We start from the raw sequence: 72,089 nt of genomic DNA, 5'->3' as shown, positions 1-72,089 counted from the left end.
TGAATAGTATAGTTAGCTAGTACCGCTTTGATGAGGGTGTCGTTATGTGGCACTTCGACTCCCTCTAGGTCCTTGGGCCCAAAATTGATTTCGGGCCCGCTGCCCGTTCTTGACTGCAGCCGACCGCATGGATCTGGAGCTGCCTGACACTTGCCTTCCTTGCTCTGTTGGAATCACCTCCGGTCGGTCAGCCTGCGATGATGCTGATTTCGCCTCGGGATGTGTTGCTTCTATTTTCTTCCTCCCGAGCGGACGGCCTAGGCCGCTCCTTAGACACCTGAGGATTGTCCTCGTGCCTCTGAGGATAATGCCGCTCGGGAGACTGTTGCTGTCGCCTGTCGGATATCTGCCGATCGGCTTCATGGTGTCGCTGTCTCCTGTCGGATGATGGTGATCGACGACGGCTACTCCGAGGAGCGGGGTGGGCGATCAGGGGAAGGCTTCGGCAATCTCGTGTGTTATGCGTGTCGGTCCGGTGGAACGAGCAAAACATGAGGGTCCATACCTTCTTTTTTTGTTTGGGCCGCTCAGCGGCTACCTCTTGGACGACGTGGGACCTCGCGTGGTGAGGGCGGACTGTTTCAGCCCTCGGTCCTCTGGGCGGCTCCTGGCGAGTGACAGCCTTCCGCTCGGCATGGGCTAGCCGTTCGGTTGAAACTTCTTTTCATCGGGCCGCCTGGGCTTCCTCCACATTAATGTACTCATTGGCCCGGTGTAACATATGATCGTAGTCTCGAGGCGGCTTCCGAATAAGCGAACGGAAGAAGTCACCGTCCACGAGGCCTTGCGTGAACGCATTCATCATCGTTTCTGAGGTGACCGTTGGAATATCCATGGCCACTCGGTTGAATCGTTGGATGTACGCTCTGAGCGGCTCCCTGGGCTCTTGCTTGATGGCGAATAGGCTGACACTGGTCTTCTGGTAGCGCCGACTGCTTGCAAAGTGATGGAGAAAAGCGACGCGAAACTCTTTAAAGCTGGTGATGGATCCGTCCGGCAGCCTCCGGAACCATCGTTGCGCCGATCCCGAGAGGGTGGTAAGAAACACCCGACATTTCACTCCATCCGTATATTGATGTAGGGTAGTTGTATTGTCGAACTTACCTAGATGATCGTCCGGGTCGGTGGTTCCGTTGTATTCACCGATTGCCGGGGGCACATAGTGCTTTGGCAGAGGGTCCCGCATGATGGCTTCTGAAAACTGCCGGTTGATCCGCTCGAGGGAGGTGTCCGTTCGGGGAGCCTTGCCTTTTCTGTTGTCTCGCATGGGCGCCTCGTCGGATGAAGATCCTCGATCACGGTTAACTGTTGCGACTTAAGGAGGCGTACGGAATAGGGCCCGATGAAATGGAACCGTGGCAGGCGGTGCTTCCGCTCGGCCTCCCGACGCGGACGTCGCTTGTTGCTCCATCCGCTCGGCTTGCACTTTTTGCTTCTATTGCTCCACGAGCTTAGCTGCTCTTGCCTCAATTAGAGCGTCGAGCTCCTCCTGGGAGAGCATCACGGTGTGCGGTCGTCCAGCTTCGTCCATCTCTTCCGCTCGGATGCAGGTGCGTTCCCACAGGCGACGCCAATTTGATCCCGTCCGAACGCTGAATCGATGGACGCTGGGCACGTGGCACTCTCCGAACTGATGACGTGGATCTCTGACCGGCCGTATGGAGCTCCGGCGACCCTGCAAAGAAGTCGGGTCGGGAAGGAGTTCCCGGCGACGACCCTCCGACGCTCAAGTCAGACAAGAGGAAACTATGAAGTGGCTTCCAATATCAGAGATCGCGTACCTCCGGCGAAATCTGGGGGCTCTTATATAGAGCTATGAAGAGACTCATGCACACATACCGAGGCGAGCACGTGTCCTCTTACCATACCTCAGTATGGGCTTGTCAGAAGAGCTTGCCTGACACCATACTGCTACAGTCCGAGCACCTCTCTGATGGGATAGCAGAACCTTCTGTCGCAAGGTTCTGCATATGACCTGGTCGTTGGACATGCTTGTTGTCAGAATATGTTCCCCGATGTCCCCTTGTCCTTGTCTTCTTTTACCCGCGCCGAGCGCCCACCTGCTCGGCAAGCACCTTATCGGTCCGAGCGGGTGGGATGCCCGGTCGCGTGCTCGGCTCGGCTGAGATTGTCCGTAGCATTGCTGTTTTATGCCGTGGCCAAGCGGGTAGCCCGCTCAGCCCTCACCCTGAGTGTCGGAGACCCGACTCCCCGCCGGGTTGTCCTTGATTCTGTACTGATCCGTTCGGCCGGTTGACCCGACCCTTATCCTGTCAGCTGAACCTCACACTGCCCTTGACTTTTGCCCTCCACGTGGCGTTGATTCCCTTCAAAGGGGATCTCCTGTCTGTACCGCCGGATCATAACTAAATGACACTCTATATTTAATATCCATAGGATTTAGTACACAAACATAAACATCAACAAATTGAATTATGAATATTAAACATCCTTTTCAATCAAATCCAAAACAATATCCTTTAATTTTCATTAGCTTGAGTATACAAACATTATCATTAACCATTTGAATTATGGATATTAAACAACCATTTCAGTCTACACAACACTGAGATAAATTATATTTAATATTCATGGATTTAGCACACAAACATAATTATAAAAAAAATTAAATTATGATGAAAAACTAATTCAATTCGATCCAAGATCAATCTTATTTAATGCCCATCAAATGTAGTACACAAACATGGCCATGGGCAAAGCAAATGCTCTACAACTTAAACTTCCTCATCTCTCATATTTAGGTGAATTTCAACTGATAAACCGGTGTCTTGTTCGGAAAAAAGAGACCAAAGAACTTCTCCAAATCCGCCGGACCTTTTTGATTCTCGTTGAACAATGCGAACAAGTAGGTCTCAATTGCAACCTCAGGCTTCTTTGGTGTCTCTTTCACGACATGGTTGATCAAATTCTGATTATAAATGTATGCATTGTCAACTGATGCTCCAAAGTCACCTGTGGACGGCCAACCACTCTCGGAGACCACCACATCCACACTTGCCCCTCCAACCTTCTCCAAAGCCGCATTGACCGCATCTAACATTGAATCAAATAGATTTTGGTATCCAAAAGGTCCATCTTGAACTATCATGCACCCTGATCGCATTGAACAAGGCATAGTCCAATGAAATATCATTGGAGTTATCCTTGTACGCGAAGTAAGGGTACATGTTCACAAGGAGTGGAGCCTCATTCACTGCGAGGAAATGCACAATGGAGTTGATGATCTCTTTTGTCGCGTCCGAGAAATCCCCAGCCGAAGGTGGATATGAAACCCCGAGCACGGTGGTGGCCACCGAAGTGGTAACTTTGATAGTGGTAATGTTGTTCGCGACGAGCGCACTCTGGACATTGGACATGGCAGGGAGGACGAATTGAGCCATATCACTCGGAATGATCTCATTGCCGACGTTGATGTAACGAAAGTTGGCATTGTTGATGTGGGGGACTATGTTGGTTCCGACCCAAGTTTGAGCCGCCGAAATATCAAGGGCCAATGGTTGCACGTCTTGATTGAGTGTCCCGACTATGAGACCTATGTTGGATCCAGCCAAGGCGGCAAGCACATCAGGATACGGTTCATAGATTCTCATGCGATCGATTTGATTGGACTCGAATAGAGCCACAACCTCTGGAGGTGGTGGCAAGTTATCGCCAAGCCTTCCATAACAAACTCCAATAGCAGTCACTCCTGCCCAAAATTCATATTAATAAATAATAATTAATTACATGAGCATTTTGAAAATATTTAAAAATATAGAGAAATATTAATAATAATAAAGATTTATAGAGTTTAACAAATAATTACTATCAAGGAGAAAGATTACTTGTTGGAACCATAAAAGCAGTCGAGACGATTAACACCACAATGACAATGGCAATGGAAGAATAATGAATGTTTGACGTAGCCATGGTTTCACTTTCGTAGTGGATAGAACGAAAAACTTGTCTTGTAGAAGTAATGTAAAACTTTAGTTATATAGAGATGGGACATAGTGGTAACTTTTAAGGTTATTTGGAAATGTGGGGGAAAAGAAATAAAATATTAATAATGATTCAATGTGTTTCCCTAGCAAGCAATATTGTTTTTTGTAATAAATAAGCTACTAATTAGTTTTATAATAAATATAAAATATTAAATTCGTGTAAATCCTATATATATATATATATATATATATATATATATATATATATATATATATATATATATATATATATATATACATGATTTTTGAGATACTGCGCGACACGTACAGTGCGAGACTGTGCGCGTCGCGTCGTATATCATGATTTTTTTGTTTTTTTTTTAAATTTTGATTAAAAAATATATTAATTTTGATTAAAAAATAATAAAATATATTTTTTAAGATTTTATTAGTAGGATTCAGGCATCCTAATTAGAATATAATTTTTCAGTTAATTTTTTTTTTTTAAGATTTTACCTCTGGGGTTTAGATTTTCCAATTGGATTATAATATTTAGTTAAAAAAATAAAAATGAATTAAATTTAAGTATTTATGAAGTATTGTAATATGTTAAGGGGATATCTTAAAGTATTAGCTGTTATATATAGAAATATTATTTTTTAATTCAAAATTTCTGTGTTGTGTTATTTTTTTTATAATTAATTTTTGAATTGAAAAAATAATTAAAATATTTTTTTAAAATTTTATTTATAGGGTTCAGATTTTGGGTTATAGTATGAAAGTTATTTTTTTTAATATTTTACCTCTAGGGTTGAGGCTTTGGGTTATAGTATCAAAGCTATTTAGGGTTCAAGTTTTGGGTTATAGTATTAAAGCTATTTTTTTTAGATTTTACCTCTAGGGTTCATGTTTTGGGTTATAGAAATTAAAGCTATTTAGGGTTCAGGCTTTGGGCTATAGTATCAAAGTTATTTTTTTTAAGATTTTACCTATAGGGTTCAGGCTTTGGGTTATAGTATCAAAGCTATTTTTTTTTTATATTTTACCTCTAGGGTTCAGGCTTCCCAATTAGGTTATAGTGTTTGCTTTTAAAAAAAATTAAAATAAAATTAATTTAAGTATTTATTGAGTATTGTAATATGTTGAGGGGATATATTAATGTATTAGAAATTTATATAAGAAAATGTTGAATTTTTTAAATTCAAAATATTAAAAAAATAATAACTAAAAAAAAGAAACTTGATATTGTGCGCGACGCGCACAGTCGCGTACGGTTTTGATATCCTACGCGCCCGCACAGTGCGCGACTGCACGCGCAGGATATCAATCGTTTTAGTTTTTTTTGTTTTTTTTAATTTTTTTAATTTTGAATTAAAAAAAATAATTAAAATAGTTTTTAAAAAATTTATTTCTAGATTCAAGCTTTGGGTTATAGTATCAAAGTTATTTTTTTTAGATTTTACCTCTAGGGTTTAAACTTTGGGTTATAGAAATTAAAGCTGGCTTTGGGTTATAGTATCAAAGTTAAATTTTTTTAGATTTTACCTCTAGGGTTCAGACTTTGGGTTATAGTATCAAAGTTATTTTTTTTTTTATATTTTACCTCTAGGGTTCAGGCTTCCCAATTAGGTTATATTATTTGATTTTAAAAAAAAAAATTTTAAAAAAATAATTTAAGTATTTATTGAATATTGTAGTATGTTGAGGGGATATATTAATGTATTAGAAATTTATATAAGAAAATGTTAAATTTTTTAAATTCAAAATATTAAAAAAATAATAATTAAAAAAAAAGAAACTTGATATTGTTCGACGTGCACAGTCACGTACTATATATATATATATATATATATATATATATATATATATATAAAAAAGAAAGCAAACCCCTAAATATATTACTTTTTTTTAAAGGTCTTAAAAACCTGCATTTATATTTATTTTTATCCTATGATATATTATTATCCATAATCTGGGTCGATGCTATTAAAAGAAAACAATGAAAGTTGAAATTATAGGTACTATTTTTTTGAGAATATTATTTATTTGTTTTATTAAATTATAATATTATTTTGAAAGTATTTAAATAAAAATTAAGATCATAGTTGAAGTTTTGATAGGTTAATGTAATTGTAAATTGACATGAATTGTGCTCATAAACATTTGTTTTTTTCAAAATGCCAAGCTCAATATGTCAAGCATTGCTTATTAATGTATTTTATATTTACTAAGAAACTTGAATAAATTCTGGTATTCGTGAACATTTTATTAGTGGCAACGATAAATATATCATTTTTAATATATATATATATATATATTTATTTATTTATTGAGTAATCATTAAGAAAGGATATTTTTAATAGTAAAATAATGAATAATCGTTAAGGACGAATGGATTGTAATGATATAATCAATCACACGAGGATTATATTTCTCATTGATAGATATTGATCTTGAGTGAACTATCAACGAATGAATCATCGATGATTTAACGTTGATATTGATCCTATCTAAAATCATAAAAGAAGACGTGCTAAGTAAGTGACTTTGAGGTTGATCCGAAGAAGACTTTGAACTGGCTAAAAAGGATTTTTGGTACCTCCTTCCTCTCTACGTACATCAAAGAGAGAACAAAGAAATTATTAGAGCGAGAATTAGAGAGGAGGTCTTTGACGCAGACATTCCGACGCTCAAGTCAGTACGGTGGTCGAGCGAAAAGTAGAGAAGATAAATAGTAGATGAGTGCGGTATGTAAAATATATTGCGTCACGTACCTGACCAAAGAAGATGACTTTTTTTTATACCATCTCTCATAACCTTCATAATAATGAGGTGGCGGAGAATGTTAAGTGTCAAAAGTTGTCGAGTAATGGAAAACGTACAACCTGAGAGATGTACAGTCATTCTCCGAGAAATCTTTCGTTACTTATATTTGAATTGCCTTTTATAACTTACGCCCTTAATGAGATGGTTAAGAGAATATGTTGTCATAATGTGTCGGATGATGGAAGGTGTATAGCCACTTCCGAGGAAAGTTCCATTGAATGCATATGTTTCAATAGAAGAATATTCTCTAACAAATAACTGTTACTCTCAAACGAGTTGTTGTGATTCTCTGACAATGTTGTCTCCTTGATCTTTAGCTGACCAACTATATATTATACTGGCATATCAATATATAATAAGTAGGGCACTAAGTCATATAAGGTCATCCGACTCTTGGGCCTCTTGGCTATGCCTTATATGACTTGGTGCTGGGAATATGATATTAAAGTAATCTCATAGGTCCGACTAGTTCTATGACTGAACGATCATATGCTAGGAGACTTGACTTTGAAGAATGGAGAGCCATATCCATGAAGATATGATTTGTACCTTGGACCAATTGTTTGTATGTCTTGAAGCTTGCCCTTGAAATGCTAACCAGGGATTTGAAAGTCTGGTCAGCTATATGTCCGAACGGGCTTGTAGTGAGAATTATCTTGTATAGTACCTTATATATGAGGTAGGGATGCCCCCTGTAAATCCGCCTAACATTATGACTGCCCATCAACTAAGAGACTCACTCTCAGAAGTCTGACCAATTCTTAGACTGGCCAATTGTATATTGAGAGCTGTAACAAAGAGCTGGATCCCATATACTTGACCGACTCTCGGGCCGTTCTGGTTTTACACTAAGATAGTTTTGTCAAATTAAATGTGCATTTAATGAATCATTTGTTTAGTGAAGCCAATCAAGTGCCATCATATCTTATCAAGTTATATTACCTTGCTGTTTCCTTTAGAGGGCAATGAATTTTGATAAACTAATATTTGAGATATTTTAAAGATTTGAGAGTTCTATGATTAGTTTGAACCATAATCTTATAAAAGGTAAGTTGTGATCTTGCAGTTGCAGACTAGCTATTGCGCATGTGAGTGAAAATGGTTAGTACACTAGACTGGAAATCCTTTTGAAGAGTATCTTCTGACAAAAGATGATATTTATTCAATAGATATTTTGTATGTCTTGGATTCCTTTGATTGGAGAAATTTCGTGTTTAATCAGGCAACTCCAGTGTTTGTTGTTTCTTAAGGGTTTGTGCTCAATTCCTTTGGCCTTTTCCTTCGCTCTTTATGGTTCAGTTTAAGTTTAATATTTGTGTGCAACAACAGTTATAACCGACTGCCAGTTAGCGGTTGATAATGTTCCCTGTATTGGCTTGTTCAGGTAATTTAAATCAAAACTAACAAAATAGATGGAAATTTTAAATTGAAATTGACAAGCTTTCAAATTAGATCAAACTGGTTTTATTTAAATTGATTGGCACTAAAAAGTTATAAAATAAGTGTTAGATTCTATATCTGTATGTATAATATATATACACATACAAATACACAATTAGCTTGTAACCAGAAAGATTGTCAATTAGCTTTTCATTTGATTGGCTTATAAGCGTCCTAAATTTAAAGCAAATCATAATTGATTTTTTTCTTCTAATTTTTAAATGAAAACACCTTTTTTATATATGTTTTTGTTTGGTTTTGTGTGGTTTTTATTATAATTATATTTTTGGGATTTTGGATGCTAGCTGGTAACGGAAAAAAAAAAATTGAAATTGTCACTTCGACGGTCCTTTAAGATGACTCTCTATTATCTTGAAGGTGATAAATTATGACGATGAGAAAAAATTGAAATAATATTATGTACGAGAATCGATAGAGATTTATTGACAGTAACATCTATGTTGGCTCTTATTTTAAATACTTACACCAAGTAGGTGTTTGCTATTTTCAAAGGTACTACTTGAATGAATAATTAATTAGATATTCGCTGCCCAGCCCTATTTAAATATCTATTTTGTATGATAAATCACTAGTCAAATTAATGGGCGCCATTAGTATTCAGTATATTATGCAAATTCAATTTTAATCTGAGTATTATTAATCATAATTGGATGTCTAAATTACACTTCAATAACATAGATATCTAGTTATTAGATTCGATTATCAATATTTTAGTACCATCAGCCTACATACTCAACTACTCTTACGAGCATCTAAAGATATAAATGCACTATTTAGTTATAGGACTATCCGTGGGCGACTGCATCTTTTGTTTAAGGTGCTATTTGAATTGACAAGTAATTAGATATTCATTATTTAAATCATTCATCTCAAGATTTTTTCAAGACGGGCTCGTGTAATTTCTCAATACAATTATCTTTTGCATGGAATTAGATGAACCATGATATATTTCACATATTAGAATTTGATCTTATGACTTATTACAATAATACCACATATAAATATCAATGGTACCAACTCTAGGGGACATCTACTTTGTATGATAGATGACTAGTCAAATTAATGGGAATTACGATTCGAAAATTAGCTTGTTTATTAAAGGCTAAAGGCAATTTGGAAAAAAAATCTAAGAAAAAAGGAAAACAAAAGGGCGATCCTATTAATTGCCCGTTAATCAATTCAAAATCCGATCTAGTTACCAACAATCCAACAAGTATTTGAGTGTCATTCGTCACTGAACTGATTCGATTCCCTTACCATTTCAACGATACAACTGTCACGCGTCAGTCTTTTCCTTCATTTCAGGTCACTGAACTGATTCGATTCCCTTCCCATTTCAAGGATACAACCAGAATTTGACTGTCACGCGTCAGTCTTTTCCTTTATTTCAGCAATCCTTCAAGTATTTAACTTCCACATTGGCCGTACGCCCTGCCCCACCACCTTCTGAAAGACGCCTTTACCTATATTTTTTCCAGGAAAGAGGTTACTTCCGTCATTCTATAATTATTTATTCTATAAATGCTTCACCTGACTAATCAACTATAATCACGACCGTTCAAACAATCCCGACCTTTCTCTTCTATGCTCCATCCGACCTTTTACATCAAAATTTTAATACAATACTAGTATGATCGTGCACACGCGTTACGTGTGTAATATAATAATTTATAAATTATTTGAGTCTTTGAAAATCCGAATTATTTAGATTTTCTAATGTCACCCTTATAAATCAAGAATTAATTATTTGTGTAGATTGGTCAGAGAATTCCAACAACAAACTAATGTAACGGACTTCCCTATGTAAAAAATTAATTTAATTTAATATTATACTTATCTTAGTAAAAAAACTAAGAAAAGTATATTTTTTAATATCGTTGGCCTAACATATTTATAGAAACTTCTTTGATCCAAGTGTTCTCAATTCTAAGATGTGGGACTAAAGAGAACTATATTTTTTTTATATAAAACAATTAGAGAAAATGATGAGAAAAATTCATAATAATACGTCGCAGCTGAGTCTCGAACTCTAGATCAATGATTGTTTCGCCTGTGGAATTACTAATAAACCTTGGAATTATTTTTAAAATGAATAGAAAAAAGGACAATAACGTAAATTCATTTTAGGCTTCACCAAAGTTAGTTAGTAAAGGGGGGAGATTTTTAATAAAATAGTAAGATGTAGATATATATATCTTAGTTAGTAGTCGATTTTTAAGAATTAATAATTTAAAATTTATCTCATCATATATCTATGAGATCGGTACTAGAAAATTATTAATATAACAGATCTATATTTTTTTAATACACTGTATATTCGTATCAAAATATATAAAATCATACCAATTTAATAATATCTAAAAAAAATTATATAATACCATATCAAAAATTTTAATATTAATATAAAATTTATATTAAAATTTTTTGATATCAAAATTTAATTATATATAATATGAAAATTTATATTATACCAAAAAATTCGATATAACGAATTTTCAATATACCTAAAACTCGGTATAGTATCTGATCCTGTATGAAAGTAGAAAAGTTGGTTGATTGGAAATGGTGGCTCTGATGTTGACCAAATGAATACTACTCGTTGTCCTAAGATGCCTCTGAAATGCTCCTGCGTCTCAAAAAGAGCGTTAGTTGCCAGGTCAGGGAAGGATTCTCGGCGTTGGTCCTCTGACGCTCAAATCAATGATCGAATAGAGTCGAGTAAAATGAATGAATAGTAAATAGTAGCTAGTGGTATCACATCTTGTGAGCGTACCTATGCCTTATAGATGGAGACCTCTTTTTATAGTATCATTGTTTATATACAAATCTCAAAGCGTTTCCTCAAAAGGGCAAACTATAAAATACTCTGACACCTTTCTCAAAATAGACTCGCAATTTATGTGCATGGCATGGAAAAAACTTCTAGTGCACAGCTTGCTTACAGAATATTCTATATCATTCGAGACATAAAATGCTTAAAAAAATAATATGAGACCGTTGGGTTGAAAGATTTACTATGTGTGAAGCTGATAATTTGACTGAGTCTCTCAAGTGCCCTGATCGACTGCCACTCAGAGGTAATGTCTAGTTGGGTTAGAGAACTATAGCCAGAGATCCGAAAAGACCCGGCCTTCGCTCAACCTCTTCATTGAGTCAGGAAGCTCGGAAAGACTGAGTATCTAACTAGTCTAACTGGATATATGGTCCGATTAGCTAGATCACTCTACCAAACTGATTAATTATGCTATTCTTAAACTAAGGATAAAACTCGTCTTAAATCCGACTGGACCCTTAATCCGATCAATTTGATCGGCTATCTTTCGTCCGAATGAACCAACTACACGGACTTCCAAGGTTAACCATTCTTTGACTGTGACTGCTATGTCAGCCGACCTCCTATACTTTGATCCTACTCGGGGATCCCACCCCAATCATCGTATTAGATATAAATTTTTATTATATCGATTTTTTATTCAATATTATATGATTTAAATTTAAATATACCATCCTATTTAAATTTAATTATACCATACTGAACCATTCCTAAACACACATTCTCCAATATTAATGCAATCATGTGAATAGAAATACACATGAACGACACACTACTCTGAGTTAACCTAGAGACGGATTGATGAAATGCTGAGAGCGAGTGAATCATCTTTTACCACATATTAACACTAATACACAAATCCCATCATAACTTAGATGGGATCAAAACTCGGAACAAAACTCAGAACTCCGAAGATTATTACTATTTTCTATCGTGATTCTTATTGTCTCGGAGAAAATTGAATCAAATATTCTATTTATATTATTATTTGATATTAATTTTTAGGTCCTAATATTCATAATATATACCCCGCCAAAACGTGGATTGAACTACATATATAATTTTCTCAAAGTTATTTGCCAGTCTATTATGAATCTGAGGACCTAAACATTTTCTCAAACTATGAATTGCTATTTTCATAATCTCAGGACCAAACCAAAGTTTTTCTCAAACTATCTTGCATCTTCAAATACCTAGAAGATTCCTTCCATAATCCAATCGACTTACAGATAAACAAACTAGCTGGAATTAAATTGGAATACGGTACGGATCATCCTCAACTACGTACTTCATTATTGCAGGAACCCTTTAATTAGTAAACTACTACATATGTTAATCGGCAAGATCTGCACCCCCATAGTTGATCGATCGAGCGTAGGTACGTACGTACGTACTATCCCACCAAGACATAGATGGCGTAAATGATTCCAGGTATGTAACCTAATATCGTCAACAACAGATCGATCCAAAACTCCACCTGCAATTTTAAGGAAGAAGAAATTAATTCGATGGAACAGAAAAGATTAATTAACATGTAAGAGCATTTTAATTGATGAATGAATATACTGACGCCGCAGCCGTAGCGTAGGAAGACTCCAACGGGCGGTAACAAGATGGCCAATACCACCTCCAGTAGCGTCTCAGAACCCATCGCGATATGGTGTGATATGATCTAGCGATCGACGATGCTGCTTGCTCTGTAACGCGCGGCTCGACTCAACAGCACGTACGCCGTCCTGTTTTAGGATAATGGAAGAGAGGATAGGACTTGTTCAAGGTTGATTACTGCTGGTGACAACGAGAAGGGGGTTTATCAGTTCTATTGCTCGTGAAGGGGGAGGAGAAGGCATGCGTGCCGCGTGCCGATCTGCAAGGCTACGTGCTCCCCCTCTGCAACTGCAAGGGAACAGCTGTTTCTAATATCCACGATCGAGGAGCTAAGAATAACTATTTTGTTCTTTTATGTTTTTTAGGTATTTTAAAATACTTGTATCTTTTATTGTTATTCACATCAAAAGCTTATAATATTTTAAGGTAAATCGAATTTGTCATATCCCAATTTTAAAATTATCAAATTCCATATCTCAGACGTATTTTAGTACTCCTTTTAAATCGATTGATTATTACTATATAATAATCAATTAAGAATAATTCTATAACTTTGTAACATTCTATTAATCAATTATTATATTATTACAATATATTACTATAGTATAATATTTATTATGGTTATAATATTTTATCCTTTTAAATTCATGATCTTTTTGTTGATTCCGGTAAATTCCGAAGTATGCAAACTGATCGTCGAGGCTAGTGTTCGACACTATCTCCGTAAACGATATTGCTTCGCTACGGTGCTTAACGGATTGTTGCAATTCGTTCCCAAGATACAACGACGACAATCGTCTCGGAATCGTAGCACTCCGACTTCCGAGACCAGCGAACCTTCTCGTAGGCTTCTTGGACTCTTGAATGCACAAGATGAGTGAGTGAATACTTGAGGAAGAGAAGATTAAGTTGAGTGATTTGATTCCAATCTGGAGGGTTCTATTTATACAGAAGGAAGAGGCTTTAGGGAGGGGTGTGACCTTTGGGTGGATTAATCTGGGCCGTCCGGACTGAAGAGTTATAACCCTTCACATAGCCCCTTTAATCTCATCCATCAGATCTAAGAGTTGTGACCCTCAGATCTATCAGCCATCGGATCTGGATCCATTGATCCGATGCTTCAGATCATGTCTCATCCCAAGCCGTCAGATCGTGACTCATTGTGATCCAACGCTCTAGATCGCATCACAAGCGATCCACCATACTTCTTTAATCAACGTTGATCAATGGCTGCCATCCGTTCGCCCAACCAACTGTCCAGTCATCTCCCTTTGCCCACGAGGATGCCACATAGGCACTGCCATGTCAGGTACTAGCCTGACATCCGTTCGCCCAACCAACTGTCCAGTCATCTCCCTTTGCCCACGAGGATGCCACATAGGCACTGCCATGTCAGGTACTAGCCTGACACGTCACCCGAGTGCCATGTAGGCACTGGAATGTCACCTGGAGCATAAATTTAAGCTCCTCGCGACGGTGCGAGGGTGCAAAGTGCGCCTACAAAGCGCCCAAAGCGCCCATTGCGCATGTGCGCACGTGGCGGGTGGCGGGCTCACAGGTGCGAGCACCTGCTCGCCCCTGAGCAGAGAGTACCTGGTACTTTTCTGAGTTAACTCCAATAACTCAACATCATTAATAAGTAAGGAATGCACATCGGAAATTTCCGATGTGGGACTATTCTCCCTTGCATTTCCTTAATGAATAACCAACGTTATTTTGGGCCGACTTTGAACATTAATTTCTCATTCACCCTTAATCGGTTTTGAGCAAATTAATAGTCTAAATCTATCTACGCGAAACGTAGATTTCAATTTTGAAGTCAATTACGACTTTCAACAATTGATGGCTTCCGATTTTTCCTCCTCAAAATCGTATTGGTCCATTTAGGCCCCAATATCCAACACTTTCCAATGTGAGATTTTGATTGAATACAAATCGCTGCAACGAATATTCATGATGAGTCAAAGAGTGTCTTGTTTGTTAAAAAAAAATAGTTTTATAAAGACAAAGGTATGGTGAAAGAAAGTATTCTATATCATTAAAAAGCATCTAAGAAGATGTTAAAATATTATAGATGTGACAAACTCGATCATATTAGAAGGAATTGTCGAGTTAAACTGAAGTGAGAAAATGGTGCAAATCTGACCTAGAAGTCAAAACAGCCAAGGGAAGATTATTGGAAGAATTTCTCTTACATGTTAAATGAAACGTGAAGTATTTTCAATCTGGTATACTCATGTGTCTGATTCTCAAAGGACTCAATTGGATGCTAAGGTAATTAAATGTATTTTCGTCATAACCGACGAATAAAGAAAGGGCTGGTAGTTCCTACGACTAATAAACATATTATATCTCGCGATGTTATCTTTGATGATATCTTTTCTCATAATTCTAAAGATGCCTATAAGGAAATAATACGGTAACTTTGCCATTGTCCCATTTCTCAAAAGATTTGTCGACAGAAAATCAAGGAGAAAGGGAGAGCTTGTGTTCTACCTAAAATGATGGTTCTTAGGAGGAGACAATCAGCTAACGCTTGAGACTAAATGTTGTGCGGTCGTCTCATTATCGAGATGATAATTTTGTCACAAAATTTTCTTGCTTCTTTGTGAATCTTATTGATGATGAAGAACCTTCTTCTTATGATGAAGCTAAAAGAGTGAAAGAATGTGAAACTACTATGAAGGAAGAAATGGATGCCCTATAGAAAAATCAGACGTGGGACTTGGTTCTGAAACCTTCTAAAGTGCAATCGATTTTGTATAAATGAGTCTTTCGAATAAAAAGGAAGGATGACTGGAGCATAGATCAATTCAAAGCAAGGCTAGTAGCTCAAGATTTCTCTCAAAACTAAGGGGAAGATTATGAAGAAACATTTATCCCTGGGGCAAATGTACCATTCTAGAATTTGTGGCTAGGCTTGGTTGGAAATTGTGGTAGTTGGACGTTAAAAATACTTTCTTATATGGAGAGTTTGATAGACATATTTATATGGAGTAATTGCTTGGATTTGTTTCCAAGTATCATCCAAATTTTGTGTGTAAATTAAACAAGGTCCACTACAAATTAAAGCAAACTCCACGTGCGTGGTACAGAAAAATTACAAAATATTTAAGATTATGCAATTACCTAGCTTCTGAAGCGAATTCGAGTCTCTTTATCAATAAACATCAAGGACTTATGGTGGTCATTCTGTTGTATGTGGACGATATAATTCTAACGGACAACAATTATGCAAAAGGCACTCTCCTTCATGAAGAACTTTTGGTGCATGTTGATATGAAAAAACTAGGGGAGCTCTGTAATTTTCTTGGGCTACAAATTAAAAATTTGGATAAGGAAATTTTTATGTTTCGATTCATCTATGCCAAACGGCTCATCAAGAAGTTTAGTTTGATTGATGCGTAGAAGCGGTCAACACCACTTGATGTGGGTGCAAGACTTGGTCATGATGAAGGATGTGTTTGTTCGACCCTCGTCCCTTTCATGCACTTATGGGAAGTCTTATTTATTTGACAATAACAAGGCCAGATATTGCTTTATTCATTGGTGTGGTCAGCCGATATATGCAAGAGTTAAGGAAGCCACACTTTGAAGAGGCAAAGAAGATCTAAAGTATGTTAATTCTACTCTTAACATAGGCATATTTTATGAAAGGGTGTAGAGTTTTCCTTGCAAGGATTTGCATATGTTGATTTTGGTGGAGACTTGGATGATCGGAGATCAACTTCTGATTTTATATTTCTACATAGAGTTACAAGTGTATTGTGGTGTAGCAAAAAGCAAGGGTCAATATCTCTATCCATGACTAAAGGGGAGCATAAAGCCTCTGCTCATGCCGCTCAAGAGTGTATGTGGCTTCGTAGACTCTTTGAGAATCTGTACATGCCCATTGATCAACCCATTCCTATCAGATAATCTAAGTGCAATCAAGCTTACATCTAATCCTGGCTTCCATGCGAGGAAGAAACATATCGAACTTGAGCATCATTTCATTCGTGAGAAAGTGCTAGACAGGATTATTGATATGGTCGTTGATTCTGTCCAAAATCAGTGAAGGTGATGAGCTATGGACGTGCCTTTGGTGTTGACTTGATGAAGACTCCGTGCTATCTTGCAACACAAAGAGCGTTAGTGCTACGCTAGGAAAGGTGTCTCCGGCGTTGACTCTCTGACACTTAAGTCAGTAATTTATTTGGGAGAAGAAAATAGTGGAAGTAGACTATAGCTAAGAGCGTGTGTAAATATGAAGTATCACCTGCCTCCACTTGTAGATGGAGACCCCTTTTATAGTGTCACTGTTATATTGTGCACACATTTCAAAGCATTAGCACATTTTTCAAAGCTTTCCTAAGAAAGGGCAGGCCATAAAGTGCTTTTGATACCTTTCATTAAACGATTGTGCAATTCTCTATGATTTGACAGGCTGAAAGCTTCTAAAGTACGATTTGCTCATGGGATATTATTTGTCCTTTACAACACAAACTTCCAAAAGAGTACGATATAATAGGTATGTGGGTCCCAATATAGGCCGACGGGCCACTACTCAACCAAGAGATCGCCAGCTCATCCTTACAAAATGCTGGAAACAACTTATTCTTCACTCGGCTCTTCATCTTGCCGAGGAGGCATAATATGTCTGATCGGATAGGGAGGTAGGTTGGGTAAATTAGTACTTAGTTTCAAACCTTATCTACAAGTTGTGAAGGACAATTGCTTGGATGGCCCAATCAGCCCTTCACATTCGACCGGCGTAGCGAGGCCCGCTCGGTCAATCTTGCCTGGTCAACAGTTCCAAGTCTATTTGACCACATGACTTTGACCTCTATCTCAGTTGAATTTTTCTACTTTGACCTACTTTTTGGAGGTCCCGTCTTTATCATCAGATTACAAGCCTCCCCCAAATCTAGCCAAAGGAGGCTACAAGTCCGACTGACTGGACACTTAGTATTTGATCCTGTTTGAAAATTGGAGGGTGGAAAGATGGGGATGAGGCTACTAAGTGACTGACTATAGAACGTGCTCCGCTTTGTAAAATAAGTAACGTCAGTGCCGAGTCAGGGAAGGGGTTCCCGGCATTAGCCCTCCCATGCTTAAGTTAGTCACCGGAAGTGTAGAAGGAAGCGGAGCAACAATAACGCAAGCGCAAATAGTAATGACGCGTACCTCCGCCGGTGATGGACCCCCTTTATATAGAGCCCTGGTGGGCGACATGCACATTCCTTGAGGCTTGAGCACGTTCTCCAATATGTCATATGAAGGGACCTGTCAGGAAAGTACCTTTAACAACATACCTTAACATGACATGCATATCCTTGACAAGAAAGTAGAAGCTTCCACTGTACGACCCGTCTGTCGACCATGTCTTGTGTTAGCAACACTATCTACGAGAAGGATATTGAGAGATATGAAAATGATCCTGCTGCTTGGTCCAGTGGGGTAACTGTTGGTGCAAGAAGCACCAGATGATCGAACCTGAGTTTTGATTATGTCAAAGGGTCTAAAGTTAAGTTGTCTTGTGATCTAAGAAAGTTGATTGAGTTTGCAGGAAAGTCTTAAGTAGTCTTAGACAAAAGTTCTATTGGATTCTAGGCATGTGAAAAACCCTAGGGGATGATGACCCTAGGTCCTAGGGGACGGTAACCCTAGGTGATGGAAAGTCTTAGCTACGGTTAGGCAGGTGGAAAATCCTAGGGGGTGGTAGCCCTAGGTTCTAGAAGGTGGTAACCATAGGCGCGCCATGCTTATTTAAAGGCATTCTAAATAATGCTATGTGATATGAGATCTGTGCATTGGGCACTGGTGGCAAGCTGGTCGGCAAAATGGATCCTTGCTGGAAAGCGCCCATCGGCTGGTGGTTCGGTTGATGCCCAATGGGACCCTCCACTTGGGCCCCATATTCAACTTGTTGGTCGGTCGTAAATATAGCCGAGTCTTTCAACATTCAGCACTCTGCTACTACTTGCTGTTCTTATTGCACCATCTTTGCAGCTCGAGCGTTTATCAATATCTCCAACTCTTCTGGGGTTAATGTTATTATGGTGAGCTATCCAGCGTCCTCCATCTCCACATCTCGGATAAAGGTGAGATTCTCACAAACAATGTCAATTAATATGATCATGTCCGAAATCGGTGAAGGTGGTGAGCTAAGGGATGTGACTCTACTGTTGACTATTTGAAGACTCCACGCTATCCTATAACACAAGAAATGTTAGTGCCGGGACAAGGAAGGGGTCCCCAGTATTGGTCATCCAACGCTCAAGTCAATGATCTATTTGGGAGAAGAAAATAGTGGAAGTAGACTGTAGCTAAGAGCTTGTTTAAATATGAAGCATCGCCTACCTTTGCCTGTAGATATAGACCCCTTTTATAGTGTCACTATTGCGTTGTGCACACATCTCAAAACATTAACAAGTTTTTTTGAAGCTTTCCTAAGAAAGGATAGATAAAGTACTTTTGACACCTTTCCTTAAACAAGCGCAAATCTCTGTGATTTGATAGGTTGAAAGTTTCTAAAGCGCGATTTATCGGTGGGATATTCTCTATCTTTACAGCACAAACTTTCAAAAGAGTACGATATGACAGATATGTGGGTCTCGCTATAGGTCGATCGATCGTCACTTGACCGGCAGATGTCCAGCTAGGTCTTACAGAATTAATGCTGCAATAACTCATTCTTCACTCGGCTCTTCATTTTGCCAAGGAGACGCAATATGTCCAATCAACCCCTAGGTTTGATCAGATAGGGTGGTGGGCCGGATAAATTAGTACTTAGCTTCAAACCTCATCTACAAGTTGCAAAGGACAGTCGCTCGGGTGGTCTGATCCCCCCTTCACATCTAACCGGTGCTACGAGGCCCGCTCGACCAACCTTACTTGGTTAGCAGTTCCAGGTCCGTCCGACCACATGACTTTAACTGTTTGACTTTTATCTTTACAAGTTAGCTGGTCTTTCTTAAGTTGACCAACTTTCTTGGGGTTCATTTTTATTAACGGATCAATCGCAGTTAAAAGTGAAAATAATATCGTTGATATTTTTATAAAATCACTCCCAAAGGGTATATTCGAAGATATGTGATCAAAGCTCAGATTAATTCTGTCAATGTCATGGGAGAGTGTTAAATTATAAAATGATATTTATAGAAGATTAAATTAATTTTAGTCTATTGCTTGTTTTCGAGAAATGTCCCTGAGTTCGTACGTTTTAGATGGTTTTAATGTATTATTGTTTTTCAAGACAATTTACTTCTAATTGATAGATATGAGTCTTGTACCTCTGTAATGGTTGTCAAAATTATCTGATTTTTTTACATTTTCTATAATTCCTTAAAATTTCTTATCAATAGAGTTTCCTTCACAGTTTGCCATTACGATTTTCTTGGAGTATCGGGAGTTTCCTCTATTCTGATTTTCTTTACCCCTGCTGGTGGAGTTGGCGGCCAACGGGAATGAGCCGTATTCTGATAGCCTACCTACGCTTGCTGGCTCGCTCGTTTACATGGTTTTCGCTCTGCTCATTAACTATTTTCTGATTCATGGTTAGAACTCGTGGCTTTGCTGTTTCCTACTGTTATACCTTTCCACTTGATGTCGTCTTTTGACTTTGGAATCTACACAGGTCATCTTGATCGTAAACAATTCTGTTTTAGCAAGGAATGTTATCATTGATTTATAGTTATATATCGTAAGTATTCCTTAATTCTGCGCTTGTAATTGGATTCATGATGAAATAGAGAAGGGAAATATCTTTAATTGTTTCGTTATTTTGAATGATTAGATTTGAACTTGTTTCAGTGTTTGCATCGCTAAAATTGTGATTGGAATTGGATTTCCATTTTTATTTTAAATTTTGCTTTTAAATCAATAGAACTAAAAATTTACCATGCCACTGTCACTTCTGTTACACGCTCATGGTTAGGAGTAAAATGGCAGTAGTTCAGGAGCATCTATGAGAAAGTAGTAAAAATCTTTTGCTTATCATTTTTCAAATATAAAACTGGTGCGTATTTTCAGAGGGTGCAGATTTTTTGTAGTTTGTTTTTTTACAAAAAATAAAAATCAGAATAAAGTGTATCCGTCTTCTTGACCATAGAGGATATGAGTCATAGAAGTATATAGGTTATTGCTTTTCATGCAAAAGTTACGTATATTCTACTCTTTTTGTTTTTTCTTTTCTTTTAGTGTTTTGCTTACGCTGTCCAAATTTAAAATCAAAATAGACAAAGTCACGTGAAAGTGTTCCTAAGACTAAAATTCAACTCTAGCGGCCCCATATCTCTGCTAAATCGTTTTCTCACACGATAGATACACACATTATTATCTCGAGTCCACAGAAATGATAATAATGGACTGTGATGAATGAGATGAGATTCCATCGACACCAGTCATTAAAAGCATTACTTGATTCTTTAGCTTATCTATTTTAATTGTTTCAAAGTCGAGTTCCATGGCGATCTTTAGCAGCAAGCTCGTCCTTTCATCCATTGTCCTGATCTGTTTTCTTTTTCCGGCGCCGGCAGTATCCACCGGCATCGACCACTGTGAAGGCACTCTGTACCCGGAGCTCTGCGTATCCACCCTCTCCGCCATCCCGGACATCCACGCCAAGTCCCTCCCCGACGTCATCTGCGCCACCATCAAAGCCTCCAAGACCGCCGTCAATGCCGCTAACAAGAACTGCTCCATCTACCTCCGCCACCACAGCTACACCCTCGATGGCCGCCAGCGCTACGCCATCACCGACTGCCTCGACCTCTTCTCGCAGACCCTCAACCAGCTGTCCGCCGCCTGGTCCCACCTCTCCCGTGGCAACGCCTCCTCCCGCGTCGAAGACGTCCGCACCGTGCTCTCCGCCGCCATCACCAACCAGTACACCTGCCTTGACGGCTTCGCCTACGTCGGCCACGATGGCGGCTACCGCCAAGTCATCGAGGGCCGGCTCTACCACGTGTCTCACATGATCAGCAACTCCCTGGCCATGGTGAGGAAGATACCGCGGAAGGTGCCTCGCCGTCGGGAGGCCCTGGATGGGTACGGCTCGGTGGACGCCGCCAGAGGGTTCCCGGAGTGGGTGTCGAAGAAGGATCGGAGGCTGCTGCAAGCGGCGACGAATGAGACGAGTGTGGACCTGGTCGTGGCGAAGGACGGGAGCGGGAACTTCACGACGGTAAGCGAGGCAGTGGCGGCGGCGCCAAACAACAGTAAGCAGAGGTTCGTGATCTACGTGAAGGCGGGGACGTATCTGGAGAACGTGGAGGTGCCGATGAGCAAGAAGAACTTGATGTTGATGGGCGATGAGATCAGAAAGACGGTGATCAAAGCAAGCAGGAACGTGGTGGATGGATGGACCACCTTCCGATCGGCCACTGTCGGTCAGTAAACTTTAAAATTGAATTCGATCTGTTCTCCTCCTCTGCATTTCCTTAGCTTGCGCCATAAATAGACAAATTCTTGCTCATGCTTAACCGCGTCCTCTGTAAAGCTTCCAACGTTACGAGAACGACTCCAAGCGCTGCAGTCCAATATTCTTTCGCCCGCAAGCAGCACTTCTGTGTCATCTCCTTTGGCGCCAAATTATAAATTTTGTCACAGATCGGACGAAAGGGACTGATCAATTATTGGAAAAAATAATATATATTATATATTATACTTGATGCGGTGACAAGGGTCACCAAGTGCGGGTCAAGATAGAAGTAATCATCGTGCGGGTCAAGGATAGAAGTAATATATGATGTGGAGGTTAAGATCAATATAGAGGTCTAAGTCAAGATGGTTAACAATAGAAAATTAATGGACTCATCAAAGATGGGCCGAGTGGAGATCTATTGCAATGGCCAATAGGGCATAAGGTGTTCGGTCGGCAAGGGGCATATTTGAGCAGAATGCCCGAACAACCAAGAACACTACGGTAAGAACATCAGATGTTCATATATCACAAAGCGAAGGAACATTAAGACGATCGGAGTGCTTGTCCAGTCGGATAAAAACAATCAACTGAGCCAAGGGATTATGAAGAAAATCGACAGGGTGGAGATCCCGACCACGTGGCTCCCTCACTCGGCTAAACAATGGGACCCCTCTCATATCTTCTAATATCATTTTGGGAGATAATGTCGTTGACAATGAGACATGATTAATAGGCGGATCGTATAATGGAAGCTTCTATTGTCTTGTCAGGATTTGCATGCCCTGTTAAGATATGATGCCAAAGCCACTTTTCTAACATGTCCTTTCATAGGACAATTTGGAAAACATGCACACGCCTTGAGGTGCGTGCACGTCGCCTGCTGGAGTGCTATATAAAGGGGGGTCCATGCACCAGTGGAGGTACGTATTATTCACTATTTACACCTGTGATTAATGTTACTCCACTTCCTTCCATTTTTCTGGTGACTACTTAAGCGCCAGAGGGCTAACGCCAGGGATCCCTTCCCTGGCTTGACATTGACGTTTCTTGTATTGCAGAGTGGAGCAAGGTCTACAAGTAGTCAATCCAGAAGTCACATCCCCAGCTAGCTTTCTTCATGATTTTCGGACAAGATCATATTGGCGTCGTTTGCTAGAATGTAGCCTGTATCGAAACGCGAAGATGGAGGGCATTGGACGACTCATGACAGTTACATTAACAAAGGAGGAATTAGATATATTGATATAAGCCCGAGCAACAAAAATGGTAGAGCAGCAACAATAGTAGGCGCTAGTTGAGCGCTAAGTACATGAGTCTGCGGCATCAGCAGCGGGGCAGTAAGACGGATATAAAGATCGAGCGGAACATGTATCCGTTCGGAGCTAGAAAAAGAAGCCGACCGACACATATGGGGGCACACCTAATGCGTCGATCCCCTTTCATCGCGCGTTGTTCTAGATTCCATCAGAGGAACAGTGCTAAGCTGACAAAGAACCGGGATCCTCTTCGGACGATGCACCCGTTAGGGATGCACTGAAAGGGAAAGCACCAAGAAATGATGATTCGCTTGAGTGGATCAACCGACAGTTCTCTCAGGGGATCCCTGGATGACCCCCTGCCTTGACATTACACCCTACTAACAATTGGGGAATACAATGGAATGACCGATCCGGGTGACCACCTGGCCAAGTTCGATAATGCGGCCACACTACATCAGTGTTGGAGTGTATACTGAAAGCCTAAGCTTTGTAAACATTCATTATGAATAAAGAATCACATTTGGTCTAATTATCTACATTTGTTTGTAGTTGTTCATTTAATTTATATTGTAGATAACATAGTATGTGGTGTCACATACAGAAGATGATGTTATCAGTACCTTATAAATTATAAACAGTAGCTCACGACCAGAATGGAAAGGAACAAACCATTAGAAGGTCGTAGTGTAATTAGGTATTAGTTTATCTTGACTATATAGTTACACTAGTATACTCAGAGTGTATTGAGTAGGACCATTTGAGGTCGTTCCTTTTATACTGACTTTATAAAGGAACAAAGACCTCAGTTATTATGGAAGTGTGTGCTCTTAATCCTAATATAATAACAAGCACATATGTTTGATATTTATTTCTTTAATTTATCAATGGGTGAGATTTAGTTCGATGAATCAATAAACTCGATAAATTGGGAAATGGTATCACTCATAGTGTGTGTTGTTGATTATAGAAGGAAACTGTGTCCTAGTGATACTAGGTTGATAATGTCCTCAAGAGGAGCTCATAAAGATTGTCATGTTAAACCCTGCAGGTGGACTTAGTCCGACATGATAATAAGGTTGAGTGGTACTACTCTTGGATTTAGATATTAATTAAATGAGTTGTCAGTAACTCACTTAATTAGTGGACATTCGATATCTTAAACACAGGGAGACTAACACACTCATAATAAGAAGGAGCCCAAAAATATAATTTGGGATTGGTGCGGTAGTTCAATGATAGTTCTCTAGTGGAATGAATTATCATTGATAAAATTAAGTTGTGTGTTCGGGGCGAACACGGGATGCTTAATTTTATCGGGAGACCAAAACCAATTCCTCCTCTCGGTCCCTATCGTAGCCTCTTATTTATAGAGTACTATACCCACATATACCCACCTTCTATACCCATCTAAAGGGGGCCGGCCAAGCTAGCTTGGGAACCAAGCTAGGGCCGGCCTAGGTAAGGTGGCCGGCCCTAGCTTGAACCCAAGCTAGTAGGGCCGGCCATAATTAATTAAAAAGAAAATTTAATTTTAATGTTTATTATTATGTGGAAGATTTAATTTAAAAGAGAATTAAAATTAAAATATCTCTTTTGTAAAAGATTTACAAAAGATTAAAGAAAGAGATTAGATCTCTTTCCTTATTTGTAGATTGGAGAGATGTTTTATTTTCTCTTTAAAATTATTCACATGTTAATAAAATTAAAATTATAGATATTTCCTTTTATTAACCATGAAGAGATTTTAAAGAGAAATTTTATTTTTTAAAATTTCCGGAAACAAATAAGGAAAGTTTTAATTGTTGATTGAAACTTGTCCAATTTGCTTCCTATTGATTTGGCCGGCCATCATTGTTTAATTGGGGAAATATTATTTTATTTTCTCAATTAAATCATGTCAAGGAAATTAAGGAAAATTTATTGTAATTAAATTTCCTAATTTACCTAGGCCAAGGAATATAAAAGAAGGGGTGAGGGTGCCTTCACAAGATACAACATCTATTATTCCTCTCCCTCTTTTGTTCCTTGGTGTGGCCGGCCATCATCTCCTTCTCTTCCTCTTGTGGTGGCCGAACCTCTCCCTCTCCCTTGGAGTTCTTGTGGTGGCCGGATACTACTCGGAGAAGAAGAAGAAGAAGGAGAGAAAGCTAGCATCTCTTGGAGCTTGGTTAGTATTTTGGTTTTTCTCCTTGGTAAAGCTTTTCTTTTGTGGCCGAACCTTGCTTGGAGGAGAAGAAGGTGGTTGGTGGTTTCTCATCTTGGAAGATCGTTGCCCACACAACGTCCGAGGTTAGAAGAGGAATACGGTAGAAGATCAAGAGGTTTTTCTACAAGGTATAACTAGTAATTTCTATTTCCGCATCATGCTAGTTATTTATGGAAATAATACCAAATACAAGAGGCTTACGTTCTAGTATTTCGAATATGTTTTTTCGAAGTTGTGTTCTTTTGTTTCTTTCTTTTCCTTGTGATTTGATTATTCTCTTTGGTTAACCTAAAGTTATTTTAGGAAATTAAATATTAGCTTTCTATTAAAGGTTTTGTCTAGTCGGTGGTGGTTGCTCCCATATCCAAGAAGGCCACGTGCCTCGCCACGTCAGTACTGGGAACCTTTTATGGAAATTAATATTTAATGGAATTAATAACTTAAGGAGACTTGGGTCGAACGTGTTAAGTTCCGCAGGAGATCCAAGTCAAAACCTAAAAGAACAAATAGATTAAGTTTTGGATCAAACGTGTTAAGTTCCGCAGGCGATCCAAAATTTAATTTAAAAGAACACATGGTAGCTAGGAAAAGGTTCAGACCTTTGTACAAAATTTTTGTACAGTGGAACCTATAGGTTTTCCGTGTAGCAACCAACAATCAGTACACCGAACGGAGTGAAGTGTCAGGTCTTCCTCACCACCCTTTCCAGATCAGCGCATCGCTGGATTAGACGATTGTCAGTCAGATCAATCCATAGCTTCAAAGACTTCCAAGCGGCATTCTTGCACTACTTCACCAGCAGTCGTCACTACTAGAAGACAAGTGTTAACATGTTTGCATTGAAGCAAGGGCCCAAGGAGGCATTAAGGGCCTATATTAAGCTGTTCAACTAGGTGGCAATAGACATTCCATCGGTCTCCTTAGAGATATTGGTAAATGCCTTCGCCCAAGAACTTACCGAAGGGGAATTCTTCCGCTCCCTCATTCAAAGGCCGCCAAAAGACTTCGACCACCTACTTAGGTGGGCCATTGAATACATAAATATGGAGGAAGCCCAGGCAGCGCGAAGGAAGTACTTGTCGAGCATACTACTCTCATGGAACAACGGTCAACTACTAATCATCAACCACTAAAGGGCCCCCGATCGGGAGTAGCATAGTCGCATCCGAAGCTAAGAACATATGTCATGCAGCATGTAGCAGCAGGTCGCTCGAAAACTGTGAAAGGCAAGTCATGGACGACGCACAATACACGCGACTACTACGACCTGCCATCGATTTCCCGTCGATCGGCTCCTATAGGATACCGTCGTCGCTCACTGAGTCTCGAGCGATGACATCAATGTCAGTCAGACGGGCGAAGTGAAGAAGACAGACTGGCGGACGAACAACGCCATCGTTAGCCTCAAAGAAGAAATAACGCAAGTCTCGTCCGAGCTTCTGTTAAGAAAACTAGGCCCTCGGCTCAGGAAGAGGAGAACCAAAATAACACCGCTCGGGGTGAAATTGAAATGATCGCCGGTGGGCCGACCAGCGGTGATTCCAATCAAGCGAGAAAGTTGCACCCTCAGCGACTAGAAATACATGTTGTTGGATGTAGTAAGGAGAAGGCTGAGGGACCTGAGCTCAGTTTTAGCCCCCGAGACCTAGAGGGAGTGGAGATCCCTCACAACGATGCCTTTGATCATCCAGACGATAATAGCTAACTATACCATTCACCAACCTTTTGTTGATATAGGTAGCTCGGTAATTATAATCTTTAAGAAGGCGTTCTACCAACTGCAAATCGACCGGAGTGAACTGTAGCCCATGATGACTTCGCTCTACGGGTTCACATGCAATGAAGTATTGCCGATCGACTAGAATTGGTTGGTCATATCGCTAGGAGAAGAACCTCTTAAGAGGACCAGGACAACAAATTTCATTGTGGTGGATGTGTCATCTGTCTACAATGTCATATTAGGTTGACTGGCCCTAAATGAGTTCTGAGCGGTGATATCCACCTTTTGCCAGAAGATCAAGTTTTTAGTAGACAACGAGGTGGGTGAGGTTAAAGGCAACCAATTGCCCGCTCGGAGGTGCTACGTCGAGATGGTCAAATCCAAAGCAAGGGTTGCGCGGAAGAGCCTGCGTCTAGAAATGAAGGCCATCATGGAAGAACCTCCCGTGCTGGTCTATAAGGAAAAGGAGGTTCAGATCCATCCCAGCCGATCAGAAGCCACTACATTTGTCGCTATCGACCTGACATATGAGAAGAAGGTAGAGCTAGTTGCCTGCCTTAGGCGAAACCATGATATGTTCGCCTGGTCAACACACAAGCTCCCGGGCATCTCGCCAAGTATAGCTCAGCACGAGCTTCATGTTCGACCAGACACTCAACCAGTGAAATATAGAAAGAGGGACTTTAGCTCGGAGCAGAATCAGATTATCCGAGTGGAGATGGAAAAGTTATTGGAGACTGGTCACATCCGTGAAGTACAATTTTCGAGCTGGCTTGTCAACGTCATGTTGGTCTCCAAACCGGGCAACAAGTGACGAGTCTACATCGACTTCCATGATCTGAACAAGGTCTACCCAAAGGACTTTATCCCTTACCTCGGATAGACCAAATGGTGGACTCCACGGCGGGGTGTGAGTTGATTTGCATGCTCTACGCATACCAAGGCTACCACCAAGTGTCGCTCGCTCATGAAGATCAAGAGAAGGGCAGCTTCATTACGGTCGATGGGACATACTGCTACAAAGTCATGCCGTTCGAATTGAAGAACGTCGGTGCCACCTATTAAAGATTGATGAACAAGGTGTTCCGATGGCAGATCGATCTTAACATGGAGGTATATGTCGATAACATCTTGATAAAATCTCTCCGAGCCGTTGACCTCTGCGCAGATATCGAAGAATGTTACCAAACTTTGAGGGCATATGGAATCAAGATGAATCCAAACAAGCACTTGATCGGAGAAAGGAGTGGCCGCTTTCTGGAATATATCATCACCAAATGGGGGATCGAGGCGAATCTGAGAAAGGTGAAGGCACTGCAGGACATGCCCCTGCCCCACAACTTGAAGGAGGCCCAATGGCTGACCGAACGGATCACCCTATTATTGAGATTCATCTCTAAATTGTCCGATCAGAGTCACCCATTCTTCAAAATACTGCACTGAGCGACGAAGTTCCAGTGGGACGCGGAGTACGATAAGGCGCTGGAGGAACTCAAGGAGTACCTTACATCCTTACCTATATTGGCGAAACCTAATACCGGCGAGCCGCTCTAGATTTATTTGTCATCCATAAAGCATGTGGTTGACTCGGAGTTGGTGTGGCAAAATGACCCTAAGCAACAACCTGTATATTTTCGAAGTCATATATTAAAAGATGCAGAATCCTGCTACATCAATCTTGAAAAATTGGCATACGCGCTAGTACTCGCCGCTAGGAGACTCCAACCGTATTTTCTATCACATCCGATCATGGTGATGACCAACAACGCACTGGGAAAAGTCCTCCTTAACCCAGAAGCATCTGGATGGCTGATCAAATAGACCACTGAGTTGAGCGAGTTTGACATACAATATCAACCGTGAATGACAGTCAAAGCACACGCCTTGGCTGATTTTGTTATCGAGGTCTAGAATGTTGAGCCGGACGTAACTTGGAAGATCTATGTAGATGGTTCATCCACCTAGCAATGAAGCGGAATCAGCATCCTCTTGATTTCGCCTTGGGAGAGTAGGGTGCAGTTATCAGTGCAGTTGGATTATCGGGCTACAAATAATGAAGCTAAATATGAAGCCTTGATAGCTGGCTTACATCCAGTTCGGCATGTAGGAGCCACAAGAGTCATCATCCACCCAGATTCTTAGCTGGTATCTTAGCAACTATTGGGCACGTTCGAGATAAGTAACACCTGACTCAAGTTATACGCCGAAGCTTTCGAGAAGTTGAAGACTAGCTTCCAAGAAGTAGTTACACAGAAGATCCCTCGGTCGGACAACCAGACCGCTGATGAGCTGGCTAAGTTAGTTAATTCGTTATCACCAATCATCATTGATAAGCCGATCGAACAAGTCTTACTGGTGGCATACATTGACAAGATATATGCGATAGAATTCCCATACGACTGGAGGACGTCGCTGATAAAGTTCCTCTGATCGGGTGTCACACCAGCTAATCAAGAGAAAGCTAGTCTGTTGAAAAGGAAGGTCGGACGGTTCACCATGATCAGGGATCAGCTATATAAAAGAACTTTTTTAAGGCCGCTTCTCAAGTGCGTCAAATCAGAGGACGTTGAATATATCTTGCAAAAGGTTCACCAGGGCTCCTACGGAAGTCACCTGGGTGGCAGATCACTGGCCCGAAAGATCCTGTTGGCAAGATACTTTTGGTCCACCTTGCAAGATGACACCGCTCAGACAATAGCCACTTGCTTGTCGTGTCAAAAGTATCATAATATCATGCACCGACCCATTGAGGAAATGAAAGTGTTAGTACCCCGAGGTAGTTTTGATGTGGCAAACCAAATTAGAGTTATGTCCTATTATGTTTTGATGCCCTGTGCCTAAGTGTGCAGGAACTTAGGAGCACAGGAAGTCGAGCGAAAGATGCAGCTAGCAAGAAAGACGACATGAGAGAGAGTCAACGGGCTCAGTGCGTCTGAGGGACGAGGTGCTGCGGAAACGTATGTTGGCGGACGAGAAGGAAGCGCGCGACATTTCCAAGGGAAAAGAAGCGGGAGCGGAAGGTTGCTCAAGAAGGCCGAAAAATTGGTTCAGGTGAGTCATATTCTGGATGATCGAAATCACCCAAGCGAGCTGAATCAGAGCAAGAGCCCGAACTAAAAAGTCAACCAAAAACTTGACTTGATTTGGGTGTTCGGACAGTCCGGGCGCCTAGATCACTTGGGTACCCCTAGGGCGCTTTGCCCAATGGGGGCTTGGATAAAATTCAACGTGTCGAAATCCGTTGCGATCTGGATAAAAATTTATCCATGTCAAGGCGGCTGGAACCCTTCCAGGAGCCTTGATCAAGGCTATAAATATAACTTTGATCCGAGTAGTCCAGAATCACTTGTACACGAGTTTCTTTAAGTGTTCTACTACTTTGTGTGCTTCCAACACTTGTAAGAGACTTCTTCACCGACGACGAAAGGAAAATTTGATTAGTGCTTTAAAGTCTTGGATTAACAACCTTCCCGATTGTAGTCAAATAAAATCGGTTGCTTCTTTTTTTATTAGTTTATCAATTCTTTTTATACAAGTGTTTTATTATTTCAAAAGATTGAGAAAGTTTTTATTTTCTTTTTGAAGGGCAATTTGTTGGACCCCGTGATAGTTTTGATGTGATCAACCAAGTTGGTTAAGTCCTGCTTTGTGTTTGATCCCTGTGTCTGAGTGTGCAGGAGCTTAGGAGCACAAGAAGTCGAGCGGAAGACGCAGCTAGCGAGAAGGACGGCACGGGAAGGGAGCTGATGGGCTCGGTGCATCCGAAGGACGAGAGAGCTGCGGAAGAGTACACCGGTGGACGAGAAGAACGTGCGCGGTGTTCGAGGGACGTTAAGCCGGGGAGGAAGATTGCTCGAGGAGAAGGCCGGGAATTGGGTTCGGGTGTGCCCTATTTCGTTTGGCCGCAATCACCCAAAAGAACGGAGCTTCGGAAGCCAAAGCGAAGAAGAAAAGGAGTCAAAAGAGGTTGGAAATTACTGTAGCAGGAACTTGAAGGCGCCTTAAACATGCATTGAAGGCGCCTTCAACATTGAAGGCGCCTTCAACATTGAAGGCGCCTTCAACATTGAAGGAGCCTTCATGCTTGTTGAAGGCGCCTTGAGCCAGGTTAGAATGACCGTTCGAGCACCGGATATAATTCTATCCACTCACCGAGCTGGAGGCGCGTTGGACCTTGTTGGAGGCGCCTTGGATCCTCGAGATAGAATTTCCAGAGGCTATTTAAAGACCCCTGGAGCTAGGAATTAAACAACAACTCAAGCAATCAATCGTGTAACCATTCCTAGCAATAGTTCTAAGCTTTCAAAGTGTAAAAGGCTTCTCCGCCTTCAGTAAAGGAGATTCTTTTTAGTGCGTTTCTCATTGCCGTGGATTAACAACCTCCTTGGTTGTAACCAGGTTAAATTCCTGTTTCTTTTCTGTTTACTGTTTTATTTACTATTGCACTAATTGAGTTGAAAACACGAGGAGGGTATAGTTTATTTTTAGTTTTCAGCAATTCACCCTCCTCTTGCCGGCCTCCGCTGCACCTACAATTGGTATCAAAGCCAGACCGCCTCAGAAGGACTAACAGTCGACTGAAGCACAACGATCAAGACTATGGCCAGAGCAAATATTCATCTCCCGAAGTTCGACGAAGACTTCGCCACATGGAAGCGCAAAATGGAGGTATTTTTTAAAACCGAATTTGACATTCTTTTAATAATGAAATATGGCTATGCAGTTCCGAAAGATAAGGAGGAAAATACCTGGACAAAAAAGGAGCAAGCAGATTTCGTCGCCAACAGAAAGGATGAGTTCCACCTACTCAGCGTTCTGCCGCCTCAGGAGGTAAATCGGATCGGAAGCTATGACTCCGTGAAAGATCTCTGGGAAAAATTCCTGGAGCTTCACGAAGGTACCTTCGAAGTAAAACTAGCGAGGCGCGACATCCTCCGGACCCAGTTGATGAACCTCCGGATGAACCAAGGTGAGAAGGTAGCGCAACTCCAAGCGAGGATCAAAGAGCTGATTACTCAACTCAACAACCTTGGAGAAGAAGTAACGAACCGAGACTCAATCCGGTACGCGCTCAATGCCTTCCCGAGAACTCTCGAATGGGCCTCCTTAATAGATGCGTATTACATCTCTAAGGACTTCGAGGTAAGTACTTTAGAGCAATTGTTTTCCACTTTTGAACTTCACGAATCTCGAGTTTCAGAGCCCAAAGGAGTAGAGAAGACCAGTCAGAACATTGCCTTAAAGGCAAAAATGAACATTTTTGGCTCCGAAGCCTCGGTCGACGAATCAGAAGCGGCACTACTGGTAAGACGCTTCAATAAATTTTTTAAATCTAATAAATTTAGATCGCAGAGGCATGAGAGAAAAAGAAGAACTATTCGTTGCTACAACTGCAACGAAGAAGGGCACATCAAGGATGACTACCCGAAATTAAAGAGCAAGCAAAAGGAGAAGGCAAAGACCAAGTACAAGAAACCAGAATCCTCCAAGCACAAGAACCTGAAAGCCACTTGGTCAGACTCATCCTCCGAATCAGAAGTCGAAGAATTCTCGGGAATAACACTGATAGCCAACCATCAGCTAGAAGAAACGTCTAGCTCAGAGATGAGCATCGATAAAGGGGGAGGAACATCAGAAGAAGAAAGCATCAGTGAAGGGGGAGCGTCACCAGATCAGGTAAGTAAAGTACGCAATCTAACCCCGACTCAGTCTTTTAAATTTATCAAGTCTATGTCCAAAGAATTAGATCAATTAGAAAAAGAAAATGTTGAGTTAAATAATATCTTAGATAAATTTAAATCAGAAAATGAAAGTTTAAAATCAGAAATTGAAAAATTGAAATCTGTTGCATGCTTAAATCATTTTCCAAAATCAAAACTAAAGATTTATGGTAATTAAATTGGTACATTAGAAACCATCAGGGTCAACTTAGAAAAGTGCCCAAGTATTATGTACCCCCTAATTTTTTGTCTAATCCTGTAGGAAGGAACCTTTATTGGGTTCTAAAATCTTTGCTGATTTAAATTTCTCTTTTAGTTAAAAGCTTACAGTGAGAAAATTAAACATTGAAATTCTTTATAGAAGTTTTGTCTAAGGAAGTGGTTGTTGCTCCAATAACCAAGAAGGCCTAGTGTCTCGCCACAACCTGGAAGCTAAAATATTGAAAGAAAATGTTTAATTAACTTTCTAAAAAAGCATTAAACAAAAATTAAATAATGCTTTGAAAGTTTTTTCAAACACGTTTGAAAATTTCTAAAAATCGATTTTGACTTAGAAATTATTGTGAAAAATTCATCTGACTTGAAATCTTTTGAAAAATTCAAAAATTTATTTGACTTAGAAAATTTTTTCAAAAACCTGATTCTTATCTAGAAATTTTTTTTAGAAAAATTCAATTTTCTGAAAAATCATTTTTGTTAAATAAAAATTCTCTAAAATATTTTTTGAGTTATCACCCCGTTTTTGTTGTGATCAAAAGGGGAGAGAAAGGTTACAATTTAAGGAGAAAGGTACAAGTTAAGGGGGAGTTAGAAAGTTTAAAATTTTAATATTTTTTTAAAAATGTGTTGCAATTTTATTTATTGCAAAACTTATGCTTAACATGCTAGTTTAGTAATTTTTCTTTAAAAATACTTTTTGTGTCTGTTTTTTACCTTAACTTGAACTTGGGTTGATGCACATCAAAAAGGGGGAGATTGTTAGACCCCGTGATAGTTTTGATGTGATCAACAAAGTTAGTTAGGTCCTGCTTTGTGTTTGATCCCTGTGTCTGAGTGTGCAGGAGCTTAGGAGCACAGGAAGTCGAGCGGAAGACGCAGCTAACGAGAAGGACGACACGGGAAAGGAGTTGACGGGCTCGGTGCATCCGAAGGACGAGAGAGCTGCGGAAGAGTACACCGGTGGACGAGAAGAACGTGCGCGGCGTTTGAGGGACGTTAAGCCGGGGAGGAAGACTGCTCGAGGAGAAGGCCGGGAATTGGGTTCGGGTGTGCCCTATTTCGGTTGGCCACAATCACCCAAAAGAACGAAGCTTCGGAAGCCAAATCGAAGAAGAAAAGGAGTCAAAAGAGGCTGAAAATTACTGTAGCAGGAACTTAAAGGCGCCTTAAACATGCATTGAAGGCGCCTTCATTGCTTGTTGAAGGCGCCTTGAGCTAAATCAGAATGACCGTTCGAGCACCGTATAGAATTCTATCCACTCATCGAGCTGGAGGCGCCTTGGACCTTGTTGGAGGCGCCTTGGACCCTCGGGATAGAATTTCCAGAGGCTATTTAAAGACCCCTGGAGCTAGGAATTAAACAACAACTCAAGCAATCAATCGTGTAGTCATTCCTAGCAATAGTTCTAAGCTTTCAAAGTGTAAAAGGCTTCTTCGCCTTCAGTAAAGGAGATTCTTTTTAGTACGCTTTGTTGGGGTTGCAAGGTTGCAAACATAGTCCCATATTGAAAACACATGGGAAAGATCATGAGTTTATAAGAGAAAAGATATCTTCATTGGCATGAGGCCTTTTGGGGAGAGCTCAAGAGCAAATCCATGAGGGTCTAGGCTCAAAGTGGGCAATATCATGCTATTGTGGAGATATCTAAATTCTTTATTGTGTTAAATATCTTATTAACAGTAATCAAGTCGAGTCTTCCAGCCTTAGTCAAATCTAACTGGACTAAATGACTTAACTTGACTAACCAAGCGAAAGCTGCTGCCCTCTAGGCAATCAGCAAGTAGCTAAAGGTTAGACATTTGGTGAAGGAAATGAGAATATTAAGCATGCTGGTACTTAAGGGCTCTGATACCAATTGTAGGATCGAAAAGAATTTAGATATCTCCACAATAGCATGATATTGTCCACTTTGGGCCTAGACCCTCATGGATTTACTCTTGGGCTCTCCCCAAAAGGCCTCATGCCAATGAAGATATCTTTTCTCTTATAAACCCATGATCTTTCCCATGTATTTTCAATATGGGACTATGTTTGCAACCTTGCAACCCCAACAATCCCCCCCTCAAACAAAGGACCATAGGCTTCCCACGTCCGATCCTCGACCCACCAGATCTTCCTGCCCCTCGGTTCACCCGACCTACTAGGACTTCATTGCCTAGTCGCAACTAGGACTTTCTGCCTGGTGTCTGGTCCTCTTGATCCGAACATAGGAGCCCCCACTTTCTTTGTTCGAGATCAATATTGTACCCACATGGCTCAATCAGACCATAGCTCTTGTGCATAGTCGGTAGTTAAACCTTCTGGCAGTCTGTGCTCTGATACCAACTATTAGGATCGAAAAGAATTTAGATATCTCCACAATGGTATGATATTGTCCACTTTGGGCCTAGGCCCTCATGGTTTTGCTCTTGAGCTCTCCTCAAAAGGCCTCATGCCAATGAAGATATCTTTTCTCTTATAAACCCATGATCTTTCCTATGTGTTTCCAATATGGGACTATGTTTACAACCTTGCAACCCCAACACGCTTCTCATTGCCCTGGATTAACAACCTCCTTGGTTGTAACCAGGTTAAATTCTTGTTTCTTTTTTGTTTACTGCTTTATTATTTTACTATTTTATTTACTATTGCACTAATTGAGTTGAAAGCACGAGGAGGGTATAGTTTATTTTTGGTTTTCAGCAATTCACCCCCCTCTTGTCGGCCTCCGCTGCACCTACACAATTCACCTCCTCTTGTCGGTGATACGGCTCCTTACAGAATGTCTCCATGGTGTCTTGTTAATTTGACCAGTAGGGCATGGATATCGTTGGACCATTTCCAATAGCAACCGGTCAACGCAGATTTCTACTCATCACAGTAGATTATTTCTCAAAGTGGATGGAAGTCGAGCCGTTAGCCAAGATAACCGAGCATATAGTTATCAAATTTATATGGCAAAATATCTTATGTCGGTTCAACTTCCCTCGCCGTCTCATCTCAGACAAAGGAAGACAGTTCGCAGGATGGAAGCTCAAGGAGTGGTGTGAAGGCTATGACATCGCACAAGCTTTCACCTCAGTGGCTTACCTCTAAAGCAATGGCCAGGTAGAAGTCACCAATAGGGAAATCCTCAGAGGGTTATAGGCTCAGCTCGACCATGTTGGAGGCAGCTGGGTCGATAAACTCCCCAGCGTATTGTGGGCCCATCGCATCACACCAAGAGAGGTGACCGACGTCACCCCATTCCATCTGGTTTACAGAGGTGAAGTAGTAGTTCCAGTGGAAGTCAGGGTAGAGTCTGACCGTGTGCAACTATACGATGATGGAAACACCGAACAGAGACTCATGAAACTCGACTTGGTAGATAAAGTACGGGATAAGGCCGCCGTCCGGCTCATGGCATACAGGCGGCGCATGAAGCAGAACTATAACCGGAGATTAAAATTAGTGATAAGTCATGTAGCGACTATGAACACCGGTCCTACTACCGATTGACAGAGAAGATTCTCACGCACAAAAGTAAAGAGGTCATTCAGAATACACCGAAACAGACGGTCGGATGACTCGTCAACTAGTTACATTGACGAGCGGAGGTACAAGAATGCATACTTAGAAAATTTTCACAAAGTGCTATGAGGTGGTTAAGACACTAAACAATCCCATGGGGCCAAACGGTGATGCATGGAGGAACACTTGCAAAATTTAACAAAAGGAGGAAGCGTCGAACGCGCATTCATTCATTTACACATAGAAAATTGTTTACAGAACATCTGGAGAGAGTACAAAAGGCGACTTGTGAAACAGAGAGGAGGGTTACTCGAGATAGTCAAGCACATCGTCCGACAATGACTTGGTCAACTTTTCTTTGTTTATGATCTTGTTGGTCAACACAAGAGGGAGATAACCGCCATTCTTCAGCTATTAGAGGGTTTTATCAATGCCAAAATTGAAGAGTCGAAGCACCCAATCAATGAGCCGGTCGTTGAAGGGGTCCGAATCGAGATAATCATGCTTGAAAACTTCAAACCATCCGGGCTCTGCATTTTGGTAAATTTTGAACGCCGCTCGGGATGCCTCCAACTTGGCTTTCATCAAAGCTAGCTCGGCATCCTTGGCGTCGAGCTGAAACTTAGCAACCACTTGCTCTTTTGATCGACTCTCCCACTCGATGACTAGAGCGGCCTCAACCTCCTTCAGATTTTATGCCAAGACCCTAGCCTCTTTATTTTTAATCTCTAAATTCTCTATGGCACGAAGGTTTCGGGTATTGGCGGAATTGATTTTGGACTCAAAGCTACTAGCCTGTTTATTGAGTCGCTCAATTCGCGAGGCCTACTCGGTACTCTGGTTCTGCTCAACTTGAAATTGTTCAGAGCTCCTGTCCAGATCGGCCTTCAATTGAGCCACCTCTCTAGTCAGCTGCTCCAAACACGCTCGGGAAGCCTCTGATGAGCCGCTCGGAGTGCGCAGCTGTTGGACTTCATGCTCTAAAAAAGCTAGCCTTTGGCACATGACTATGCTCTCAACCCAGAACAATAGTAGCAATAAGTTAGTAAGCGCTGAGCAGGAAATAAGCAAGTAAATAGAAAAGCAATATACATACTCCAGTGACCCTCTGAGTATGAGTGTCCATGAGCTACCCTAGGGAAATACTAGTCGCACAGGCCCAAGCATCGTCCTAGACTTGTGGTAGCGGTCCTTGAATCCTGATCCAATGTTTGGGGGAATGGGGCTCGGCGTTGTCCGGGTGGCGCCACTCATTAATGGGCAAGTAGAGGATGGTCGTTATGTGTCTCTGGCTGCTCGGACCAGAAGACTAAGAAGTCGCTTGACCTGTGGACTTGAGCATTGGGGATGGCAGGATAGTAGATACCTGTGTGGCCGGTAAGGAAGAGTGAGGGGGAATATACGCGATAGGCGGTGCGCATATGGTCCTCGACGACAACCCGGATAGAGAAGGTGTCTGGTCAGATGACACGGGAGTAGGAATTGGGATGACCACCTGCTCGGGAAAGGCGAGTGATGAAGTCTCACCTCACTCAAAGGAAGGGCGTGAATCGGTACGGACGGGGGTCTGCAAGGTGGAAGTGACTGAACGGGAAGAAGCTTCCCCACGATGCCTCTTGTGTCGTATCAGAGGTTCACCAGAGGTGGCCAACTTCGAGGGCACCGCGATCGACAACATTGAAGGTCGATCAGGAGGAAGATTAGCTGTGGCAGCCGCGATATCGCTAGCCGCTGTCTAACTTGCTCCAACCTCTATGGATGGCACATGGCTCCCTCCCACCCCATCGGTCGAATCATCGGATTGCTCGACCGGCTACAGGCTGTGACTCTACAACTCGGCGACGCTTGCGGCATTAATCTCCGCATCCGTGAGTTTGTTCTTGCCGCTCAAACGTGCCCTCGGCATGATTTGAGCTGCAAACAATGAAGAGAAATTAGTTAGATTCAAAGATGAGGATTGGACAAAGCATACCTAGGGTCATGGGTAGTCGCGTGCGGATTGAGCTCAACTCGAACATGTAAAGGACACTCTCCAATAGTAGTTGGTGGATGTGATACTTCTAACCGGCCAAACTGGAAACTGCTTGGAGATAGTCTGATCAATTTCAGTATCTCTTGAGCGACGGAGGTTTCCTTACTTCCATCTGCTAGTCGGTCGGGAAGTTTGGCCGAGCGGGAAAGCGAAAGAAAAAATAGTGTTCTCTCCAGTGCTTATTAGAGGTGAGCATTTTTTTTTCAAAAAAGACAAAGCCCACTTTTGCTTGGAACCAAAAGGTTCCTGGCTCGGACAATTTGGGATAGTAAAAGTAGTGGAATATTTGGGGGACCAAGAGGATGTCGTGCAGACGAAATAGCACGACCACCCCGCACAACAACCTAAATAAATTAGGCACCAATTGGTGTAGGGATATATGGAAGTATTTACACATGACCGAGAAGAAAGGGTGAACCAGGAACCATAGATCGATGCAGAACTAATCCTTGAAAAAGGGTAAAAGCCCATCAGGAGGCGAATGAGGCTGGTCATAGGCTGAAGGTATAGTGATTTGATAATTTGAAGGGAAACGATACGTGAGCTTCATCTGGTCAATTTCATCACCATTGAACTTGGACTCGATTGAGGTATACCATAATCCGAGGACAGGCGAAGGAGATTGAGGGGAGATAGCCATAAGAAATCAAGAAAGAAGCGAGCACGAATTCAACGAAGGAAAGAAAGGAGAGACTTACTAAGAAAGGTCACCGACGAAGATGAGGAGGAAGGGAAGCATCACAGAACATGCTCGAGATAAAAAACACGAGGAAGTGTGAAGACGATGACGAGTAAATAAGAGCTTATAAAGCCTAGTGAACGATCGCTCTGAGTCGTCCGATCAAGGGTTATGAAAAATAAGGACGAGATCTGGCTGTAGAATTTGAAAAGACGCATGTCACATCATCAATGGATATCCGCCTGTCACGTCAAGTGTGCAACGACAGAGCGTGGGACACATGGTAGCCAGCGACGAGAAGCATTAATAAAACTGAATTAAAAGGCATGAGCGATGTGCTCGGCCAAAATGGTGAGAGATTTGCACAGTCTTCAAGAAATCGAGATGGTGTTAGCAACTATTATGAGCGCTCATCCAAGAAAGCGATGAGATGTGAAGAAATCGCTAAGAGTCGCTGCCAACCATCCCGATCGTTACAGATCTCTGACCATATGATAGTCAAGCGACGGCTCAAAACTCAGTCTTGTGAAGCAAGATCTGAGCGGCAGCTACACACTCAGGTCAGTGAGATGAAGCAGAACGGCGACTAAGAAGATTATATAACCCGATTGGAAGGTCACCAAACATGCTACCTATTCAGTCTATCGGACTTACAACCTCCTTCGACTAGACATGAGGGAAAGGCTTGTGATGCGGTGATAAGGGGTCTACCAAGTGAGGGCAAAGGATAGAGGTAGCAGATGACATGGAGGTCAAAGTCAAGGTCAATGTGGAGGTCAAAGTCAAGGTGGTCAACGCCAGAAAGACAACGGGTTCACCAAAGGTGGCTCGAGCGGAGTTCTACTGCAGTGGCCAATCGGGCATAAGGTGTTTGATCGGCAAGGGGCCTGTTCGAGCAGAATGCCCGTACAACCAAGAACACTACAGCAAGCAGATGCACATCATGGAGCGGAGGAACGTTAAGATGATCGAAGTGCTTGTCCGGTAGGGCGGAAAAAATTAGCTGAGTGAGGGATTATGAAGAAAGATTAGTTGAGGTCGATAGGGTGAAGATCCTCGGTCGAGCGACTCCCCCTCTCGACCAAACAGTGGGACCCCTCTCCTATCTCTTAATATCCATTTGGGAGATAATGCCGCTGACAATGAGACATGATCAGCAGGCGGATCATATGATGGAAGCTTCTATTATCTTGTTAGGATTTGCATGCCATGTTAAGATATGGTGTCAGAGATACTTTTCTAACATGTCCATTCATAAAACAATTTGGAAAATGTGCTCACGCCTTGAGGCACGTGCACGTTGCTTACTGGGGCGCTATATAAAGGGAGGTTCATGTGCCGGTGGAGGTACGCGTTATTCACTATTCATGCCTATGCTTATTGTTGCTCTGCTTCCTTCCATTTTTTCGGTGACTGACTTGAGCGTCGGAGGGCCAACACCGGGGACCCCTTCCCTGGCTCGGCACTGATGTTTCTTGTGTTGCAGAGCGGAGCGAGGTCTACAAGTAGTCAACCTAGAAGTCACATCCCCAGCGAGCTTTCTTCACGATTTCCGGATAGGACGGGCTAGGGAAGAGGTCCCTAGCGTTGGCCCTCCGACGCTCAAGTCAGTCACCGAAACAGTAGAAAACGGAACAACATAGCAACAAGGAAAGCACAAGCGTGAATAATAAATAGTACATACCTCCGCCAGTGTATGGACCCCCTTTATATAGTGGCCCAGTGACAATGTGCATGCTCCTTAAGATACGGGCATGCTTTCCTAACTGTCCTATGAAAAGACATGTTAGAAAAGTGTCTCTGACACCATATCTTAACAAGGCATGTAAATCTCTGATAAGACAGTAAAAGCTTTCGTCGTATATTTCGCATGTGGACCATACCCCTATTGTCAGCAGCATTAGCTCACAAAGAGATATTAAGAGATACGAGAATGGTCCCACTATTCGACTGAGCGGGATAGCCGCTTGGTCAGGACTCCTCTGCTCGATCGACATGTACTGCTTTTCCCTGCAATGACTTAGTTCAGTAGATTGTTTTCGTCCAACTGGACAAGCGCTTCGGTCACCTTAACATTCTTCTGATCCGTAATAAGTATTTGATGTTCTTATCGTAATGCTCCTAGCCGGACGGACATTCTGCTCAGACAAGTCACCTGGTCGATCGGACACTGCATGCCCGATCGACAGTTGGCGTCGATTTTCGTTCGGCCATCTTTAGTGAGACTGTTGACCATCGCTCACTACCATTGACCAATTTAATTTTAACTTCCACATCTATTGCTATTTCCACCTCTGATCCAGGCTTGGTGGTCCCCTTTTTCGCCACATCATCTACTAGTGTAATTAAAACCATGTTATGCCGACTTTATTGATTGATTGATCAACACGTAATTAATGAATTTTGTGCATTTGTAATTAACACTAATGGTAAATGAGCAGCGGTGGTGGGCGACGGATTTTTGATGCGCGACGTGACGGTGGAGAACTCGGCCGGGCCAAGCAAGCACCAGGCCGTCGCCCTCCGCGTAGGCGCCGACCTCTCCGCCTTCCACCGGTGCAGCTTCGTGGGAAATCAGGACACCCTCTACGTCCACTCCCTCCGCCAGTTCTTCTACGACTGCGACGTCTACGGCACCATCGACTTCATCTTCGGCAACTCCGCCGTGGTGCTCCAGAAGTGCAGACTCTATGCCCGCCGTCCTCTCCCCGGCCAGCAGAACTTTTTCACGGCACAGGCACGGGAGGACCCCAACCAGAACACCGGCATCTCCGTTCACAGATGCCAGGTCAAGGCGGCCGCCGACCTCTTACCGGTGCAATCCAGCTTCCTCACCTATCTCGGCCGGCCGTGGAGGGAGTACTCCCGCACTGTCTTCATGAAGTCGTTCCTCGACAGCTTGATCGATCCGGCGGGGTGGTCGGAGTGGGACGGGAGCTTCGCGCTGAGCACTCTGTTTTACGGGGAATACAAGAACAGTGGGCCGGGGGCGACAACCACCGGCCGGGTGAAGTGGCCGGGGTACAGGATTATCAACAGCTCCACCGAGGCGAAGGCGTTCACGGTAAAATCCTTCATCGAGGGGGATCAGTGGTTGACTTCCGTGCCTTTTCTCCCTGGATTAGCATAAATAGAATCATCGATCGATCGTTTATAATTAGATGTCTGGATGCTTTCATTAATTAGTTGGGATCTTAATTTAGTTTAGCATTTTGAATAATTTGGCCTAATTTCATCATGTACTCGATCGCTACCTACTACCTACTTCGGAATAAATGGTTTGATTTCTTAATCATTTTATTTAAGTTCTTATGTGGAAATGAAAGTGGGTGATCGATCAGGTTTGGATTCTTTTTCGCTCCAAATTTAATTTCATTTAATTCTGTTTTTATCATAAATTTGGTCGGAAAGAAATAAACATTTTCTACTGCATTTTACGTTTCGGCAATTTACCAAAAGGCGTATTAGGTTTAATGTATTTATCAAAAAACGTATCACCGTTTGGTATTTATCAAAAGGCACGGGTAAGTGATGTGTATTACCGAATATAACCCTCCCGGCAACTCCTCTGATCAGTCATCATTTCCCAGGCATTCGAACCACATTTTTAAATAACTTTGATTTAAAAAAAATAAAATCAATCATTAGTGTACCTCCCCCTTCGTGACATGCGAGTGCAGCTCCGTCTTGTGAAACCCTAGTTTAGTGACCTCAAGTTTTTCTCAAGCGGCATTAAGCATTTCAGTTCAATTAAAAAACATGAGTGTTCGTGATCATAATGGCGCAAAGATGTCGATCGGGTGTATCATCATCCTCTCCACATCAATTAGCTGTAAAGGCTATCATTTTACAAACTTTGTGATATTGAGAAGCTGAACTAGTATGATTTAATTTTTTTTTATTTTTATAAAGTATAGGGTTCAGTTGATGTTGGACAGAAACTGCATTGGAACAGTGTCCTCGGTCACTTTAAAAGTTTTTTTTAAGCATCCAGGAAGAAAGGAACACATAAATGGTCTGTTATTTTACATGACCGACACATAGTACTGATCAAATAGTCACTCTTTCGTATTTTTTTGGACATAGAAGATATGCAGCACATCCGTGGGATTTTGGTAAATATATTTCAAAATTGGGATTCAAGTAGTCAAACCTTTAGATTCTCAGGTACGTGATGAAGCAATTAAACCGTTAGATTTAATGGATTATCTAATTGTCTTTTTTGTTTGTATGCATAGTATGTGAAGAAGCAATTTAAGTCTTCCAAGAAAAAAAAACAAAACGAAGAGGTGGCGTACTTGTTAAAAGCCTTGGAGGAAATAAAGTATGTAAATTACATAGTTGAATAGTCAAGAATATTACATGCTTATCTAATTACATAGTTGAGCTAAGGTTATCAAAATTAAATTTGTAAAAATAATCTCTGATTTGTTTACTTTGTAGGTTTACAAATGATATAGTTTGGGAGGTACCACCCTTTTGTTTAAATTTGTATTCCCTTTTATCTGGTGGGAATGGAGAAATGTTGACAAGAGGGGATGTAATCGACACGTATTGTAAAATTCTATTTAGGGGGGCATTCCCGTCTGGAAGCACATACAACAAGTCAATATATTGTTCAACATTCTTCACAGTAAGGAATTGATTTGATTATAGTAAAAAATAGAATTCTTTTTATTATTTGGTTATGTATGTATGACTTTGCATATTTGTAGTCATTAATGAAATCGTCAAGTAAGTTTGCCTTCCAACACATGATAAAGACGGATAGATGAGATGAAGAGGTAAGGTATATATTTATACCTTTGTGCAGTGATAATGCACACTTCCACTTGCTGGTGGTGGACACCAAATCAATGACGTTCAATAAGTACAATTCTCTAGCAAGTGGAAGTAAATACAAATATGAATTTGAAGCAGCAGTGAGCATCTAATAATAATGTGTATGGTTGTATTTTAATATAAATGCTAGTTGATGGAAAATGAAAATTTCCTCTTCAATCTTCAGGTATCAGATTTTAAATTATATAGTCGTGAGCACGTTGCTGCTATTCATCCAAACTTGGAAAGGCATTATCCGTTTGATAGATGGGTCTCTCGCACAATAGAATGTCCACAACAACAAGCAAGGTAAATCGAGCACAAAGTGTGAATATAAATTATTGATAAAAAAATATTGGCCATAAAAATGTTGTTGTTGTTTACAGCGTTGACTGTGGCTTCTTTGTGATGCAATATGATCCTGTCCGAATGCTGAATCAACGGACGCTGGGCACGTGACTCTCTCCGAATTGCTGACGTAGATCTTCAACCAGCTGTATGGAACTCCGGCGAACCTGCAAGGAAGTCGGGCCGGGAGGGGGTTCCCGTCGACGACCCTCCGACGCTCAAGTTAGGCAGACGAAAAATAAGAAAGTGGCTCCCAGGATCATAGATTTCATACCTCCGGTGAAGTCTAAGGGCTCTTATATAGAGCTATGGGAGCTTGATGCACACAAACCGAGGTGTACACGTGTCCTATACCATACCGCAGCATGGGCTTGTCAGAAGAGCATGTCTGACGCCATACTGCTACAATCTGAGCATCTCCTTGATGGGACAGCAGAACCCTTTGTCGTACGATACTGAGTATGGCCTGGTCCTCGAATATGCCTATTGTCAGCAACAGGGGTTACTAAGATGACGTCCCCACTGTCCCACACTTTTTGACTACCTCTTCCCAGATCAACCATCAAGCCGCTCAGCCAGAACATTCGCCTTTGATCTGGCGTAGGTGGTCGTCCGTCCGGGAAGGTTCAGGGTTGTTGCCTGCTCGGCTCTCGTAGCCTGACACCCTGGCCGAGCGAGCAGACTGCTTGGTCTTTACTCTTGCCTTGCACCGCGGCCGAGCAGACTATCCGCTCGGCCATATGATCTTCTTCATTGGAAATCTGGGCTCACGACCAGATGGTTGTTCTCTCGGATGAAGGTCATTGCCTAGTGATCGGCATGTCCCGCCCACTCGTCGAGCCCATGGGGTTGACCCTCCTTTGACTGTTGACCTCCACGTGTCGTTGACCTTTCCCTCATGAGAGCCCCCCCCGGCCTTACCACCGGATCACAATACATTCGATGTCTCCTATATGATATGAAGATGGACTTCAAACAAGGAGACATGAAAAAGATTAGAATTGATGTAATGGTATCAATTTTGAGGGATAAGTATTTTAAAACATTGGATTAAATATCCAATCTTGTAAGGCAAAAACTTGTATAAAATGTAAATAAACTTATTACGTAGTGTAGGTAGTTTAATATCTTTGTATGCAATCTTTGTTGTATAATACGGTGGTATGTAGTATATGAGAAGATTATAAACTGTCACTGGAATATTAATAATATTGCATAGTGATTAGTCAAATATAAATAAGTCACAATATACAAAATGCGATGCTGGTGCTTATCAGTGGAAAGAGACAATGTATATAAGTTATAATGCACACCATTTCTATCTTCTCAAAACTGAAAACATGGTAACGGTTGGGATTGTTTAAAAAATCAAATAGGCTCGGACCAACAGTCGGTTTCAAGAGCACAATGTCACTAGGTTCCGTGCCAACTGCCACGGAGCAATACCTTATTAGAAATGGGGTATAAATACGTTTTGATACCAGATATATCATCATCCCAGTTAGAACTTCACAGGAAACGTGATTTCAGGTAAATCCAAGTAGGGGAGGGCCATCAATGAGTTTTGGTCAAAACCAACTGATGGACCTAGACACCTCTGATTGGACCCATTTCAGTTCTTGTGGTATTCTGGAGTTGCAAGGACTCCAAATCTGCTGGCAAATCATTATTTAAAACTCTATAGGTGCTGGGAAAAAAATAAAATACAATCAGGCTCCATTGGGCCTGATATGCTTGAATATCAGGCCCAACGTGGGTCTGATATGAGTATCATTTAATAAAGTATTATTCTATCTCCCCCTAATATAAACTCCAAACAATCTAATAGGGGCCTGATAAAAAAAAATAAAATAAAATCAATTTTAAAAGTCACCTTCCATAGGGTAGAAAAGAAAAGCTGTACACTGTTCCGTGCCAACTGGCACGGAGCCATACCTTCTAATCCATGGTGTATAAATTATGTTTGACACCATATATACCATCTCCCCACCAATACCTTCATAGGGGACTTGATTTCATGTAAATCCAAGTAGGGGAGGGCCATCAGTGGGTTTTGGTCAAAACCCACTGATGGACCTAGACACCTCTGATTGGACCCATTTCAGTTCTAGTGGTATTCTGGAGTTGCAAGGACTCCAAATCTGCTGAAAAATCATTATTTAAATATCTATAGGTGCTGGGAAAAAACAAAATAAAATTAATCAGCCTCCATTGGGCCAGATATGCTTGGATATCAGGCCCACCGTGGGCCTGATATGAGTGCCATATCAGGCCCAACGTGGGGCCTGATATTAAAGAGTATTATTTCAAAATAATAATAAATAATCTTACGCATAAATCGAGTCGATTAAATTTAAAATAAAATAATGGGATATCAAGCCCAAGTTTCAATCTACAAAAGCACACACTCTCCTGCTTCGGTCGTCATCTTCTTCTCGAAGCCATTCTACGCAGCTCCGGTCGAGGCGTGACTCTACCTTTACCGGCGTTCAAGAATCATTTTCGTACGTAGATCGGTTGCTCATTTAGTTATGCTTTCTATAACCGTTTAACCTAGGGTCTGTGTGGGTGTGTTAGAATAAGAGTGTAGTCGTTATTACGGGAAATAAGAGTTGTTTTTCTGGGTGTGGTTATACAGTAGCTAGGTTCGCAATGGCAACAAAAGAAGCCTCGACAAGTGTGAGTGCTGATCGACCAAATTATCAAAGTTATGTCAACAGAGGAAGAACTAAAAGAATGAACTGGAAAAGTACCATTTGCCACTTCAGAAAGTTTATCTCTTCTGTTAACCCGACTGTAGAACAAGAACAGAAGATTCGAGGCACACGTTTTTCGTGGATCCTCGACCTCCCTGATAGTTCTTTTGTAAGAGCTCAGGTATAAAATATGTTTGATAACTGGGATCATGAGGAAAAAAACTTTATCTTCCATGGGAAGAAGCTCAATTTTACTAAGGTAGATGTGGGACTGATTCTTGGCCTACCCGACAATGGAGATATAGTTCGTTTCGATTTAAATGAGGCTTCAAGCGCACTGTACATGGAGTTTTTCCGAGAATCGGATTGTTCTGCCAGACATTTAGAGAAACTGATTAGGAAGTCGAGATCAAATGACAAGCTGTACTGTCAGCTGTATATCTTGTATTTTTTTACAACTGTTTTGTTTTATGGGAGTAGCAGTGTTCTCAGAATACCTGTGCTCTCCCTAATTGACTGTGTAGATGATTTTGACAACTTAGCTAGGTTTAACTGGTGCAATGCAGTATACAGTTTCATGGCTCAACAATTAGACTCCATTGGATTGGAGCTTACATTAAGACCAAAACCACAGGTTGCTGATGCAACGCCCAAGGCCCCTTGCTCAAGGGATTTCCAAATATTTTAGCTGTAAGTCCGATTACATATATATCACGATATTTGTAAAGATTATGAATTATTTTTATAATCATATTGTAGGTATGGGTGTGTGAGTACATCAGCATTATTGATCCAGACCATCCAGAAAAATTTCCAAGAATACTACGGTGGAGGTGGCCTAACTATCATGTTGACACAGTAAAAAAAATGATAGACCATGTAACTGTAGATAAAATTTTAATAGATTTATTTCTGACAGAATTAGAGTTGGATTTACTACCAAACCGGCCTCAGCCAGCTGAGTATCTTGAGTTGGTTGGCCAAGGATCTTTACATCAAGCCAAAGAAGGTCTACTGCAGTGTGACGATACGGTAGATTGTATTTTGTGCAAGGAAAAGGATAACAAAATTGAGAGTTTAAAGCAAGAATTACATAAAGCTACTCAAAGTTTGGAGGAAGCTAATAAAAACCTGGCAACGGTGATAGAAGAAAAGGATAGTCTAGTAGCAGCAAAGGATATTGTGATTGCTGATATGGAATCTATGCTTAAAGAAAAGGATCAACAAATAAGTGAACTGCGTAAGGAACGGGATACGAGTGGCACCAAGGCTGACACTATAAATTCTGACGTGGATAACAAAATTTTAAATGTAAAAGACAAAATCATCGTCGATGCCGAAAATAAGATTAAAGAGCTCCAATAAGTCATACAAAGCATATCAGGGGAGCCAAGAGCATCAGAAGGCATAGACCCTGCATCAGAAGGCATAGACCCTAATCTGCCTATAATTCCAACTAATTTTCGGGTAGGCCCCAAAAGAAAGAGAACAAAGAGAAGTTTGATATCCAAATGCACCAAAAAAAAGGCAAACAGCTTGTTCTTACTGTCGAACCAGATGCTCCTGCACCATCAAAGACAGAAAATACAAGTTCATCACAGCTAGAAGCACAATGTCATGAACTTAACAAGGTCAAAACCAAAATATTGAAGGTACGGTTGAGAGTAGGTAAGTTGTTATTTTATAATCCTTAATGACATAGTATTATTTTAATTATCTTAGCAAGCGAAGACATTTTTTAAAAAGAGTCAAGATGATGTGATAGCCGATGCATTATTGAAGCTCAGTCAATTAAGGTAACGCAGTTGCCAATCTAAATACTTAACCCACATGTCAACGAAGGATTATTATTGGAGTTTAATGATATTTTCTATATTTTTAATTTATTAAATACCATTGACTGTATCCTTGTGTGTAGGTGACGGTGCAACCAATATGGACAAATGATAATTTCTCTTTAGATATGCAATCTTTTATGACAATATTTGATTGGACGCAATATACCAATGGGGATTGCATAAATGTTTATTGGAATATTCTTGCTAATGAAGCCAAAAACTCTAACTCACCATACCACCCATCCATATTTTGTGGGGTTGGATTCCGAGTATGTCCCTTATCTCATTGTAAATTATTTACAATATATATTGGATGCAGTCACCTAAATAGCTCTATTATTTGCATAGGACTTGTTCGGAATGATGCACGTGGATGCATTGAAACAAACTACAAAAACTGATGACGACAAGGGCATTAGATATATTTTCTGTCCTCTACATAACCAAGATGATCATTGGCATCTAATGGTCATGGACCTGGAGGAACGTCAAATAATTCATTATAACTCTCTTGGTACCACAGAAAATTACACTTCTGTTTTTAATCAAACTGTAAGTAACAAATTTCTTATATCCAATAATCATTGTTTATGTATTAATTATTATGGTTTGATATTTGTAGGTGTTGTTTTTTAAGGAGCTAAACTGGTCATACTATCACAGGTGGCATAAAGGTTTAGCACCATTCTCCGGGAGAGAGTATAAAACGATGCAAGTTATTGGCCCTACACAAAGCAAATCGTAAGTATTTGTGTATGTTCTATAATAATTTGATTTGGCTTTTTTATGATGGATTGTGCTTTTGTTTTGTAGGTTGGATTGTGCTTTTTTTATAATGTGCTATGCAGAGAGTTTAATGTTCCGGAGATCTACAGACTTTCTACAAGCTGATATGAGAGCTTATAGATTTAGACTTGGACATAAAATCATGTCTGACAAAAACTTTAAACTATAGAAATAATGAACAATTATAATATACTATTCTTGTAATGATTTACTGTTTGTGTAAATTAAATTTATGGTGAATCAATTTATTGTAAATTAAATTTATGGTTAATCAATACCTTATTTATGCCCCATTTCTAATAAGGTATTGCTCCGTGGCAGTTGGCACGGAACAATGCACCACTTTTCTTTTCAACCCTAAAGAAGGTGAATTTTAAAATTGATCTTATTTTATTTTTTTGATCAGACCCCTGTTAGAATGTTTGGAGTTTATATTAGGGGGAGATAGAATAATGCTTTATTAAATGATACTCATATCAGGCCCACGTTGGGCCTGATATCCAAGCATATCAGGCCCAACGGAGGCTGATTTTATATTATTTTTTCCCAGCACCTATAGATATTTAAATAATGATTTGCCAACAGATTTGGAGTCCTTGCAACTACAGAATACCACTACAACTGAAATGGGTCCAATCAGAGGTGTCTAGGTCCATCAGTGAGTTTTGACCAAAACCCACTGATGGTCCTCCCCTATTTGGATTTACATGAAATCAAATCCCCTGTGAAGGTCTTGGTGGGGAGATGGTATATATGGTGTCAAACATTATTTATACACCATGGATTAGAAGGTATAGCTCCTTGCCAGTTGCCACTTATTCCACTTATGGCCATGCTATAGACTTAAACCCTATGGTAGCATCTTCTAATTTTATTTTATTTTTAATTTTTTCATAAGGAGCATGGTAGCACATTTTGAGTTTATAGAAAAGGGGAGATAGTATAAATTTATAAGAAAGGATACCATACTAAGGCCACTTTGGGCTTTATTAAATGATACTCATATCAGGCCCACGTTGGGCCTGATATGCACTCATATCAGGCCCACGTTGGGCCTGATATCCAAGCATATCAGGCCCAATGGAGGTTGATTTTATATTATTTTTTCTCAGCACCTATAGATATTTAAATAATGATTTGCCAGCAGATTTGGAATCCTTACAACTCCAGAATACCACTAGAGCTGAAATGGGTCCAATCAGAGATGTCTAGGTCCATCAGTGGGTTTTGACCAAAACCCACTGATGGCCCTCCCCTACTTGGATTTACATGAAATCAAGTCCCCTGTGAAGGTCTTGGTGGGGAGATGGTATATATGGTGTCAAACATAATTTATACACCATGGATTAGAAGGTATGGCTCCGTGCCAGTTGGCACGGAACAGTGCACAACTTTTCTTTTCTACCCTATGGAAGGTGACTTTTAAAATTGATCTTATTTTATTTTTTTTATCAGGCCTCTGTTAGAATATTTGGATTCACTACAACAAAAGTGACTTTCCGCGGCCCATCATCAACGGCGTGCAGTTAAAGCACACCGTTAATAATAGTTTTTACGGTGCACCTAATTATGTGCGCTGCCAATAATATAATATTTATACAAATGATGGCGTGCAGAAATAGAACGCTGTCAATAAACTTTTCTACGGCGTGCAAAGTGCGTTGTTAAAACTAAATATTAACGGCGCGCGTAGCGCACTGTTAATAATTATTATACATATATAAATCACGACGTGTAAAACTGCATGTTGCTAATAAATATTATAAAATTCTAACAGCATATAATATACACCGTTAATAATCTTCAAACTTTTTTAACACTTTCCATTGAAATTAACAATTCCCCTTCCTAATTTTTTGCAAACTTTTTATACAAAAATAATACTTCCACAATTACTTTTCTGCTAAAATAGTTCACTCCCGAATCTCCCGAACCGCCAAACACAGTTCCACCAAATTTACAATTATTTTTTGCCTTGAAAACCCCTCGCGCGAACCTCTGTCACGCAAAAACCTAACTCGCGCCCTCTCCTCACGACAACTCCCTCCACCGAAGCTTCTCTGTCGAACCCTAAGCTTCTCCGCCGAACATCTCTTCCCATCCTCTCTTAGCCGGATCCCTCTCCGCCGAAGCCCTCCACTAAATCACGCGAACCTCTCTCACGCAAACCTATTCACTAAGCCACTCGCTCGTCCAGTCGAAGCCCTCTTCAGCGAACACCTACTTCCTCCCCGTCGTTGACGAGCCTCCGCTTCCTTCCAGGTACGCAACTCACAGAACCTTCATCTATCAAATTGTGTTTCTGCCACTATTCGATCTATCGCTACTGCTTTCTCCCCTCAATCCATGAAGATACCAACTTTTCCAATGGCACTGTGTCCACCCAAAGATCATATTTGTTTTTTTTAGAAGTCAAAAAAGCTATGATCCCAGGAAGGTGAATAAGCAGTACATCGAGAGTAGGGCAATGTTCCATTAGGGGATCTTGGAGGAAGGGATGTGGACATGAATCTTATTCTAGAAGGGCTTACAAGCAAGCTTGAATAAGCTTCTACTAGTAGAAGATAGACCCACACACGCACACTATAGGTAGGAAGGAGGACTCTGATGCCACATCTTCACTTGACTTCAAGCAGGAAGTAGACCAGCCGAGCCGTCTGAAGCCTTTAAGAGAGTAAGGGCGTAATGGTAGTGTGGGAGTTAGCGCGTAACCTCCAGCCCCCGTCAACTCATTCAATGAATCTTCTTTCATTCACTACGCGGCTTGAAATTGATCTATTTCTGATTTTTTTGTTTGTGTTTCTTATTCATTTTTGGAATCTCCTACAGAGGAGGATAAAGGAATGCAGAGAAGTGATATGTTGTTAGGGTTTTTAATATTCACCATCATTTTTTGATTTAGGTATCTTAGTCTAATCCTTTGACCTCTATTTGCAGTTAAAGCCTATTGCTTTTGGAATTGTTTCTTCACAATTCAATATGCATATTCTCTTGTGAGCATGTTCCAAGCAGCGAATTAAGATCGTGCCTGCAGCCTTGCAAAGTAGGTAAGCAATGAATCTCTTTGATCCAAACAAAATTCTAGTCCCTCCTTGGTTTTCCATCTGTGGTCTAAAAACATGTTTTTCCTCGTGCATGTTATCCTTTTAGTTCTTTGTGTGTGATTGTATAATAAATTTGGGAACCTGGTGATTTTTTTCTTTAGATAAGCATGTAATATTTTCAAGCTATCTTAGGAAATTAATTTCTTTTTGAGTTGGTACTAAATTTCAATACGCCTCTGGAAACTTTGCGTTTGAGGTTTCTTTGCTTCTAGAGATGTTTTAGTTCTGGTTATTTGATGGTTTGTGCTAGGGAGTCATGGAAACTATAATTTTTTACCTCACTTCTATTTACTGACTGCCTATAATTCAACAAAAAAATACTACTTGTTGCATATTACTTACTACTTGTGAATTGATATTGTAATACCCTCATATTTTATGTGTTTATTCATCCCCAAGAAATTTCAATACCGGATCAACTCTATTGTGCTCGGTGGTGTTAATTCTCTTGGATTTGTCTATTAATTACTTTACCCTTTACCTATGAATTTATTGTGTCAGGAAAATAATATGACGTTGTTAGTTTGAAATCCCAAGGACCAGAACCTATAGTTTTCTTATCTTCATCAGCAGAGGCAAAATTTGGTATGCATTTATATTTTTTTCGTCATTGTAGTTGGTTTTATTTGTATTGCCTAGTAGTTAATATTCATAAGGCTTGGTTGTGATTATTAAACATGAATTGTCAATTCTAGTTCGCCTTACTTCATACATGTAGAACGAAGACATCAATACAATTTACTAGGTTGCTGATACTTTTATTTATGTTTTTGAGTTCAGCAAAATATGTAAGTTGATAATACTCAGATATAATTTTTTTGTTCTATTGTATATCATTGTTTTTTATAAGTCCATCTTTTCCTAAAATTTGATGGATTAAATATTGTAACACTAAAATTATTTATAAAAATAGGATAATTTTCTTTTATTTATTTTTTTTTCAGATTATTTTATTAGTATCAAGGACCATTGTTTTCATAATGGATAAGGAATGGATCCATCTTCCTTCAAGGCTTGTACCCGAGTATGAAGAAGGGGTTCAAAAATTTCTTACACAATCTAGGAACTATGCCAAAACACGTGAAGTAATCTTATGTCCTTGCAAACATTGCAAAAAATAAGAAGTATATGAAATTTGACCAAGTGTACGATCACTTAATTATTAACGGGTTCAATCCTTCTTACACAATTTGGGTCTTCCATGGTGAAACTTATACTCCAAATTTTCAATGTCAAAGTAGTTCAAGAGGAATTCAGGAAGAGGAGGATGAAACGAGAGAGGCATATAACTTATATAAAGATGTCTTTGCCTCTGATGAAAGGGTTGGCCACACTATGTCTGAGGCAAGAGATTATGAATTTGCTGATTTATTAGTAGATGCAGAAACTCCTCTTTTCCCTAGTTGTACAACTTACACGAAGTTGTCAGCAATCGTTACATTATACAATTATAAGTCTACAAATGGTCACACTGACAATAGTTTCAATGAGCTCCTTAAGATCTTAGGTGACATGCTTCCAGAAAAAAACACACTTCCAAAGGATGTTTACTCAATGAGAAAGTTGTTAAAACCATTTGATTTAGGATATGAGAAGATTCATGCATGCCCAAATGATATTGTCTATTTAGAAAGGAGCTTAAAGATTTGGACTCATGTCCAAAGTGTGGTTCTTCAAGATGGAAGGTAGACAAAGTCACCACCAAAGTTTGTAAAGGAGTTCCTGAAAAGGTGCTACGGTATTTTCCTGTGATACCAAGATTGAAAAGGATGTTTAAATCAGAACAAAAGGCCGAAGACTTGATTTGGCATTCCAACCATAAAAGTCATGATCATATGATGCGTCATCCAGTTGATTTAATAGCTTGGGATACGATAAATCATAAGTGGTCAGCTTTTGCATCAGATCCTAGAAATCTCCGGCTTGGTCTTGCAACAGATGGATTCAACCCTTTTGGTGATCTTAGTTCTAGATATAGTTGTTGGCCAGTTATTTTGGTAAATTACAACCTTCCTCCGTTGGTAAATCTTATGTTGACATTATTGATTCCAGGCCCGAAGCAACCAGGAAATGATATAGATGTATACTTGGAACCCCTAGTGGAGGATTTGAAGGAGTTATGGTACATTGGTGTGGAGACGTATGATGCTTTTAGCAAGTCAGTGTTCAATATGAAGGCTATTTTGATGTGGACAATCAATGATTTTCCAGCTTATGGAAACTTAGCTGGATGTGCCACAAAAGGGAAATTTGGTTGCCCAATATGTGGTGAAGGCATATCTTCTATGTGGCTTAAGTATAGTAGAAAGTTTGCATATTTAGAGCATAGGAGATTTCTTGCTCCTAATCATCCATTCCGTTAGAAGAAGAAGTGGTTTGATGGGAATAAAGAGACAAAAGGAAAACCTAGGCCTCTGAATGGATTAGAAATTCTTAATGTATTGAAAGACATTGAAAATGACTGGGGTAAAAAGAAAATGGGTAAAGATATTAATAATACAAAGAAAAAGAGGAAGGAGCGTGATGGTTCAAAAAAAGTTCAAAAACCAGTTCAAATGTGGAAGAAGTCAATATTTTTCAATTTGCCATACTGGAGTGTAAGTTATTTTGTACTCTATTAATTGTATTTTATAAATTTTTTATATTTTATGCACAATTTATTTTGAATCTTGAACTAATATATGAAATGTGTTGATGGTTAAACTTGTAGGGGCTCCTGCTACGTCATAACTTAGATGTTATGCATGTTGAAAAGAATGTTTGCGAGAATATCATAGGTACAATGTTAAACTTAAAGAAAAAAAAATCAAAAGATGGTGTTAACGCTCGCAAAGATTTGAGGCACTTAAATATTAGAAAAGAATTACATCCTCAAGAAAAAGGAGAAAACATGTATCACTTGCCGGCTGCACCTTACACATTGTCTAAAAAAGAAATGGACATATTTTGTTCTAGGTTGAAGAAAATAAAGTTACCTGATGGTTATAGCTCAAATATTGGTAACTGTGTTTCTTTAGAAGAACGAAAGCTTATTGGGTTGAAATCTCATGATTGTCATGTTCTTATGCAACAATTACTTTCAGTAGCATTGAGAAGTCTTTTACCAAAAGGTCCACGTAATGCTATATTTTTGCTTTGTGCATTTTACAATGAGTTATGTCAAAGAGTGTTAGATAGGAACCGTCTAGAACAACTCGAAGAGAATATTGCTGAAACTTTATGCATGTTGGAGAGGTACTTTCCACCAGCTTTCTTTACCATCTCTGTTCATTTGACAATTCATTTAGCAAGAGAGGCTCGCCTGTGTGGGCCAGTTCAATTCCGCTGGATGTATCCATTTGAAAGGTAATAAATAATAATCTATCTTTTTACTACTTTAATAATATCATACAACAATTTAGATTTTTCTATCAACATTTATTTCATGTGATTTTTAATTATTTAGATTTATGAAAATGCTTAAAGGCTATGTGAAGAACCGAGCAAGGCCAGAGGGTTGCATAACTGAGTGTTACCTTGCAGAAGAACGAATACGATTTTGTAGTGCTTATATAAAAAAAGCTGCTTGTATTGGTCTCCGATCTAATCGGAATGACGATTTGGAAAATGGAGTAGTGGAAGGTCGCCCCATTTCTCAAGGAAAAGAAATTTTTTTAGAAGAACATTTGTTACAAGCAGCACATCGATATGTGTTGTTCAATACTGTAGAAATTGATCCTTACATACAGTGAGTATTAAATTGCAACCCTAATATTCTTGGTGTATTGCATGATTCATATATTTTAACAATCACTTTTCAATGATTTTAAATAGGATGCACATTGAGGAGCTTAAACAAACAGATCGTCGTTTCTCAAGTAATGAAACACTGTTACAAAAACGACATATGGAAACATTTGCTCAATGGTTATCAAAACATGTTCTTGATAACTCTTCAGATCGGATTCAATGGCTAGCACATGGTCCAAGAAAGCATGTTATATCGTATACAGGTTATATTATAAATGGACATCGGTTCCACACAATTGATGTTGGAAGGTCGACACAACATAGTGGTGTTTCAGTTGAAGCTGATACTATTTGGCAATCTAGTTCTACTAATTCACATACAATAGGAAGACTATCGTACTATGGGGTTATACGAGATATTGTGTTACTAGACTATTATTTTTTCAAAGTACCTGTTTTTAGGTGTGATTGGGCTAATCCTGGAACTGGTATCAAAATGGATGATGGTTTTACACTTGTCAACTTACACCAAGGACTAAGGACTTTTGAAAATGATCCTTTCATTTTAGCATCACAAGCAAAGCAAGTTTTCTATTCTAGGGAAAATGATGAATCAAATTGGTATGTGTTGCTAAAAGCGCCACCTCGAGGTATTCATAACATGGATTTGCTTGAAGAGGATGCATATACATCATCAAAACCTCTTGATGTGTCCAGACTTGAGATTAACATTACTGAGAAAGAACCATATTCCAGAAATGAGTGTGAGGGAATTGATGTTATTGATATCCCATGACTGAACTTTTCAGATGTAGATTTATAGTTATTTATTTCAACAAATAAATATTTTTTTTCAAACTCCACTACTCTTTATTTACTTTTGCAATATATTTTTGTTCTAGTTTACAATATTTCAGTGGTGCATCATGTCATATTACTTATTTTATCAGGTCATTATTTAGCATTCAAATGATGAAAAAAATGGGAAAAAAACGCAGTAGAGAATCTATAGTTGAAGTTCAGGTGATATATTGTAATCCTTTTTAAATTCTTGGTTTATTTTAATAAGTACACTTATGCATTTCAACATCTCTTTATGCTATTTTGTAGGAAAAAATTGTTAATCAACTATCGAGAATGGACTCTAACACTGCCTCTGATTCTTCACAACCTTTGCATGGTAAAGAATCGGTTGATGCAGTAAAATTGATGGGAAAAAGGGACGAGGTCCATCAAAGTTGATGTTGGTTAGTGGCCAACAAAATCCCAAAGTGCTAGAGCGTAATGAGTTCGGACAACCAATTGGAGATAATTCGGTGAAGTATGCATCTTTTCTTGGTTGTATGGTAAAAGAATTTGTTCCATATACATTGGATGGATGGAATGACATAGATGAAGATTTGAAAAGTAAAATGTGGAGTTGTCTTCAGGTAATGTCATCTATCACTGAATTATTATTTTCCAATTCTATAACAAAATTTAGTCATATATTCATGCTTTATATTTTACAGCTACATTTTAATGTTGAGGAGTGGGAAAAGAAAACAATCTTTCAAAAGTTAGGTAAGTTGTAGCGTGATAGAAAGTCCAGGTTGCAGATACTTATACGAGAAGTTAATACTGGCCAAGCAGCTTCACGAGATCTTAGCCTTTTGAAGCCCGAATTTATGGACCAAAATCAGTGGGATATTTTTGTAAAGAAGACACTGTCACTTTCCTTTCAAGTAAGTATTAATTCACTGTTATGGACCAAAATCAGTAAGTAGTATCATATGCTCACTCACTTTAATCATTTGTAGTAATTTTGATTAACTATATATTCTAACCTCTCTTTCATTTGTAGTAATTCTGTTACGAATTTGATTTTGTCCCATTTAGAAGCTATCTCATACCTGACTACTGCATTGTAACCCAAATCAGCCTCTCCACATGAACTAAACTCAGGAATGTTAATAGGACTCCAACTCAATCATTTTCTAGAATGTTAAGGCTCCTTGATGTATCTCGGCATGACTGCTACTTACCCGAACTAAACTCAAACTTACATTAAAAAAAACCGATCCAAATGAGTCTTCTATTTCAACAATTTAATTCATATTAATAACTTTAAAACATGATATCTATACATGATATCCAAATGTTCATAGAACGAGTTAATTGTGTTGTTTGATGAATACTCTAGCAAGATGATTGACATCCTTGTGTAGATGAGATGGTTAGGAATCTCTTCTAGCTTCTCTATATAGGACCACATATTAGTCAATATAAGATTTCTGGTGTTGATTTCAGAAACTTTCTCCTAGTCACACTATAGGTTAGAGTTACATTACCACATCAGTAAGTTTTTTTTAAAAAAATATTGTTTCTTTGATCTGTTAGTGAGGACTCAAATTTTGGAGTGCATTTCCATTCACTTTTTATCTAAAGCCTATATAAGGATGATGTCTCATTACTGCATTTCCACCTTGTTAACTTGACCAGATTAATGTGAGCATAGTGGAATTTACCATAGTTATCATGGAAGGTGTGAGTGGGAGCAGGGCCATCTTTAGTGCACAGTGCATTTACTTGAATATATAAGACATGTGAATGATATGTGTGACAATCTAATCTCTACGTCGTTTTCCACCAAATCACCATTCATATACTGCAAGCATGGTTTATTTCAAGCAATTTGCCTAAGAAGGTTGTAGCCTTCCAATATTAGACCAACTTTCAAATCTTATCCGTTTTTCCGGGTGTATTAGCAAATAAACTTGAACAATATAAAATTACCAACTCAGCAAGCTTACAGCCCTACACAATTTTATCTTGAATTGTTATCCTTACTATGAATTTTTTCTTAGATTGTTACTGCTCATGGTTGTATTTTTCCTTGTTGGTTATCTTTTAATTCTCAGGAGAAGAGCGCCAAATTTAGAGAAATGAGGGTAAAACAAGACCATAATCATACAATGAGCCGGAGAGGTTATGCCCGTTTGGCCAACATGATGGTAAATATTATTATTTATACAACTTTATGGATAGTTTGTTTTAAAGTTTTCTTATTTAAGCAATGATACATCTTTTAAATTTCTTTTCTAATGAGTTTTTATATATTCTATATGTTCCATACTTAAGGAAAAAAAAAGTCCTGCAGATATACCAATTACAAGATCAAAAGTTTGGATTGAGGCTCACAAGAAAAAAAATGGGCAACCTAGTAATGAAGCTGTTGGAGAGAAAATGGTAATAAAACTATCTCTTTGAATTTTGTAAAACGTTAGAAAAATTTGTTATTTACTAAAAAATTATCTGTTTGTTCTATTTGATAGAGAAAAATAGAAGAATGTCCACCTGAATCTTTAAATACAACTAGCATTGTCGATGATGCAATTAGCATTATATTTGGCAAGGAAGCTCGAGGTAGGGTGCGTGGGTTGGGCTTTGGAATTACACCATCAAAAACTGGAGCTTGCATTCAACAAAATGAAACTATTAAGCAACTTCAAAGTATGATGAATAACTTTCAACAAGAAATGCAAGAAATGAGGTCCATGTTTCTCCAAAGTATGAGGCAACGAAATGATGAAGAACAGGTTAGTAAATTAACCATCATTAGATAAAATAAGTTAAGTATGTATAGTTAAATTATTGGATTTAATTACATGATGACATTACTTGACATAATTTGTGTGTCAAATTAGGTTGCTAGTGGTGGCATTAGTAGCGGTATTGGGAATCATATTGATATCAATGGTGCAAAACAATTTCAGGTAATTATATTCAAATTGTATGCCTTATAAACCAAAAGTTCATTGTTTAAGCATCATGTCATATTAATAATTTTATATTGTTTTAACTATATGCAGGCAAAGCTGAAGAATGTGAATAGTGAAGTTGTCCATGATAATCATAAATGTAAGTTACTTCATTGGTGTGGTGAAGGAGTTGTTGCAGAAGGTCGAGTTGCATCCACAGATCCAAAAGCAAAAGTGCATCACATTCCTCTTGGAGGATCTTGTTGGAAGGTTTGGGTTGATAAAGTTCTGGTGGAGAAGGTAGACTTGATACGACCAAATGATGAAATGTTTTATCTCGACGATGCACTAGGAAGCACAGTAGCATGGCTATCTAAACTTGTAGTTTTGTGTGAGTGAGATAGATTCTACTTATTTGAAAGTCATACATTTTTGTTGGATCCAAATCATGTTACTAAGTGAACTCTTGCTATGTTATGTTAAGTGTGGTGCATTTTATGTTTCTGCAAGTTGTGTTTGTTTCTGCATTTTGTGTGTCGACATTTTATGTTTTTTTGCACATTAGGTTTCTGCGTTTTGTGTATATCATTGCATGTTGTTGATAACTCTAACGGCAGCATGCATTGCATGCCGTGAATACTATCTATTGCGACGTGCATTGCATGTCGTTGATAATCCTAACAACAGCTTGCATTGCATGTCGTGAATACTTCAATTGTAAATTGATAACACTAATGACAGCATGAATTGCACGCCGCGAATAATTGAATTGCAGCGTTTATTGCACGCCATTGATTACCCTAACAACAGCATGCATTGTCCGCCGCGAATTCTTCAATTGCAGCGTTTATTGTACGCCATTGATGACACTAACAACAGCATACATTGCACGCCGTGATTATGTCAATTGCAGCGTTTATTGCATGTCGTGGATATCTTTAGACTTTCAACAGTTTATCATTGTACAGGACGCAATGCACGCCGTGGATAGCATATTTGCGCGCCGCAAAAAGCTATATTTGTTGTAGTGATTGTTGAACCCCGTGGTAGTTTTGATGTGATCAACCAAGTTGGTTAGGTCCTGCGTTTTGTCTGATCCATGTGTCTGAGTGTGCAGGAACTTAGGAGCACAGGAAATCGAGCGGAAGACGCAGCTGGCGAGAAGGACAACACGGGAAGGGAGCCGACGGGCTCGGTGCGTCCGAAGGACGGGAGAGTTGCGGAAGAGTACACCCGGTGGGCGAAAAGAACGTGCGCGGCGTTCGAGGGACGTAAAGCCGGGGAGGAAGCCTGCTCGAGGAGAAGGCCGGGAATTGGGTTCGGGTGAGCCCTATTCCGGTAGGCCGCAATCACCCAAGGAGCTGAACCGGAACAAGTCAACTGGAAGTTGACTTGTCAATGGTTCGGTCGACCGAACCCCTTGATCGGTCGACCGAACCCTTCTGTATCCGAAGCCAACTGTTGGTGACACGTTAGAAGCCACGTCAAGCAGCCAACCGTTGGGGAGTTGATCGGTCGACCGAACCTTCTGATCGGTCGATCGAACCGAAGTCTATCCAAAGACCAAGTCGAGCAATCTGATCGGGCCAACTCAGCAGAAGACCGTTGGCAGATCGATCGACCGAACAAAAGGATCGGTCCACCGAACCCAAGCTCGATCCATAGAGACTGCACCTGGATGCGAAGCTGGGTAGGTACAGCAGGTTCGGTCGACCGATCCCTCTCGAGTCAAACTTGATCCCGAAGGATCAGGTGAACTGATAAGCTCGAGAACCCCTATATAAAGAGGGTCTCGGGTAGCTCTTAGAGATATCGAAAACAGTGAACGAATACGAACGATCTCGTAATACAACTCCTGTACTCTCATTTCCTAAGCAACAGTTCTGTGCTCTTCAAGTGTAAAAGGCTACTCCGCCTTCAGAGAAGGAGACTTCTTTTAGTGCACTCTCTTACTGTCTTGGATTAACAATCTTCTTGGTTGTAACCAAGTAAATAGCTGAGTCTTATATTTCTGTTTATGTTAGTTCTGTTGAATTTCATAACTGTTGCTTTATTATTTAAGTTGAAAGCCTTGAGGAGGGTTTAGTTTTTATTGCAGGATATTCACCCCCTTTTGTCGGTCATCGCTGCACCAACAAGTGGTATCAGAGCCGGACCGCCTCAGAAGGACTAACCGCCGACTGAAGCACGAAGATCTAGAAGATGGCCGGAGCTAGTGACTACCCACCTGCATTCGAGGGGGAGTTTGCTTCATGGAAGCAAAAAATGGAGGTATACCTTAAGTCTGATTTTGGTATTTATTTAATAATGAAATCTGGTTATGAAGCACCAAAGAAAGTAAACGGAGAAGAGCTCGAGAAATACCTCTGGAACGAGAAGCAACGTGATGAGTCGATGGCAAATGCGCGGGCTGAATTTCATCTTCTAACCACAATACCAAATGAAGATCTCGACAAAGTCGGAGAGTACAATAGCGCAAAAGAACTTTGGAAAAAGTTCTTAAAGATCTATGAAGAGTCCGAATCCAAGGTAAATGCCGCAACAGCCCCAACAACCGAATTCCATCCTGTTTTTAGGGGGAGAATCAACAGCTGACAAGGTAAGTCAGGTATGGTCTCCACCTTCTGAACAATTAATTACATTAATCGAGAAGGTACCTGAAAATTTTTGCGAATTAAAAATTAAATCTTCTAAAGAATTTTCTGGATTAGAAAAAATTTTGTCGAACGAATCTTTCCAATTAAAAACACCGTCGAAATATTTTTTACCAACTATTTTGTTGAAAGAATTTCTGAAACTAAAAACATTGCCAAAAGATTCTTGTGAGTTACAAACTAATTTGTCGAACGAATTATCAAAAGATCTTTTATCAATTATTTTGTCAAAACAATTTTTCGCATACTTAATATTGTTTTCCTTAAATCTAAAAAATTATGATAAACTAAAGTGGAAATTTAGATATCATAATAAGGTTAGAGAAATGGCAATAACTTGAGAATGAATTTTGTTTTAATAATAAAAAAAAATTATTATTTTCGCCTAAGTTAAAAGCCTTTTCTATAATTCTAAAAAGTAATTTAACTTAGAATTTTTTTTTTAATATTCTTCTGAAAAATTCAAGAAATTCATTTTACTAAAATTAAACGCTACCTAGAAGTATTGAGCAGTTTCACCTAAACTATAATATGAATAAGAGGGTTTATTCATTAGCGGAACTACTGACAGAACTTCAAGTAGCAGAAGGATTATTTCGTCACAATGCTCAAATTCACTATGCTGAAAATGGTTCTACTTCTAAACCGAAAGGAAAGAAGAAGAAGAAACAAGCAGGTTCAGCAAAGAAAGTGAATAAATCTCAGAGTACGGGATTTAAAGCTGGAATGAAGAAGCCGAAGGGCAAGTGCTTCATCTGTAAGCAGGCAGGACATTGGAAGGCAGACTGTCCTCGTAGAAACCAAAACAAAGGTATATCTCATATTCTAGTTGTTGAAACATGTTTAGCGGTGTTATCTACCAGCACCTGGTGTGTAGATACGGGAGTCACTGATCATGTCTGCAATTCCTTGCAGGGGTTCCAGGAAACCCGACGACTATCTGAAGGAGAGATTACCGTCTACATGGGCAATGCTACTAAGGTGGCAGCTGTTGCAGTGGGAGATGTCTACTTATCTTTTAGTAGAAATAGAAATTTGATTTTAAGAAATTGTCTTTATGTACCCAGTTTTAGAAAGAATTTAATTTCAGTTTCTAAACTGTTTTTAGATGGATATTCAGTTTCTTTCAGTAACGATGTAGTTATTAAAAGAAATAAAGTGATTATCTGTTCTGGTGCATTAGTTGGCAATTTGTATACTTTAAATCCAATTTCTTCCACAAAGCAAAACATGAAAATTTATAACTCATCTTCTAACTCAAATAAGAGAAAAGAACCTTCGGAAATGAACCAAGCATATCTTTGGCATCTAAGGCTTGGTCATATTAACTTAAGTAGGATTCAGAGGCTTATAGCCGATGGACTTTTGAGTTCATTTGAGTTGGAAAATTTTCCAACTTGTGAATCTTGCTTGGAAGGTAAAATGACCAAGAGGCCGTTCAAGGCCAAGGGGTATAGAGCCAAAGAAGTGTTAGAGTTGGTTCACTCGATTTGTGTGGTCCTATGTCATCCAGGCAAGAGGAGGTTTTAAATATTTTGTCTCTTTCATAGACGATTATTCAAGATATGGATACATTTACCTAATGCATGAAGTCCGAGTGCTTTGATAAGTTCAAAGAATACAAGGTGATGTGGAGAAACGACTAGGTAAAAGTATCAAGACACTACTGATCCGATCGTGGTGGCGAATACCTCTTAGGAGAGTTTAGGAATTACTTATCGAGGTCGGGATTTAATCCCAATTATTCGCACTGGAACACCCCGAATGATGTAGCGAGCGAAGGAATAGGACTCTTATGGAGATGGTTAGATCAATGATGAGTTATTGAATTACCAAATTCGTTTTGGGGATATGCTCGGGAAACAGATATCGTTCCGAACTTAGTACCTTCTAAATCAGTTCTTCTACTCCCATAAAATTGTGGAATGGGCGAAAGTCTAAAACATATTCGGTTGGGGTAGTCCAACACATGTCTGAAACCAGATCTTGATAAGTTAGAATCTCTACTGAAGTTCGCGTGTTTGTAGGATATCCCAAAGGGCGAAAAGTGGTTTATTTTATAGTCCTAAAGATCGGAAGGTCATTGTTAGCACCAATGCCCGGTTTTAGAAGAAGACTATATAATGGATCACAAGCCCGATGCAAAGTTGTTTTAGAAGAACTTAGAGATGACATGTCTACTTGAGTACCAACGATACAAGATGAAGTACCACAAGAGGCGCAACACGTGTCACACATGATACACAACCACGAGATAGTGCCTCGTCGTAGTGGGAGGGTTGTAAAGGACTGAAGATTCATGTTTTGGGAGAGTCTTGGACTTAATCCGGGTAAACATGAACTTGATCCTGAACATCTGACGAAGCACTCCAAGATATAGATGCATCTTGACAAAAGGCAATGAATTCTGAAATAGAGTCTATGTACTCTAATAAGGTCTGGGAGCTTGTAGAACCACCTGATGGTGTAAAAGCCGTTGGATGCAAATGGATCTACAAAAGGAAAAGAGGGACAAACGGGAAGGTAGAGACCTTCAAAGCTAGGCTTGTTGCGAAAGGGTACACTCAGAAAGAGGGAATCGATTATGAGGAGACCTTTTCACCGGTAGCCATGCTTAAGTCTATCCGGATACTCTTATCCATTGCTGCTCATATGGATTATGAGATTTGGCAAATGGATGTCAAGACAGCTTTCCTTAATAGAAGTCTTGAAGAGAACATTCATATGAAGCAACCAGAAGGGTTCATTGAAAAAGGCAAAGAGCATCTAGTGTGCAAGCTCAATCGGTCCATTTATGGACTGAAGCAAGCTTCAAGGTCTTGGAACATCCGGTTTAATGAAGTAATCCAGTCGTATGGATTTATTCAGTGTCCGGATGAGTCTTGTGTATACAAGAAGTGTAACGGAAATGTGGTGGTATTTCTTGTACTATACGTAGATGATATTTTGTTAATTGGCAACAATGTCAAGGTATTATCAGACGTAAGGGTATGGTTGTCCAAACAATTTGATATGAAGGACTTAGGAGATTGTGCACACATTCTTGGGATCAAAGTTATAAGGGATCGTAAGAAAAGAATGTTGTGTCTGTCCCAAGCTTCATATATAGATACAATCCTTGCTCGTTTTAGCATTCAGGATTCCAAGAAAAGTTTCTTACATTTTAGACATGGAGTAGCTCTATCTAAAGAGATGTCTCCAAAGACGTCAAAAGAGATAGAGGACATGAAAGCAGTTCCTTATGATTCGGCTGTAGGAAGCCTAATGTATGCAATGCTATGTACGAGACCTGATATCTGTTTTGCCGTGGGCATGGTCAGCAGATATCAGAGTAACCCTGGACAAGGACATTGGACTACGGTAAAGCATATATTAAAGTACCTGAGAAGGACAAGAGATTATATGCTAGTTTACCAAGCAGACGATCTGCTCCCTGTGGGTTACACGGATTCAGATTTCCAATCAGATAGGGATAACAGTAAGTCTACATCAGGCTATGTGTTTACTTTAGGAGGTGGAGCCATTTCATGGAGGAGTGTTAAGCAGAAATGCGTTTCGGACTCAACCATGGAAGCTGAGTATGTAGCAGCCTCTGAGGTAGCTAAAGAAGCAGTATGGCTCAGGAACTTTCTAATGGACTTAGATGTGATTCCTGGTTTGCCCAAAATCATCACAATTTATTGTGATAATAGCGGTGCAGTTGCAAACTCGAAGGAACCACGAGCTCATAAGGCAAGTAAACATATAGAGCGCAAGTACCACCTGATACGAGATATCGTGAAGCGAGGAGAAGTTGTCATCGCCAAGATTGCATCAGCAGATAACCTGGCAGATCCTTTCACTAAGGCCCTTCCGGCGAAAGCTTTGGATCGGCATGTGGAGGGAATGAGAATCAGATGTATGGTAGAAGATATGGCTGCTTAGTCATTTGTTTAAGTGCGAGATTGTTGGAGTGTATACTGAAAGCCTAAGCTTTGTAAACATTCATTATGAATAAATTAAAGAATCACATTTGGTCAAATTGTCTACATTTAGTTGTAGTTGTTCAATTAATTTATACTGTAGATAACATAGTATGTGGTGTCACATGCAGAAGATGATGTTGTCAGTACCTTATAAATTATAAACAGACCAAAATGGAAAGGAACAAACCATTAGAAGGTTGTAGTGTAATTAGGTATCAGTTTATCTTGACTGTATAATTACACTAGTACACCTAGAGTGTATTGAGTAGGACCATTTGAGGTCGTTTCTTTTATACTGACTTTATAAAGAAACAAAGATCTCGGTTATTATGGAAGTGTGTGCTCTTAATCCTGATATAATAACAAGCACATATATTTGATATTTATTTCTTTAATTTATCAATGGGTGAGATTTAGTTCGATGAATCAATAAGCCCGATAAGTTGGGAAATGGTATCACTTATAGTGTGTGTTGTTGATTATAGAAGGAAACTGTGTCCTAGAGATACTAGGTTGATAATGTCCCCAAGAGGAGCTCATAAGGATTGTCATGTTAAACCCTGCAGGTGGACTTAGTCCGACATGACGATAAGGTTGAGTGGTACTACTCTTGGACTTAGATATTAATTAAATGAGTTGTCAGTAACTCACTTAATTAGTGGACATTCGATATCTTAAACACAGGGAGACTAACACACTCATAATAAGAAGGAGCCCAAAAATGTAATTTGGGATTGGTGCGGTAGTTCAATGATAGTTCTCTAGTGGAATGAATTATCATTGATAAAATTAAGTTGTGTGTTCGGGGCGAACACGGGATGCTTAATTTTATCGGGAGACCAAAACCAATTTCTCCTCTCGGTCCCTTTCGTAGCCTCTTAGTTATAGAGTTCTATACCCACCTATACCCACCTTCTATACCCACCCAATAGGGGCCGGCCAAGCTAGCTTGGGAAACAAGCTAGGGTCGGCCTAGGTATAAGATTGGGTGGCCGGCCCTAGCTTGAACCCAAGCTAGTAGGGCCGGCCAAAATAAATTAAAAAGAATTTTAATTTTAATTTTTATTATGTGGAAGAAATAATTTATTAAAGAGAATTTAAATTAAATTATCTCTTTTGTAAAATTTACAAAAGATTAAATAAAGAGATTAGATCTCTTTCCTTATTTGTAGATTGGTGAGATATTTTATTTTCTCTTTAAAAATTATTCACATGTTGTAAAATTAAAATTATAGAAATTTCTTTTATTAACCATGTAGAGATTTTTAAAGAGAAATTTTAATTTTAAAATTTTCGGAAACAAATTAGGAAGTTTTAATTGTTGATTGAAACTTGTCCAATTTGTTCTCCAATGATGTGGCCGGCCAATGTAGATTTAATTGGGAAATTTTATTTTATTTTTCTCAATTAAATCATGTCAAGGAAATTGAGGAAATTTTATTGTAATTAAATTTCCTAATTTGCCTAGGCCAAGGAATATAAAAGAAGGGGAGAGGGTGCCTTCATGAGACACAACATCTATTATTTCTCTCCCTCTTTTGTTCCTTGGTGTGGCCGGCCATCCTCTCCCTCTCTTCCTCTTGTGGTGGCCGAACCACTCTCTCTCTCTTGGAGCTCTTGTGGTGGCCGGATACTACTTGGAGAAGAAGAAGAAGAAGTATGAGAGAAAGCTAGCATCTCTTGGAGCTTGGTTAGTATTTTGGTTTTTCTCCTTGGTGAAGTTTTCCTTTGTGGCCGAACCTTGCTTGGAGGAGAAGAAGGTGATTGGTGGTTTCTCATCTCGGTAGATCGTTGCCCACACAACTTCCGAGGTTAGAAGAGGAATACGGTAGAAGATCAAGAGGTTTTTCTACAAGGTATAACTAGTAATTTTTATTTCCGCATCATGCTAGTTATTTATGGAAATAATACCAAATACAAGAGGCTTACGTTCTAGAATTTCGAAAATGTTTTTCGATGATGTGTGCTCTTGTTTTTTCTTCTCCTTGTGATTTGATTGTTCTTTTGTTAACCTAAAGTTATTTTAGGAAATTAAATATTAGCTTTCTATAAAGGTTTTGTCTAGTCGGTGGTGGTTGCTCCCATACCCAAGAAGGCCATGTGCCTCGCCACGTCGAACCGATTATGGAAATTAATATTTAATGGAATTAATAACTTAAGGTGATTTGGGTCGAACGTGTTAAGTTCCGCAGGAGACCCAAGTCAAAACCTAAAAGAATGAATAGATTAAGTTTTGGATCAAACGTGTTAAGTTCCGCAGGCGATCCAAAATTTAATTTAAAAGAACACATGGTAGCTAGGAAAAGGTTCAGACCTTTGTACAAAATTTTTGTACAATGGAACCTATAGGTTTTTCGAGTAGCAACCAACAATTGGTATCAGAGCTAGGGTTTTGCCTCTGTGTATTTGGTATTAGTTTAATTATGCACATGTCATACATAATTTAGGCAGGATAATAGTAGGATATGCTAACTTTGTGGATGCAGGATCCAACTATTATGGCTTTTAGTTATTATGTGTGTGATTGGACCCTTGGACATGTCAAGGGCATTTATATGTGTGTGCATGATTGTATTAAAATACAGCAGGAGCTGTATTTAGTTTTATTAGGATTTTATTTTTGATCTAGATACATGTACATTCCTTTTATGGAATATAGGATCAAAATGTAAAATTCTATTTATGTCGCGGATCGAATCTTGCAAAGCGTGGAACCTTCTAAGGACCAGAGGCGTAGCGGAACTAGGAGCAAGATGGATGTGACAGCGAGACCCGGTGGCGGTGGCCAAATATGGCAGCAGCTTGGGATGACAACACACGGAGGACAACTAGAGAAAAAAGCCATAATAGTTGAAAATTAGATTTTCTATTTATTGCTTTTATATTGTGCTGTGTGTATGTGTTAGTTTACATGCTTAGTAGGCTAGCATAGTTAAAATTCCTCATTTATAAATAACTAAGTGGGAGAGGGATTTTTAAATAAATCCCATGGTCTCCATTACTGGTTTGTAAGTGATGCAAACAAGTTTGCGCGTTGGCTCTGAGTGCCTTCCTCCATAACGGATGAGCTTGTTTGTGGATCACTAGTACAGACTTCCATTTTTGGATGACTATAGGAAATTAATTAAGAGCGTGTGATCTTCCCCAACGGAAGGGGCATAATCTTATTAATGGACTCAGTGTCAAGTAATGGTATACACTTAGACACACCTAATAGTATCCTCCCCATCGGAGTCACTGCTATTATTTGTGTGACCAAAATATACCAACTATTAATTTTATTTGTCAAAAAGTTAGATTGACAAGATAATAAAATTAATGGGTTAAAACCCTTCTTTTACAAATGTTGAATTTGTATACGTCCACACTAACGTGGCATACAAAATTCACGGTGTTTTGAGGTGTTGGTTAATTTAAAATAGTATTGTTTGAGGAATCAATATTATTCTAAATTTAGAGTTCTGACCAAAAGTTATTTGTGATTCTTAGGATGTCTTTCAACCCACTGTCTATCATACTTCAACAGAATATACTTATTGGACCAAACTACATAGATTGGAAAAGAAACCTAGACATTGTTCTTACTGCTGAAAGCTATAAATTTGTACTGACTGAGCAATGCCCTGAAGCACCTACTGGTGAATCTACCCAAGAGGAGATTGAATATCCTAGGAAATGGGTAAAAGCAGATGAGATGGCGCGGTGTTACATTTTGGCTTCAATGTCAAATGTATTGCAACATCAGCATCAAGATTTACCAACAGCTTATGATATTATGAACAATCTCAAGGAACTCTTTGGTCATCAGGATAGGGCTTCTAGGCAAGAAGCCATGAGAAAGATAATGACAGCCACCATGCAAGAGGGTACTCCTGTGAGGGATCATATCCTAAAGATGATGGCTTATCTAAACGAGATACGGATCCTTGGAGGAGAAATTGATGGGAAACCCAGATCGATATGATCCTCCAAACGCTACCTAGAAGTTTTGAGCAGTTGCTGAACTATAATATGAATAAGAGGGTTTATTCATTAGCGGAACTACTGACAGAACTTCAAGAAGCAGAAGGATTATTTCGTCACAATGCTCAAATTCACTATCTGAAAATGGTTCTACTTCTAAACCGAAAGGAAAGAAGAAGAAGAAACAATCTGGCTCAGCAAAGAAAGTGAATAAATCTCAGAGTACGGGATTTAAAGCTGGAGTGAAGAAGCTGAAGGGCAAGTGCTTCATCTGCAAGCAGGCAGGACATTGGAAGGCGGACTGTCCTCGTAGGAACCAAAACAAAGGTATATCTCATGCTCTAGTTGTTGAAACATGTTTAGCGGTGTTATCTACCAGCACCTGGTGTGTAGATACGGGAGCCACTGATCATGTCTGCAATTCCTTGCAGGGGTTCCAGGAAACCCGACGACTATCTGAAGGAGAGATTACCGTCTACATGGGCAATGCTACTAAGGTGGCAGCTGTTGCAGTGGGAGATGTCTACTTATCTTTTAGTAGAAATAGAAATTTGATTTTAAGAAATTGTCTTTATGTACCCAGTTTTAGAAAGAATTTAATTTCAGTTTCTAAACTGTTTTTAGATGGATATTCAGTTTCTTTCAGTAACGATGTAGTTATTAAAAGAAATAAAGTGATTATCTGTTCTGGTGCATTATTTGGCAATTTGTATACTTTAAATCCAATTTCTTCCACAAAGCAAAACATGAAAATTTATAACTCATCTTCTAACTCAAATAAGAGAAAAGAACCTTCGGAAATGAACCAAGCATATCTTTGGCATCTAAGGCTTGGTCATATTAACTTAAGTAGAATTCAGAGGCTTATAGCCGATGGACTTTTGAGTTCATTTGAGTTGGAAAATTTTTCAACTTGTGAATCTTGCTTGGAAGGTAAAATGACCAAGAGGCCGTTCAAGGCCAAGGGGTATAGAGCCAAAGAAGTGTTAGAGTTGGTTCACTCTGATTTGTGTGGTCCTATGTCTGTCCAGGCAAGAGGAGG

The 72,089-nt window shown here is 39.8% G+C and overlaps 3 protein-coding genes and 1 pseudogene across 3 annotated transcripts; 2 read left to right on the top strand and 2 right to left on the bottom strand.

Annotated features, from left to right (window-relative positions):
* Nucleotides 1-2,758: 2,758 nt before the first annotated feature.
* On the bottom strand, nucleotides 2,759-3,930 carry LOC122010535 (annotated as a pseudogene).
* An 8,527-nt stretch (nucleotides 3,931-12,457) lies between these two features.
* Nucleotides 12,458-12,715, bottom strand: LOC122011904 (salt stress-induced hydrophobic peptide ESI3-like). The gene is made up of 2 exons (XM_042568336.1): nucleotides 12,635-12,715; nucleotides 12,458-12,541 (listed from the first exon to the last, which is right to left on the bottom strand). The coding sequence occupies exons 1-2, from the start codon at nucleotides 12,713-12,715 to the stop codon at nucleotides 12,458-12,460; spliced, it is 165 nt and encodes a 54-aa protein (XP_042424270.1).
* Nucleotides 12,716-20,986: 8,271 nt separating this feature from the next.
* Nucleotides 20,987-42,669, top strand: LOC122008512 (pectinesterase-like). The gene is made up of 2 exons (XM_042564263.1): nucleotides 20,987-22,043; nucleotides 41,845-42,669. The coding sequence occupies exons 1-2, from the start codon at nucleotides 21,119-21,121 to the stop codon at nucleotides 42,531-42,533; spliced, it is 1,614 nt and encodes a 537-aa protein (XP_042420197.1). The 5' UTR covers nucleotides 20,987-21,118; the 3' UTR covers nucleotides 42,534-42,669.
* A 12,165-nt stretch (nucleotides 42,670-54,834) lies between these two features.
* On the top strand, nucleotides 54,835-57,521 carry LOC122010534. Its single transcript, XM_042567063.1, has 6 exons — nucleotides 54,835-55,354; nucleotides 55,445-55,593; nucleotides 55,707-55,837; nucleotides 55,952-56,341; nucleotides 56,442-56,723; nucleotides 56,810-57,521. Exons 1-6 carry the CDS (start codon nucleotides 54,835-54,837, stop codon nucleotides 57,519-57,521), a joined length of 2,184 nt encoding a protein of 727 aa, XP_042422997.1.
* The last annotated feature ends 14,568 nt before the right edge of the window (nucleotides 57,522-72,089 follow it).

Source organism: Zingiber officinale, chromosome 8A (assembly GCF_018446385.1).
Source record: "Zingiber officinale cultivar Zhangliang chromosome 8A, Zo_v1.1, whole genome shotgun sequence".
Classification (NCBI taxonomy): Eukaryota; Viridiplantae; Streptophyta; class Magnoliopsida; order Zingiberales; family Zingiberaceae; genus Zingiber; species Zingiber officinale.
Note: the sequence above shows the minus strand (reverse complement) of the source record. Positions and strands in the feature narration are given on the sequence as shown.

What these genes read in the sequence shown, in the direction of transcription:
- LOC122010534 (XM_042567063.1), top strand. Translation starts at nt 54,835, where the DNA reads ATGCGTCATCCAGTTGATTTAATAGCTTGGGATACGATAAATCATAAG. An exon ending in TGGATGTATCCATTTGAAAG is followed by an intron (nt 56,342 to 56,441) that starts GTAATAAATAAT and finishes TTAATTATTTAG; the next exon opens with ATTTATGAAAATGCTTAAAG. An exon ending in GAAATTGATCCTTACATACA is followed by an intron (nt 56,724 to 56,809) that starts GTGAGTATTAAA and finishes GATTTTAAATAG; the next exon opens with GATGCACATTGAGGAGCTTA.
- LOC122008512 (XM_042564263.1), top strand. Translation starts at nt 21,119, where the DNA reads ATGGCGATCTTTAGCAGCAAGCTCGTCCTTTCATCCATTGTCCTGATC. An exon ending in CTTCCGATCGGCCACTGTCG is followed by an intron (nt 22,044 to 41,844) that starts GTCAGTAAACTT and finishes GTAAATGAGCAG; the next exon opens with CGGTGGTGGGCGACGGATTT.
- LOC122011904 (XM_042568336.1), bottom strand. Translation starts at nt 12,715, where the DNA reads ATGGGTTCTGAGACGCTACTGGAGGTGGTATTGGCCATCTTGTTACCG. An exon ending in TCCTACGCTACGGCTGCGGC is followed by an intron (nt 12,542 to 12,634) that starts GTCAGTATATTC and finishes TTAAAATTGCAG; the next exon opens with GTGGAGTTTTGGATCGATCT.